Source organism: Notamacropus eugenii, chromosome 6 (genome assembly GCF_028372415.1).
Source record: "Notamacropus eugenii isolate mMacEug1 chromosome 6, mMacEug1.pri_v2, whole genome shotgun sequence".
Lineage (NCBI taxonomy): Eukaryota > Metazoa > Chordata > Mammalia > Diprotodontia > Macropodidae > Notamacropus > Notamacropus eugenii.
In genome coordinates this window covers 337787277-337859365 of record NC_092877.1, presented here as the reverse complement: position 1 = coordinate 337859365, position 72089 = coordinate 337787277, and the positions used below count along the sequence as shown (strand labels likewise).

The 72089-nt window shown below is 39.2% G+C and overlaps 2 protein-coding genes across 8 annotated transcripts in view; one reads left to right on the top strand and one right to left on the bottom strand.

Moving 5' to 3' along the window:
- The window catches only part of HLTF (helicase like transcription factor), a 35089-nt gene extending 14207 nt beyond the window's left edge, over nt 1-20882 (top strand). For 6 of the 7 annotated variants that reach the window (XM_072618254.1, XM_072618253.1, XM_072618251.1 and 3 more), the window contains 13 exons: nt 1063-1149; nt 2614-2711; nt 5050-5193; nt 5743-5881; nt 6444-6579; nt 7915-8094; nt 9562-9686; nt 10406-10584; nt 13251-13376; nt 13827-13939; nt 14202-14382; nt 17649-17729; nt 18553-20882. In XM_072618254.1, coding sequence (XP_072474355.1) covers nt 1063-1149; nt 2614-2711; nt 5050-5193; nt 5743-5881; nt 6444-6579; nt 7915-8094; nt 9562-9686; nt 10406-10584; nt 13251-13376; nt 13827-13939; nt 14202-14382; nt 17649-17729; nt 18553-18705 — 1742 coding nt within the window. In that variant the 3' untranslated portion in view covers nt 18706-20882. The remainder of the gene's footprint in view (nt 1-1062; nt 1150-2613; nt 2712-5049; nt 5194-5742; nt 5882-6443; nt 6580-7914; nt 8095-9561; nt 9687-10405; nt 10585-13250; nt 13377-13826; nt 13940-14201; nt 14383-17648; nt 17730-18552) is intronic. The other variant, XR_011969038.1, reaches the window with a different exon arrangement.
- A 5841-nt stretch (nt 20883-26723) lies between these two features.
- GYG1 (glycogenin 1) lies at nt 26724-69871 on the bottom strand. Its single transcript, XM_072618257.1, has 7 exons — nt 69355-69871; nt 64884-65019; nt 60432-60606; nt 59985-60147; nt 40336-40462; nt 30364-30583; nt 26724-27593 (listed from the first exon to the last, which is right to left on the bottom strand). Exons 1-7 carry the CDS (start codon nt 69359-69361, stop codon nt 27420-27422), a joined length of 1002 nt encoding a protein of 333 aa, XP_072474358.1. The 5' UTR covers nt 69362-69871; the 3' UTR covers nt 26724-27419.
- Nucleotides 69872-72089: the final 2218 nt, after the last annotated feature.

Genomic DNA, 72089 nt, shown 5'->3' with positions numbered 1-72089 from the left:
TCTTAGGCAATTCTCAGATGGGTGCTTAGGATGGAGTCCACAGATCCCAGGGGATCTGTAAATGGGTGGGGGAAATGGCATCTTTTTTTCGATATGATTGATTTCTGTTGCAATCCTATCTATTTTATGCATTTAGAAACATTCTGAGAAAGATTTGTAGGCTTCACAGACTGCCAAAGGAGTTCATGACAAAAAAAAGCCTAAGACAATAACTTTCAGAGTAGTAGCCAATCTGAATTGAGAAAATTTCCTCTTTGGTCATTCCCTGTACTGTACAATGAAGTCACAGGTTCAGTCCTAGGGGAATCTAATCAACTTCCTCATTTTACATAGAAGGAAATTATAGCTGGAAAAAAGTTATATTGTAGCTGGGAAAAGTGACTTGTCCAGAGCCATTCAGTAGACTTAGACTTAGGTTACGCAGTCAACCTGTTAATCTGTTTACCACCCACCCTGTTCAGTCATTTCAGTCATATCCAACTCTTCCTGACCCTTTTTGGGAGTTTTCCTGGCAAAGATAGTGGAGTGGTTTGCCATTTCCTTTTCCAGCTCATTTTACAGAAGAGGAAACAGAGGCAAACAGGGTTAAGTGACTTGCCCAGGGTCACATAGCTGATAAGTGTCTGAGGCCAGATTTGAATTGAGGAATATGTCTTTCTGACTCCAGGTCTGGACCACTTAGCTGCCCCTTTAAAAACTTAGTTAAGTTCTTATTATTGTATCTAAAAGAAATAACTACTTTGAATATCAAAATTTTTGCTTTTCCTTAGTTTAAATATTGCCATCACCATCCCAAGTTAGTGAAGTTTTACTGTGTAAGGAAATGAAATTACCGTTACCAGACTGCTAATGACTGATCCAAAAATTGAGTACGCTTATCTGAAGACATTCTTGGTTCCAAGATGTAGGTGACAACATTGTAGGTTACTTACTGTGGAATAGCAGACCAGCCTCGTAGCGTTAGCAGATTCTAGGAGAGAGTGTAATAATGGCGTCATATTGTGTGTGTTCCCTACTGCAAAAGTTTACTATGACTTAATACCCCCTCCTTTTTTTCTTTAGGATCTTCTAAGGCCAAAGAAGATGCAGACTTTGCATGTGCACTTGAGTCATCTACCCCTCTGGTAAAAAAGAAAGCCATAAAAAAAGGTCAGCAGTGGTCCTGATGTTTCAGTTTCTGTTTTTAGTTCAGCCAAGAAATAATATACCTTGAGGAGTTTTTTTTTATATATTATGAATTATTACAAATTATATATCTATATATATCTTTGGAGCAGAAAATATAGTGTTTTGTGTTGTGTAGTTGAGTTGAGAGAAATGGATTTGCCTTTGTCAGTGTTAAGCCAGATTGGAGGACTATAAATAGCTGTGAGAAACCATGAAGACATTTTAATTGTAATTTTGTTGATTTCAGTGTAAGAATGAATGAAATTTGGAGGTATAATTTTTAGTTTGAAGTCATCCTTTGGTGAAATTACAAAATCATAAGTAAATACAGTCTCAATTTTTAATTGGTTCCCTTGTTTTTACTTAAAGTCTACATATGTTACTTTGGGAAAATAATTTAGAGACTTCTGTTTCCTGATTTATGAAATCAGGAGGTTAGTATAGATGGCCTCTCATGTTACTTCCAACCCTTCAATCTGTCTTCCTCAGTTCCTGTACTTATATTGCTACCTCTTCTGGCATTTGTGTGCTCTTGGCCTGGTTAAGCTAGCAGTGAGTTGTAATAACATTAATTATCAGATGAATTTAAAAAACCCCTAGGTTGAGAATGCATATGAGACAGCATATGAATTTGCTAGTTAAAATAGCCAGATAACTGGGATCAACATCTTTGCTAAGCAAGGGCTTAAATATTTCATTGAACTTTATATACAACTGCATTGTAACAGATTGACTATATAACTTGGTGAAGAGGTCTGGAAAGAATAAAAATGCCCAAAAGCTTTATAGAATTGAGTTCCTTACAAACTTCAAATTGGGTAGATAATTTGAGGCTGCTTTAGTAGATGTTAGAAATTGTAGGAGGGTGTAAAATGAGTCAGTCATTGGTAAGAATTTTAGAGATTCTGGTTTTCCTTGTTAGTATTGTTGTTCTGGGTTATGATAGTATGGCATGAATATTTTGTGTTGATGTTTTGTTATGAAATTATTATTTTAAAAGTCTTTTTTTCCCCAGTAGGTCACCTATTGAATTTTGTAATATATAACATGAAAAATAGAAACTGATTTTTTGGTAAACTTAGCTTGGTTTGACTATCCTGCTAAGCATTGGGTGCAGTAGGATTTCATTTTAGTATTTTATGCTGTCCTCTTCTACCTGGAATGTTAGGTTCCCCTTGTGCCTACCATAGTGATTTGCATGTAGTATTTATAAGTATATTAGATAATTCATGATGTGAATCAGGTTATCACCTGGGACTTAAATCATCTGGTTTGGAATTCTCAATGTATTGGTATTAGTCATAAGGATAAATAGCAAAGGATTAACGGAATATTTTGCATTAAATTATTCAGATTTATAACTGCTTTATAAATTTTGAGTGATTTTAACATAACTAAACTACATGAAGTACTGTGTTTCCTATTGATGATAATTTATTCTTTCAGGAGCTACCATAGTACATTGCTCTAAGACAATTGACACTGAAGAGAAACCAAGAGCAACTTTGATCATTTGTCCTCTTTCTGTTTTAAGCAATTGGATTGTAAGTTTTATTACATATTAAAATTTTGTAACATGAAATTAACTTGTAAGTCATCAAAGTCTTATGGTTGGTAATACACTAATTATGATTTGGAAGGATAGTGCCAGTTTTGTTACATTTTACCTGTAATTAGCAGCTTTACTGAAATCAACACCTTCATACTGAGCCAAAAAGTAAAAAAAGATACCTCGTTGTAAATCATTCACCACAAAGTCTGGGAAAGAAGTATTTCACAGAAGCTAAAGTAAACCAATAAAGGAAGGGTATTGTCAATGGGATGCCATAGACATTTAACAATTCTGTGTCCTGGACAGTCACTTAATTTCTGCCTCAGTTTCCTTATTTGAAAAATGGGGATAATAGCCCCTATCTCCCTGGGTCATTGTGAGGAGCACATAAGATGATAATTTTAAAGCATGCCATAGTGCCTAGCACATATGAAGTGTTATACAAAGCTAACTCTTATTGCCATCATTATAGTGAAACTAAGGAGAGTGAGGATTGAGAAAAGGTCTTTGGATTTTCTGGTCTATGGACAAGAAAACATTGTTAGTAGAGTATAGGACAGAAAGAAGCCAAGTTAGAGGCAATTAAGGATCGGCAGTGATGTTTTTAAACCTTAATAATTTTTTCCCTTTTTTTAATTTTTTGAGAAATGTTCAGTTAAGATTGATACTTTGCATGATGTTCTGAGGTAGAGCTTTTTAAATAACTGAGGCTATCCTGGTATAGGCACTAATTTATTCTTCATTTCCCTTGTGTTTCCTCTGCTTATAGCTTCTTAAACTTTAGTAGTCTGTTAAAATGTTGCTGAATTTTGTCTTTGACTTTTTTAAACATTTACTGTCTTTTGTACTTCAGTGTATTTTTTTTTGTTGCTGGTGAAGCATTTGGTGTTAAGTGACTTGGCTCAGGGTCACACAGCTAGTGTCTGAAACCAGATTTGAACTCAAGTCCTCCAAGCTCCAAGACTGGTGCTCTATCCACTGTGCCACTTAGCTGCCCCTTCAATGTATTCTTTATCCCTCTTATAAGAAATTGTATGAAAATTTTTACTACTGTTACTTTATTTTATTCCTACCTATTATAGTTAGTAATTAGTAGATAAAAGCCAAAATAATTTCTTTTCTGCATCCCCTTTCGCTCCTGACCTTCACCAAACTTAACTCTTCATATATGCTAGAGGGAGAAAGATGTACTAATGGGAACTGTGGAGTGGTGCTTTAGAAAGGGGTGGTGGAGGTTAGGGAGAGGTTAAGAGTTAGTGGTATGCCTGTACTCTTCTTTTTCTGCAAATCTGCATATGTAGCAGTCTGGTGGTATTGCCTTCTATTAAAGCCCAATACAAGAATGAACTTTTTAAAAAGAATACTGTTGAGAAAAGAGCAGGCTATTTTCTCTTTACTTTTGTAGTTAGGTTAATGAGTTGTTTCTAAAAAGTAGGTGGTGATTTTATTTCTGTTTCATTTGCAAAAAATATTTCTCCAGTGAAAGGTCAAAAGACATGGGCAAACAGTTGTAAGGGGAATTGTAACTATAAGTGACCACATGAAAACATGCTTCATGTTACAGTAATGAGAAATGGAAATTTCAAGTACCTATGAAGTTTTAAACCTCACTACATAGATTGACAGAGGTGACAAATATTGGCAACAGTACATGTTAGAGCATGAGCATACTCTGTGTGCAGTTTTGGTGGAACTGTGAAGGAGTTCAGTCAACTTTATAAAATTTCAGTTTTGAATTTTCCAAGAAAACATTTTCTCCCGAATTCCTCCACTGGTTGTATATGCCAGGGAAGTCAAAGATCGAAACAGAATGCCAGCATATACCAAAATAAGCATAGCTCTGTGAAAGTAGAGACCTAGAAGCAAAGTAGGTGCCCATCTATTAAGGAATAGTTGAAAAAAATTGTAGTACACAAATATAATGAAATATTATTATGTATTAAGAAATGAGGAATTCAGAGAAGAAACAGGAAGATTTGTATAAACTGATTTTGGATGAAATAAGTAGAACTAAGTGAACAATATATACATACTGCAAACATGTATCTGGAAAGATCATCTGGGTAATTTAAAGGCCAGTGAAGGTACTAGAGAGCAGATAAACATAATTCCTTCTTCCCCATGAAGAATGACAGGACTTAATTTTTTAACTTTGTCACAAGAGAGGGAGAGATTTGAAATGACTAATGTTAAAAGATGTTTATAAGATTTTTTAAAAAGATGCATCATTTCTTCACTGTTAATTTTTTTCACATATAATGCTCTTGTATAGTATTAAATTAATAAGATTAGTGTTATACTTACTGATTAAAATTATTTTTTTCTTTTAGGACCAGTTTGGGCAGCATATAAAATCAGACGTGCACTTGAATTTGTATGTTTACTATGGTCCTGATCGCAGCAAAGATCCTGCCTTGCTTTCCAAACAGGATATTGTATTGACTACATATAATATTTTAACTTATGATTATGGAGTAAGTATGCTTGAAATTGTTCTATTTAAGATTAGATTTTCAGTAGTCATTTGTTCTGCTTTTTTATCACACAAGGAAATGTTTATAATGGCAATATAATAAAGAGAATTCGTGTTGGAATAATGAGAAATGGAAATTTCCAGTACTTGTGACAAAGGTGACAGATATTGGCAACAGTATATGTTAGAACATATGCATACTCTGTGTACAGTTTTGGTGGAGCTGTGAAGAAGTATAATAAAGAGAATATCTGGCAGTTTTTTTTTAAGTGGACTTAATACCTTGATAATGCAGTTTCCTAATGCTTCTAGAAAATTGACTTGTCTGCTCATCACAAAGACAGATTTAAAATTTTGTATTTTAAAACGTAGTATCAAAAATGAAATTCTGCCAAGGATTATACTGTTTGGCTTAAAATAGAGTGATTTTGCTATGTGTTCATTTGCGTTTTCAGTATCATATCTTACTGTTTTGTTATAGGTTTTTCTTTTCTGCATTTTTAATGAGTTCATATGAGTAGTTGAGATGAACTGTTTTGATTTATTTCAGAGCAGAAGGGACAGTCCATTACACAAAATAAGGTGGCTGAGAGTAATTCTGGATGAAGGTCATACCATACGGAATCCAAATGCTCAGCAAACAAAAGCTGCATTAGATCTGGAGGCTGAAAGACGATGGGTGCTGACAGGTAATCTGCATTTATTAAAGTTCAGTTGAGACTTTTAAAATGTATTGGAAAATAAGTTAGTGGGCAATTGTAGGCAGTTTCAGACATGTGTAGGAAATGTGGCAGTTGTCCTGAAGCTTCGGCATATGTTCCTAGAAGTTTCATGTAGAGTAATGTGTGCATGCACGTCACAATTCAGAATTAGAGAATCAAAAACAGAAGTTCTCTTACAAGTGCAGGGGCTAATACTTGGCCTTCTGTTGTTGATTTTGAGCCGTTTTGCTGCTGATCAAAAGGTTGAAAAGAGAATAGAAGATAATCAAGTTAAAGTGTTCTGTTGGCTGGTCTAATCGCGGTACTTTTGGTGCAGAACTTTGTTGAACTTGTTGACTAAAATAAGGATTTCATTATTAGTGCCTGCTCTGTTCTACAGTGATAATTTAAAAATTGGGAGATGCCCAAAGTGTAGGAATTATAGTGGTTCTCTTTGAGGCTCTATAGATAGATGCCCATGAAGTTACTGCAGTGGCTTTAAAATGTGTTTTAAGTTCCAGTTTACAGAAACAGTTCTAATTTTTTTTAGGTACTCCAATACAGAATTCATTGAAGGACTTGTGGTCCCTGCTTTCCTTTTTGAAACTGAAACCATTTACTGATAGAGAATGGTGGCACCGAACAATTCAGCGTCCTGTCACGATGGGAGACGAGGGGGGACTTCGGTATGCTGTGTCTTTATGATTATTGAACCATTGGCTGACAGTCTTTCTTTGGTGATGTTTGACTATGCCTTCTCTTACCCGCCCCCGGCCTTCCCCCCTCCATCACTAACCATCTGTGTTTTGGGGGCATTTAGTTTGTTGACAGACTTGTATTCCCTGTTTCATTTGCAACCTCTGCATAATGACTTAGTGTGTTAATAGAGCTAAGGGATTTGTGTGATTGTCACACCACCCCAAATGCCATCTGAAGCCATTTGATTGATTGCCTGCTTCCAGGATGGGGTCTTCTGGCACATCGTCCTATGCATTCCTGCACTGAAACATTCACCTTTACATGTGCAGTCATTTGTATGCGTGGAAGAGGAGTTTGGATCCATGGGATCATAGAGAGCTGAAAGGGAGTAGGGGGGCCGGGCTGTCTGTTCAGCTCCTTCGTTTTACAAAGAAGCACACTGGCCTGGACAAGTTAAATGACTTGCCTAAGACTAGTTCTTTGTGGATTCAGAGAGCAGAACTGGGTGGAAGTTGAAGAGGCAGATTTAGGGGTAATTTAAGGAGAGAGTTTGTAGTAATTATAACTACCTTTGACTGGTAGAGAAGTTCCAGTCACTGAAGGGTTTTAAGCAGAGACTAGGTGACTACTTGAAGAGAGGAAAAGAAAGGACACAACAGGAAGAAAGGATAAGGAAAAAGAATATGGTAAACAAAAAAAGAAAACAATACAGATGAAAGAATAGAGCCGATTTATTGTCATTAGACATTTTGTTGACTAGACAGAGTATGTGGATTAGGTATCATCTCTGCTCACAAGAGTTCATGGTGTAGTTTTGGGGATAAAATATACGTATATGTGCACATAGCAATACAAACCGTATGTGTCAAATAAGTGGTATAAATAGTAACTTACATGATTTTAGAGGTGCATATCAAATAGAATACAAGAGGGCATTCTTGTATAAGTAATCAAGTTACTTAACAAAAATAAGAGTTGTACATGTAGCATGGTACACATGTGATAGGTAGGCAATGAGAACAGGAGAGAAAAAAACAATAAAATAGAATTTAAGAAGAAAGAAGTAATAGAAAAATAGGAAAGGAGTTGAGAAAGAAAAACACCTAAATGATCAAGCCTAGAGAATAAGTTATGTAAAAATTCAGCAGATATCTATGTTTGTAAGCGCTTAAGTGATTTTTAAGTTGGTTAAACCTTCAAATAGAAATAAACTAAAAGTGTATAAATTTCCACTAAACTACAGGGTTTATTTTTGTTTGGATTATCAGGTTGTATATCTGAAAGCAGTGAGTTGTACATGCAATTCTTTTTATCTTTCCTAGGCGTTTACAGTCCCTAATTAAAAATGTTACCCTTAGAAGGACAAAAACAAGTAAAATTAAAGGCAAACCTGTTTTGGAGTTACCAGAGCGTAAAGTATTTATTCAGCACGTTACACTTACTGACGAAGAGAGACAGATCTACCAGTCTGTGAAGAATGAAGGCAGGGCAGCAATTGGCAGGTATGGAGAAAGAAAACCATATTTAAAGAGCACTAACTTTTTTTTATTCAAGGTTTCTATAAAATCTGCTATAAAATCCTATTAAAGGACTAAAATGATGACAGTGATTTTCATTTTTATAACTGAAATATACTATGAACCAAAGCATCTAGTAGTTAGGTCATATAGTAGTTAGAATTCTAAATGGAGTCAGGAAGACCCGAGTTCAAATACAGCCTCAGGTATTTACTGTGTAGCACTGTGGGCAAGTCACTTTTAATCTCTGATTATCTCACTTTCCTCACCTGTAAAATGCCGATAATAACCGAACTCCCTGGTTGTGGGGATATAATGAGACAATGGTACAGTGCTCAGCACAGGGCCTGGCACATAGTAGGTACTTATTTTTTTCCTGCCCTGATCTTGTTTGAATATTTCTGTTCAACATTGTGGTTGGGATAATGACCAGACCTGTGATTTCAGGGATGTAGAAAGCTCTTTGGGAGGTACTTTGTACCTTTGCTTCTCTGCACCGAAGGCTCATCCCATGGTCAGTATGTGTCATTAGTGGGACTTGAACTCACGATTTTCCCATTTATAGAGAATATCTTCTATACACTCTATAGTAGAGCAGCTTCTCATCTCACTTAGAGATCATTCTAATCACTAGAAGTCTTTTCTGACCTCAAGCCTAAATTGATTTCCTTGCAGATTCCATCTGACAAAGCATCATGAATTGTAAAGGCTTGAGTCCTGACAGGTCAGAGCTGACCTGGCTGAGGGGCAGGGCAGGTGATCCCTCTCTCCTTGGCAGTGCTTAGCTCATGAGGACAGAAGCACCCCCTGAGAATGGGGAATGCTTTTGGGGCTTGAGAAAGATGGCAAGATCTCCAGGGGGCAAGGAGGAGGGCTGGTAAACTGAGTAACAGGCAAGGATTAGGAGGTGCGTGCCAAGTGAGATGATGAGGCTGGTGCTTCAGAAATCTCTGAGATTGCTCCAAAACGAACTGGGGTATGCTATGACATGGAAAGGTGAATGAATAATACTTAGAGTGATAAAAGGAAGAACGTGGAAGGTAGAAAAGATATCTGAGTGAAATGAGTTCTGAAAGTTCTAGATCTTCTATGAAGTAAGCCTAGTGGAAAGAGTGGGCTGCAGGATCTGGGTGTTGGTTCTAACTCTGCTGCTGATTAACCACAGGGCTTCAGGCATGTCACTACCTCTCGAGGCACATTTTGTTCTCATTTATGAAAGTAAGATTGAGGTCTCTTTGAGTTCTAAATTTGTGTTTATGAGCATAAGTGATAATGAGGCCAAAGTGGCAATAAGTCATTGAGGCATAGTAGAGTGGGAGGATTTTTCATGGTTGAGGAAGTGTGAATGTGTGTGTGTGTGTGCGCGTGTAAAGCACACACACATTTAGGTTCTATATGCAGAGTTTGTATGTGATTTAAACTGTTGTGTTTTGACTTTCTGATAATCTTTAGGTATTTTAATGAAGGCACTGTGCTTGCACACTATGCAGATGTCTTGGGCCTTTTGCTCAGATTGAGACAATTATGTTGTCATCCTCATCTCTTCACAAATACAGCATCTTCCAGTGGTCCCTCAGGTTAGTAAATTTAATTGGGTTTACATTATTTGTAGTTTACCAGAAATACATTGTTCAGAATCAGAATTCTTGAAGTGACCATTTCATTTGCCTTATGAAATACAGGTTTTGATGATCATATTTTGTTTAATTTTTCTTGAATGCACAGTAGACCTGAGGATATAATTTGAATATGGTAACATGTTGGAACTAAGTAATATATTTGAAAATTTTTTGCAGAGCCATATTATAGATCTAGTGTTACTAATGAGTTTTTTCTGTTATTGTTCAAAAGAATCTTCTAACGGTTCAGTATCTGGCAGGGTCATAAGTTTGAAGGAACACTCACTGACTTAGGACTCAGGCCCTGGTTTCAAATATTTATCACCTGCAGCTTGTAGTGACCATGCGAAAGTCATTTGACCTTACTGGGTCTCAATTTCTCCACCTAAAACGAGGGGATTACACTAGATGATTCCTGTGATCCCTTCTTGCTCTAATACATGGGACTTGCCTTATTCTGAATTTTGCTGTGGATTATGCACAGTGAGGTTCTTCTGTGCAGTGTTTTATTTGTGTATTACCTAGTTTTGGGAGTAGTGTTCAGTGTTAGATTTTCTAATTTAAATAGTAGACCCAATCTGTGATGTAGAATAAAGCATGCACTATTCCTGTGAGTTGTTTTTCAGTCATAAGCGTAACTGTGTATTTAATTTGCTTTCTGGACCCAACCGTGATAGGAGATGATACACCTGAAGAGCTACGAAAGAAGTTGATTAGCAAGATGAAGTTAATTCTGAGCTCTGGCTCAGATGAAGAGTGTGCAATTTGCTTGGATTCGCTAAATATTCCTGTGATAACACACTGTGCACATGTATTCTGTAAACCATGCATTTGTCAAGTAATTCAGAATGAGCAGGTTAGTTTTTGCTTCTTTCATACTGAATTAATCAGATGATAACTTGTCAAAATTTTATGTAAATCTTTTTTCCTAGAGAATGAAACTATGTAATTTGATTATGAATCATTCATACTTTACTGTTATAACAAAGTTGTACAGAATATTAGAGTTGGGGCATTAAATGTTTTGATAGTCTCTGTTCTCATGGAGCTTATATTTGGCAGGGAAAAGAAAATAAATGTTTAAAGAGGTGAAAAACGGTGCTACGTGAGGTTCAAGAGAATGGTGGGCTGAAGATGACTAGGGAATCCTTTATGCAGACCTGACACTTGACGTAGGCTTTAAAAGACTGCACAGGAGTTCAGCAGATGAGGGACCTGAAGAAAAGGTGTGGAGATAGGAAAGGGCAGATTTATATTAAGAAATAGAGTGTATTTTTATACCACCCTCCCCCCCCAAGAGCCATCCTATGTAACAAATTGTATTTGTTATGACTGAAACAGGGAAAAAATCAGCGTCTCTAATGAATACATCAAAGTCTGAAATATGCACATTGTTGGATAAACTATTTGTGGTTCACCTCTGCCACTAAAGGGATTCAGAGTGTCTTCTCATATCTCAAGTTTTGTACCAGTGCTTGTTCTTTAGAATTTTACAACATTCACTTTTGTCTTTTTTATTTTGATCGTTGGTGGTTTTGTCTGTTTATGTTGTTTTAGTCATTGTGCATATGTATTCTCTATACCAGGTGATGTACATTTTTTAGTGATTCTCTGTATTCGTCTTTCTAGAACGACTGGACCAATTCACAAAGTACATTAATATGCTTGTTTTCCTACGGCCCCTCCAACATTCTCTGTTTTTTATCATTCTCTATTTTTTTGGTCAACTTTGTTCATCATTTCTTACAACACAGTCATATTGCATTGTATTCAGTTTGCCTAGCCATTTTCCAGTCAATGAGTATCTAATTTGTTTCTAATTGTTTTGCAGCAACCTCTTAGATGGTTTCCTGGCTTCAAGTTCTCTCCTTTTATCTAGTTCAGATACAGATACCTATCATGTTGCCAAAATGATGTTCCTAAGGAGCAGGAATGACCTTCCCTGGAAGGTCCAAAGTGAATCTCTTCACAATCTGGTTTAAGCTGCCTTCCTTTCCAGTTTTATTGTATATTACCAGACCTCATTTCCACCCCCCTTTTCATGATGTAGCCAAACCTGCCTTCTGTAAACTTCTTCTGCAGGCTCAGCCTTTGCATTCATAGCTTGTCCTTCATACCTGCAGTGTGCCCTCCCTTCTCGTTTACCTGTTAGAATCCCTAGTTCCATTCAAAGCTTAGCTTGAGGACCACCTTAGATGTGTTGCTTCCTGACACCCCTTCCCCCATATCCTTTGGTTTTTGTATAGATGTATTATTTGCATGCATGTTGTTTCTTTAAATGGAAACAAGCTCCTTGTGGACAAGGATGAGTTCCTTTGAAGTCCCAGCACCTTGTACTTAGCTGGCATCTAATACAGATTTGTGTAATCCAAGTAGAACTTCGTCACAAGTTCAGGTCTGGTATTCACAATAGTTGACATTTATGTAGAGCTTTTTTTTTGCCAAAGCATTGTTTATAATCATCATTTGATCTTCAAAAACAGTGCTGGGGTAGGCACTATAAATATTACTTGTATTTTAGCTGAAGTAACTTGAGGTTTAGTTTAATGCCTTGCTCATGATCATCTAGTTAGTAATGCAAGAAGTTGGAATTTGAATACTGTTCTCTCGGGACCCCAAAGTCTGCTTTACACAGTTACATGGGAAAGGTGACAGTAGAAGCCAGGGAGGGGTTGGATCATTTTGAAGAGATGAAGCCTGAGAATGTTGCATCTCTGAGGTTAGCAGGAGAAAGGATCCAGAAGGAAGGGTTCGTGTCAAAAACAACAATACGGTCAAGGACTGTTGAGAAGACCAAGCAGAGAACCCTGGACTTGACTCAGTGAGGGGAAGGGAAATCAGATTGCAGAGTAAGAAAGAAGAACAAAAATGCAAACATTTAAAAAAAATTCTGATCTGATCACTTAACCAACGTTTCTACTTTTCTCTATTCAGTATTCTGTTCTAAAAGTAAAAGTGTCTTAGTGGAAAAATGATGGTTAGTAGTATCCATACATCCAGATTATTTTGCTAAAAATGTTCAGTGTAAGATATTTGAAATAAGTTGTTCTTTTATTGGGGTTGTGGATACAAGCATTTGTTCCACCAGCTTTAATCTTGTTTAAAATAAAATTTTGTTAGTTCCTAGGTCGGTCTTAGTAATTAGACAAACAGCACTTTGATTTGAATGAAAACTTTGTAAGATTTAATGGATCTCAACCAATTTTTTCACTTGAAAAGAAAAAATTGTTTTGACTGAGTAGCTATAATAAACATGTACCTTTCAAAACTATAATTATTTTTTCTAAATTGAGTCTTTGAATTCTGGACTTAGCCTGTGAAATCTATCTGCTCCATATTTACTACTTCAAGATCTTATACCCTATGTCTAAACTAATATCATACTTTATCTTCATATTAATGCTGAATGTTCACTTCTCAGAGAAATAGCTTTGAGGGCCTAACCAAAAAGGGGAGAAAGGATGGTATTAAAATACGTTTATCTTTTAGGAATGTTCAGAGTTTTAATGTCTTGTTTTACAGCCAAATGCCAAGTGCCCTTTATGCAGAAATGACTTACGAGCAGAAAACTTGGTAGAATGTCCTCCAGAGGAATTGAATTGTAGTGCTGAGAAAAGGACTGATCTGGAATGGATGTCCAGTTCAAAGGTAATTTTCAGAGACTTTGATACATGTATTATATATACAAAAAAGTTTGTATTTGATTCATTTGCACTTGAACTAGGAGTTTAGTACAGTTTCATCCTGTCATTTGCATGCTTCTAATAGGTAGTAAAGGGTGTGTATGAGTTTTTATTGTTTTTTGGTGGAGAAAGACAGGTTTCAATATTAGTTTCTAAGAAATAAAACAGTGAAAAAAGGACAATTGATATGTAATTCTTTTTTTTATACTTACTCATGCTTTTTTATTTAAAGAGAAAGTATGCTACTAGTGAAATATTAGACATTTGAAGAGTTTTTGAAATTAGAATGAAAACCAAAGATCTTTGCTTCCCATTTGTAACTAAAGCACTTAATTTTCAAGAGTAATTTTAATAGCATAATTTTTACCAGTTCAAAGTGGAATTTGATGGGTTACATACAATTTTGTTTTTTCAGATCAATGCTCTAATGCATGCTTTGATTGACTTAAGAAAGAAGAACCCCCAAATCAAAAGTTTAGTTGTTTCTCAATTCACAACCTTCCTGTCTTTATTAGAAACACCACTTAAGTAAGTTGAACAGTGTTTATCACTTTGAGTAAAAAGATTTTAAGTATTTTGCTGTATGAAATTTGTATCAGAAAGATAGTATTAACTTATGTACCCATTTTACAATTTTTTTTCCATTTAACTTTTATACAAGTTATAATTAGGAACTTTTTGTAACAACATAATATATTTTAAATCCTGAACTTACTAGAAAAGCTATGAGCACAAATAATTATTTGACTGTTGTTAAATCTAGTAAACCTTTTTCCTGTTTTTGTTTAAGAGCATCTGGGTTTGTATTTACTCGTTTGGATGGCTCCATGGCCCAGAAGAAGAGAGTTGAATCAATTCAGTGTTTCCAGAAAACTGAAGCAGGATCTCCTACAATAATGCTTCTTTCTTTAAAAGCTGGGGGAGTTGGTTTGAATCTCTGTGCAGCCTCTCGAGTATTTTTAATGGATCCCGTAAGTAAGCTTAGAGATCTACATGACAGGGACATTTCTTAAACAAAACTAGAGGAAAAACCAACTTTTTTTTTTGAGAAGGTAATAATCCTGCCTTTCATTTGTAGGATGACTCTCTTCACTTACTTTAGTTTGTCTAATTGCAAAATGGGATATTTGAACTCACGACTCCAAAACTAGTGCCCCTTCCACAGCAATAATGAGAGTAGCTGACATTCATGTAACACTCGAACACTTTACACAGTATATTATACAGATTTTCTCAATTGAGTTTTATGATAAACCCATGCAATAAATATTACTTATTGTCCCTCTGGCAAATCAGGAAACTGGCTGAGAATGGTAAGTGACTTGTTCCAAGTTGCACAGGCTGGCAGCCAGTGTCTGAGGCAAGGTTTACATCCAGCATTGTTAGTCCTTAGCATGGAGCATGATCCCCTATACCTGCTGCCTCACTGAGATCCATTCTGTCTTTTGAGAGCTAGAACTCCCTCACCACAGTACCTTCTTCTTCCTCTTAATCTCATTTTCATTCTCACTTCTGGTTTTTCAACCATATTTCATTCTCCTGATCCCTTAGCTTCTCTAGTATTTTAAATGGCAACAGTAGGAAGTCTTGTAGGTTTAGAGGTCATGACAGGGATGTTAAAAATAATAACATGGCCACCTCCTGTTAAAGGCTGCTAAAGTAACCCACCCACCTTGACCATGTATTTGTAGACGCCATTGTAGCTGCTCAACCCTGAGTCAACAATCCTTCACTTTCCCTGGCTCTTGTGTATTAAGCAGTGCCAGAGAAAAACCACAATGACTTTCTGCTCTGGTCTGCTACTATGTATCTATTGTATGTTAATGTAGGTATAAAATAAAATGATGATAGTTTTTTTTAATATGTACACTGAACATATTTTAGTTTTTAATGCAGAAACTTTCAGTACTGTCCATATGACTGTTGGTTATCACTCTTGTTGAGATACAGAAGTTGTAAGAAGTTGGACTTAAATATTTTTTGATCCTATGATATGCTGCTGGAAATGAATATTTTTTTTTAAAAAAACTGGCTCATTTACCTTTATTTTGTTTTTGTGAAAATCATCAGTACATAGTTTATTTTATCTGGTAGAATTTAATTTGGCACATATTTTAGTGGAAAATAGAGCAATGATCAGAATTACAAAATTATGTAAGGAAAACCATGTTTGGCGATTAATTATTTTTTTAAAAAGTCACAAAGGTTTTCATTTATTAATTGTCTAGCCTTCTAAAATACGCTGCTCATCTTTAAAACTCTTTTTGAATTCTCAATAAATGCTGGGTTGAAACAAGTAATCTGATGGTTTGCTGAGAAATATGCAGTAATAGGAAGTTAAATATGTTAGAAACCCGTCAGATAAAAATGAGACATCAGTTTTGTAATATGTCTAGACACAGGTGGCAAGAACTTGACAAGACAACCAGGACCAAAATTAAAATACAATTGGCAAATTTTAACAAAATAAATAAAAATACAGTACAGCATGGATAATGTTAATTTTTGATTTTCTGAGCCAGTATGTAGCATTCAAGGATCCCTTTCTTTTTGAGTTTGACACCACTGAGCTGGAAAACTGGTTCAAAGAGAAACCAGTTTCAGCCTGTCTAGGTTTATCTGACTCAGATATAAAGTAACAAATCTAACATGTAGCCATAGGATTTTTATATTTCTAGACAAAAAAAAAAAAACCAAAATCCAACTTATCTCTATATTGACTTTACAATTCATCCAAAGAGGAATAAGGGAATAGTCATAGAAAAAGCTAAACAATCTTCTCCTTTCAGAAGCCTGCCCAGATAGGCATGTTTTTGAATTCTGTTTCTATTCTAAAGGGAACTCTCCAACTAAATTGTAGCAGTAAAAGCAGAAGTAAACAAGAAAAGAGGTGTCCAGAAACTAAATGTAGACCAGGAAACATTACTGAACCCCTACCTCCAAATATTTGGTACTACTTAATGAGGCATAGCTTTTTAAAAGAATATAATACTGCTTTTCCTGATTACTGCTTATGATCAGCCACAGTTGTAAAATTGCACTGTAACTTGACTCTAACATAGTGATGTCATTTTGGTCCTCTTTGAGAAGGAAGAACAACATTCATACCCTTAGAAATATTATAAATATGTGTTTGTGTAAATACGTGTACATACTTCTCATGCCATATGTAAAAATAGACAAAACCACTTTGCAGATTAATGGATATAAAAGGTCAATTGTAAGAGAATTCCAACAGTGAATAGAACAGTTACACAGACATCAGGTAATAACCTAAGAAATGCCATGTTGGCTCAGCCCTGCTTTCCATCCAGTCCTTTTTCTGGTAAGGGCACCTTGTGATGTTTTGTGAAAGGGTGTGCTCTCAGCTTCGAGGAGTCATCAGGGAGAAGTCCCCAAATGTACCTAGTATCTAGTAATCTTATCTCTAAAGCCCTGAGCATATTGATATTATCAGACGTGATCATATACTCTTTGGAGAGCTGACCTACTGTTAGGGGAAGAGCAGTGGGACCTGGAGTCATTCAGTTGCGTGTTCCACCTATGTCTCTGACATGGATTGTGTGATCCACCACTGGCATGTTCCCTAACCTAAGATAAGCAGTTTCCTAGTCTGTCATCTAGACTAGGGGAATAGAAACAGACCACTAATGTGTACAAGAAGATCCCTACAGACCCCAATATTAACTTTTTGTTTTCAGGGTATCTTTATTTTTAAACTATTTCCCAATTACATTTTTAATTTAGTTTAGCATGCACTTGGGTCTTGCAGACTGTTTGACACCTCTGATCTATATCATGTTTCTTTATTAAACTGTTCCATCTATGAAAACTGGAACTTTAAAATTCCTCTCACCCCATGTCTTTATCTTTAACTTCCCCCATTTCTTTACTCCTATTGACCTTTATATTAATTGTAGTCACTTAATTCATCAGATTGTTGGGGAACAAATTATAATAGGTGTAAAAGTGCTTTGCAGACCTTTAAAATGTCAGTTAACAATTCAGTGCATATAACAGTAGCACATTAATTTTATCTTGATGCACTGGATGAATTTTTGTAGCATATGAGACAACAGTACAAAAGGAGTTGGACACTGCAGGGGTTAATGTGTGCTAGAGGCATGAGGCAGGTTTCACAGAAGGGCTGGAGTTTGAACTTGACCTAGAAAAATGGGTAGGAAAAGAAAAGTAGATTGACAGCAATCAGAACAGATTATTAAAAACATCTTTACAGGCCTGGAATCCTGCTGCCGAAGATCAGTGCTTTGACAGATGTCACAGACTTGGCCAGAAGCAGGAAGTGGTCATCACGAAGGTCTGTTTATCTACCGTTTATTATTTCCTTAGTCTTTAAAAACATCATACATACTGTTTTCAGAAAATCATAATGCCCTTTGTTTAGTGTAGTACCCTGAATTGGGGCTCTTGGAGAATTTGCTCTATTGAATATGAAATTGTTTTTTTATCAGACATATCTTAGTTGCAGTTTGCTTAAGGCCAAGTACTTAATTGATAAGTAAGAGAGTCATATTGAGGAGTAGTATAAAGAGTTAATTTTCAACTTCATAATTATGATGCCATAAATAGAAAAAGAGGGAGGAGTATGCTAATTCCAATTTCTCCAATTGCTGTGAGAGTTCCATATGGTCATAGGATCATAGATCTAAAGCTAGAAGGAAACTTTACAGGCCACCCACTCCCTTCTAGTTCCCTCTTGATTCCCTCTCCCCTGTTTTACACCCAAGGAATGAGATCCATGAGTAGAAATGATTTGCTTAAAGCCATACCAGCTAATGGGTCAGAGATGGGATTTACTCATTTTCTGACTCCAGTTAGAGTTTTCCCTATACCATGCTGCTTTCTTTGCCTTTATGATGTGTAGCTTAAAGCTGTGAAATATTTATGAAAAATCACAATAAATTTTCTACAGTAGAAAACGTTACCCCAGTTTTTGAAAAATGATTTCATTGTTTATCAGATTGACTGTAAGCGCTTCAGATTTGGCATATTTGCCTTAGAATAACCCATTTGATGCAACAGTGGAACATTTGATAGAGAATCTGCAATGTCTTGTTTTCATGTTGGTGCGTGTAATAGGTGTGGTTTTAAAAATCCTTGTTTGTTTTTTTTTTTTTAAGTTCATTGTGAAGGACTCTGTGGAAGAAAATATGCTGAAAATACAAAACAGAAAGAGGGAACTTGCTGCAGGAGCCTTTGGAACCAAAAAGCCTAATACTAGTGAGATGAAGCAAGCCAAAATTAATGAAATCAAAACTTTAATTGATTTGTAATTTGTATGATTTTAGGCCAGGTGAGTTTAACTGGTCAAATACAGATTTACAAAATCTTTGGAAGAGATAATTTGGAGGCTGCGATGTGTCTTTCTTATAAAGGTACAGAACATCTTTATTAGTGACAAGATAATAGACATGTTATCTCTTCTGACTCTGAACTTCTTCTTAATGATAGTTCAAATAGCAATAAATACCACTGTGTACAGTGACCTAAAATAATTTTATGGGAGAGAATTACTCCAGTATTGCTTTCATAATACTAGTCCTGAGTATTCTTAAACTGAATCCCACCAGGTACACAGCCTTTTCACTTTTGACAGAATGTTGGGCCTTTTACACTTCTTGAGCAAATAAGTTCTTTTCTATGTTGACCTCTTATGGTTGTTCACCCCAGTCTCCTCTTTGTGCTTTTTTGATGAAATAGATTCCAACAATCTCCCTAAATTTAATTCTTAAGATGGAAATATACACAGAATGTGTGGTGAATTGATTCATTGGTACTTTATTCTGATATAGTCCTTCCTTCCAGAACCAAATTGTATGAGAGGCCAAAGTGTTGGGTCAACAACTCTATGTAGTTAAAGAAAAAAAATTTAGAAACTGTGTTATAGCAGTACATTCCCCTTTATAGTTAAGTAGCACTATATAAAATGTTTAAAATATATCTTGGTACTTAGGTCATACATACAGGGAAAAAATCATTCCACCTTATTTAATTTGACAATTTAAATTATGGAAATGCTAAAAATAGACATTTCTGTAAGTAGATAGTTTTCACTCATGAAGCTTTTTTGAAAAATAACTTTGTAAACTTTTCTAATTCTGAAGTCTGCTTGATGTAAAATTGCAATATGTTTGGGTGGATGTTTGAACTAGATAGATGACCTGACCTTCTAAGGTCCGTTCACCTCTAAGGTTTTGTGATGCAATTACATCTTGGTCCTGACTCCTAATAAGTCTCTTGTGCATGTTCATAACATCAGAATATTTGGAACTTTTAAAGAATTCATTCTCATATGCCCTTAGAAACCTAGTCATCTTTATTACTTTATGTTAATAAGAAAACCATTAATGGTTGTCACAGAATTCCAGATGGTCCTCTGAGTGCTATTTATATATACACACACACACGTATATATATACATATATGTGTATATATATACATATATGTGTGTGTATATATACATATGTGTGTATATGTACATATATGTATATATGTATACATATATATACGTATATATATATACATATATATAAATTCAGTGATCAGGTTTAGATAGTCAGTGTTACTTCCATATGGAAATAGTTTAGAGAATGTACTTTGTGTTTTTGTGTTTTTTTTTTTTCAATAAGATGCATTAATAACTGTGATGAGAAAAGATTCATTTTTGGTACAGATATAAAAGCACCTTAGATTTTACTTATAGTATTTGGTATCACATGACTGAAAAGCAAGGAAGATTACAGGCAGTTTAAAGATGTGGCATGTATGTTTCAAGGTTAGAAATAAATCTTCCCTAAAGTCTAAATTTAGAATTTACTCATGTTAGCTATGCTGGCAGCTAAGCGTGCATTGTCCTGTGTAGTTTCTTTTACCATTGTTAATAGCAATTGATTTGAATCAGATGAAACTAGGAGCTTTGTGGTGTGTTTCCCTGGGTCAGGGAATGGGAGTTGGGGCTATTTCCATAACCTTAAGGAGCAGACTGGGGAAAAGCACTGCTGATCTTTGGCTGTAGAAGCTTTGGGCAGTTAGAAACATAACTCAAAACCTGAATTTTCCTACAGAACAAAATCAAATACACTTGAACATCTCATTCTCCCTCCAAGTTTCTGTAAAGTTAAGGTCTCCTTTGTCTCCTTTCCCAAACATTTACTGAGTTTCTTTTCCCTCATTTCCAATATTTATTTTGGTGAATTCTTTCAGAAGTACAAATAGTTCCTTAATGTATTGTTAAAGAAAATATGCAAATTACTTTGAAATTTGGGGATGGATACTGGAATTTTAACTTAAGTTAGTGCTATGTTATGAGCCAGTTTGAGTTTCTCTGCTACAGAAGAAGCTCACTGTGAACAGTTTTGTTGTAAAAGGTAGATGCAATGCCCCCTCTGCATTTGTAGTCTGGATTGGATTTCTGTGTTACATTTAAAATCAATAAAAATGTTAGAATTAATTCCATTGGCCTCTTCACTCCTGTAACTTCATGATAATTTTTAAAAATGCCAACAACCTTATTAAATCTCACATTCAAGGAGGTGTAAATCATAAACTTCTTCCATTTCTACCAAGATGGAGTAAAAAATATGGAGCAATGAGCCGAGAGTAAGGTCACCTCGTTGGACTGGGATCCATGGAGCCCCTCGCTGAAAGTGGCTCTTGGCCACCTGGACTGAGGGTTACCCAGGGTCCACAGTTGCATGTCCAAGTCACCCAGTTCACTGCTTCATACTTGAGTTTCTTCTTCGTTAAGATAAGGATGGCCTATGTGCCCGTTGCTTAGAACCATGGGAGGATGAAATGAGATGGAAAGGCACAAAGGTTTACCGGGCCTGCTCCTCCCTGTAGCTGTGGGCCCGGCCACCATGTGTCAAGTAAGCACTATCACCCTTGGTGTAGACAACTAACTGGGTGGTAAACAGGGCCAAGGGGTACTGGTAGAAAATGCCTGAATTCTTGTGTATCTTGACTTTCTCTGATGATGAGGGGGTGTCACTGCACTGATATGGTGGGGTTTGTGAACCATTTCATTTCTCCTGATTGTCCAGAATTTAGTTCATGAGGGATTGGGATCTAATTCAAAGCTAAAGGTGAATCACTTAGTTTATGAATAGAAAGGCCAAAGCAAAAGGTAAAGTAGTTATCTGTTTTTTTCCGAATGTGCTTAGATGAAATACATTATGACCTGGTTCTTCGTTTTATGTAGAGCTGATGGGTGAAACCAAAATGAAGTTTGCACTCAAGTCTTCATACTTTAAAGATAAGTTTGTGAATGAAACTGAACGGAATAATGTGGTATTTATGTGAAAGAAATCTTTTTTACAGAATACAGCTAGTTTACCCCTTTGGAACCTCTAGGTCCTCAACTGCAGCCCTTTGACTGAATCCAAACTTAACAGAAAAAATCTTTGAGGCCGCAGGTCCCCCAACCCTGTTTCAGGCTCTTGAGTAATGGGATGGGGAGGGGGCACTTATTTCATATGTCCATGATTTGTCCTAGTCTAAGATGTGTGTTGAATATGAGTGTGATATTGATCACAAAAATGTTTCCATTAGACTGCAAGTTCCTTACAGGCAGACACTGTCTTTACCTTTCTTTGTATCCCCAGTGTTTAACATGGTGTTTGGCACATAGTAGGTACTTAATAGATACTGACAAACCTACTAATAACCAGCCTTAAATGTCAACATGGACACACAGTTTAGGAAGTGGGTTAATTTCTTTATGTCTTTCATGTTGGGGACTAATAATTTTAGCTTAATCAGCATCTCTGTGTCACAACATGTCTTCAGCCTGGCAGCTGATGTTTTATATTCTCAAAACTAATCCTCAAAGCTAATTTGCTAATTCCTCAATATCAGATTTTTCTCCTTAAAGGAAAAGTAACAATTGGTGCTTGATTGCACTTTGAAAGCAAAGAGGTAAATATTTTTGTATGAAAGCGTTATTTGAGTGATTTTGGACATCTCACAAATAGACCTTCTAATTTAAGAGTACTTTATTGGTGTGTGCAAAAGATGTTCTCTAGATCATAGCTCTTAAGATGTTGTTAGGCCAAATAAGGCTGGAAGAATGTATTCCTCAAGGACATAAATCTGTTCATTTTTTGTCTTTGTGTGACTTGTGTCTAGCACACTGCCTGGCACATAGTAGGTGCTTGATAAATAATGTTGAATAAAAAAAACATTATAACCCTATTCTGAGCCCTATATTTCACAAACATGCTGAGGATAACAAAACTTGTAATTCTTGGGTTTCATAATGTCTTCCATTTAGCACTCTATCCCTTTCCATAACATATATATAAAGACATGTCTTTAAAACATTTAAGACTAAACTACCTTAAGAAAGGGAATCGCTTATTGAAAACATTATCAAGGGAAAGTTGTACTTCATTAAAGCAAAGGTTTTCTCCTTTTCACCCCAAAACAGAACTGTTGTTCAAGGTAACTATCTTTGGCATTTCTGAATCTCTGATCTTTGGCATTTCCGAATCTCTGATCTACATGATTGATGCAGCTCTGGTATTTACCAGTTCAGCCTTGAGCAGGGCTCTCAAGTTTCCTCGTCTGAGGGGATTGACCAAGGAACATCCTTGTTCCATCAGGCTCCTTGTGGCTCTGTAGCCTATCATCACTTTTCCTAGCCCACAGCAAAGTAGAAGCCACAAATCAGAGGAGGGTGGAAACAGCGGAGATCCAAGTTCACTCATTAGTGGCAAATAGCAGCTGAAAGGAAAAGTAAAAACCAGACCAAACTGACAGAATGCTCCGTCATATGCCCTGCGTATCCCCCTTTCGGCCATTTAATTACAGCCTAGTATAACTGTTCAGTGTACTTGTAGGAGTAAAAACTGCAGACAAGTGAACTTCAGGATTCTAAGGAAGCTATTTCTAATAGTCTCTTGACATTATTTGGCTATTCTTATCAAATTACCATTGTAGCTCACAGACCCTACAGTTAGTAGATGATCTAAATCAATTGATTAAAACAAAGCAGAAATATTTGACCAACTTGCTGCTAATGAGCCTGTCCATGCTTAACTAAGCTTGTCTTTGGGCAGAGGGCATACAATCTGTCACTAAGCTAGTATTCAGCCTTCCCAGTTTATTGTATTCTGCCAGCATTGGCATTTTGGGGGCATGGCTTTAGAGAACTCAGAATCACCTCCAACATTACAGAGGAGCATCAGATTAGGTTAGGCTTTTAGTGGAGCGACAATAAAAATGAATTATAATTTAGCTTAGATCCAGCCTAATTCTGAATTCCTCACATATGAAACCTATTTCCTATCTCTGCCTCTGCACTGGCTTTTTCTCATATTTGGAATTTGATCTTTCACTTCCTCTCTTTTAAAATGCAACTTGAGCATCCTTTTTACATATGATCTTTTCTGATTCCCCCAAATGCTAGTGTTCTCTATCTCAACATATCTTGCCAGTGAACTGCTTTACATTTATTACACCTTTTGTGTATATATGTGTATATATATGCGTATATATGCATACAAACGTGTATGTACGTATACACTTGTTTTCTCCATTATATAGACTGCTTGTGAGTAGGGATTGTTCTGTTATCTTTGTATCCCAGCATCTAGCACTGCTTGGCATGTAGTGTAAGCACTTAGTAAAGGCTTATTAATTCAGAGAGAGAAGAGAAATGAATCCTGAAAAATTTAACTTTAGGATCTCTAAAAAGAGATCTTTATTTTACTCTGAAAAATTCAGGAATATTCAAGGATATTTTTGACAAAGCTAGGCAGATCTAGTGGTTTTCATCAGTGCAGAGATGAGTATACTTTCTCCCATCGTTCCAACGCAACTTATGTAATTCTTCCAGAAAGTTGCCTTTAATTAATTAGCAGCATGGTAGTGATTTGCCCTATTTCCCTAGTTACTGCTATCCCTCTGTGCTTATATTTGTTGTCTTAAAAAAAAATAATTGTTTTATAAGCTGGTCCTTACAGTTTCTGTTCACATCAGTATTGTCTGTATTATGTTGCTTGAGGACAAACATGTCTGCATAGTGATTTGCAATGGCATGCATAAATACTGTGCCAGCTCTATTTAAGATCATAATATGGTTAGATTTTATTGACATTTAGGGTTTTCTTGGCAAAGATACTAGAGTGGTTTGCGTTTTCCTTCTCTAGCTCATTTTACAGATGAAGAAACCAAGGCAAACAGGGTTAAATGACTTGCCCAAGGTCACACAGCTAATAATCCTGAGGCCAGATTTGAACTCAGGCAGGTGTCTTCCTGGTTACAGTCCCAGCATTCTGTCTACTGTACCACCTAGCTGCCCACTTTGTTGACATTAGTTATGTATCGGACTTAGATTTATTTTGCTGTTTTAGGTTGGCAGAAATCTATCATCACTGCATTTAAAGATGGGTTACAATGAACTTTAAAGAATCATTTATTGAAACTGAAACCAACTGGTGAGAATCAATTTGCTTTTTAGGGTGGACATATTTGTCCTTAATCTGCTTAAGTAGCAAACAGCTCTTGACTATCTTGTTCTCTAACAGTTACTCTTAATTTTTTTATTGTACAGCTTCTCAGTGGGGAGATTAAGGCTGGCCGCTAATCCTCCCTCCCTACATTATAATGCTACAAATACTTGAAGGTCATGCTATTCTTTTGTTATCTTCTCTAGATTAGATAAGCCTAGTTCATTTAACCTTCAGAAATACTGAATTATAGTCATTTAGTATGTTTAGGATTTTAAGCCTGCATCCTTAGGTTTTCATCTCAAGTTCAAGAAAACCACCTCTTTAGTTCTTCCTTTAGGCTCATTTTATTTCCATGCTTTCAAAAGCATGGAAATTTACTCATTATGGGCACTCTGTCCACTAATACAGACCCCAGTATTGATACCTCAGAAGACAGTTTCCTGAGTTGCTTTGTCACCTCACCCCGCTATCCCTGTCAAATTTCATCAATCTCTGGCCAAGAACCTTTATGAATTTAGCTTAGTCTGACTTTTGGGAGACAGATCCATATCCAGTCATCAGTTCAAGATGGAGCCTTTTCATATTGATTAAGAATTCCCAGATCTTGTGCTTCATTGGCATTATCTTTGGGAACTAAAGGTCATCTTCACCCTGAGGAGACATTGTAGGAGGACGTAAGTAGTTATTTGGGGATCTTAATAGCATGTTTGTTTATTTTTAAACAGATGCAGGCAGTATAATGGGTGGAGCACTGGACTGGTATTAGGAAAACCCCTGTGTATCCCTGGGCCAGTCACTTCTCAACCTCACTTTTCTCCTATAAAGTGAGGATAATATCACATAACTCAGAGATTGTTGTAAGGGTTAAATTAAGTGATCTATGAAGAAAATTCTATAAAAATGCATTGTGTGCTCTTTAATATTCTTATGGGATGCTTAGCTTGTGGATCAAGTGAACCTCTGTATCCTTTAAGGCCATTGTGCTCCTTAAGTGTTCTGTGTGGCTCTTTTTACAGTGGGAAATATGTTCAGTCATGATCCTTTTCTGCCAGGGGCTAGTCATCATTTCCAACTTAAAAATATCTGGCAATTTAATGAGCAAACTTTTGTTGTATCATCTAGGTCGCTAATTCAAAATGTCAGCCTAGGTTTGTTTTTTTGTGGAGTACTGTTGTATTCCATATATTGGTGCTAAATAAGTGATCACAGTTTGAATATTTGAGCTTCCAATTATCAGGATGCCCAGTGGTTGAGCTGGTATCTTGTGAATATTCAGAGTATGTCACACAGAGTATAATCAGAAACTGAGATGATGGGGTGTATTATCACAGTTTATTATCTTGCATTTACTTACCAGGTCTTATCACACTATCGGAGGACATTCTAGTCATCAAAATTGTTTGGTTTTGTTTTTTTTTCCCCAAGGTGTTTGCAAAGGAGTTATCTCTTCTGGAACTTTCCCAAACTTATTTTGCTTTTCAAAATGACTTTCTTTCCATATACATACATATACATGCATACATATGTATTATAGACACATATGTGTATACATATACGTACACACATGTATACATGCACATATACATACAATCACATCACAGTATGCCAAAGAGCTTTGCTGGATTTCAATGATGTGGATACCTCTCCTCACTTTTGATAGACATCGCAATCTCTCAGTACCTTACAGTGGATGGACTTTGGGACTTGTGGCCATAAAAGAACTGATCCCATTTTAAGCTACTCAATATATGAAAAAAAAAATTATGAGAATTCTCAGTACAAGTCAGGCAAATTTTCTTCAAGGAAACTAGTTCTGAACCAAGATAGACAAGCAAAAATTCACTGTTAAGTGTTTATTTTTTGTACATAGTGCCACTGGAGGTAAGCATTCAGAAAACTCAAACTCCCCAAACATAGAATTGCCTTCCAGTATGCTACCTTATTGTACAAAGAAAACTGGTAATAAAAAAAAAAATCAGTTTCTTAAAGAGAGATAAAAAGGGTGTTGCCATTTGTGGTAGCAGTTAATAAATTCGTGACTCAATTTCAGTGTTACATTGCTTCTTCATAAAAGACGAATGGGGACCACAAGGGCAGCCTCTGATCAATCCTGAAATAATCTATCTACTATAGCAAAAACAGCGAGGCAAACAGCATCGTTTCCACCTATCTTCATGAAGATAAAAGGGAGCTGATTGGAGCTCAGGTTTCAGGAGCTGAGGCTGGTAGCTTAATGGTTTCATTCCCTCTCATCAGATTTATTGGTAATTGGCATTAAATAGAAAATTTCTAAAATTTTCTCTGAATGATCAGGCAAGGATGTCACTCAGCAATTAATTGACCAGAAAAATGAGCTTTTTACTTCTTGACTTTTGTCCAGCTTTCACCTTTAGTACTATAAACCTTCAAATGTAGAGCTTTTGTCAAAGCTACTAGCAACTGTAACAATCATACTCAACACTCTTCTAGATGCTAAATTATCTGGAACCAGTCCTGTGTAGCTGATGTTTGCACAGAGAAAATGGAAGTATTTTCTACTGAAGGTAAGTGTCCAATTTCCTCTTGATATTGTCAAAGGAATCTGCTCCCATGTAATCAGCCTGGCCTTGCTCCCACCGCTCCTTGCGTTCATCTGAGGATACAAATGGTTGGGGTGGAGGGCTGAGGTCCCCAACGGACATATGGGAGATTGCATCAGTGACTTCCTCCTAGAAGAAGAAACATAGTCAAGGCCCCCATGAAAGCTGGCAATCACTATTAAAAAAAAAAAAGTCTCTAAACAATGCAGTAAATGGAAGGGGAAAAGAAGCTGGAATGAACTGTCATGCAAAGAAACAAAACAAAACTGAACCAAAAAAAAAAACCCAGAGAGGAAATGTAAAAATAAATCAGGAAACAACATTTAAAAGGTCATATGATTTTCCTAGCAAAATGAACACTGTTCTCGGTGAAAACATCAGAAAGGCACAGGTATTAGGGTTAGGTTTAAGGTCTGCATACCTTTCTACAGAAGCCACAAGAGAAAGCCAGAGTATAGGCCAAACCCGAAAGCTGCAAACAGTTCATCAGAGAGGGTAAGATGGATAAGGGAAAGCATGTCTCATTCTAAGCTCTGTATCCACATGGGCTTGGAAAGATGGGAGAGCTTATAGGACCCCACATTCAGCTTTAATACATGACCGATGACAGAGGTGCCCCAGATGGAGAAGCTCTACAAGTTTGGGAGCCAACATTTACTGAACTCATGGAAGAGTGAGAAGCCCCTCAACTTTTATCAGTTTAGCCTGCATCATCTCTAAGTATCCAAGTTCCCCATCTTTAGCTAGCTTTGGGGTCCAGAGATCCTTTGTGTAAATTATAGAGCAAACCTGTTTATTTTTTATGAAACCCACTCTCTAGCAGGTGTCAGCTAGGCTCTCACTTCTAATTTACAAATATAAAACTAAAGGGCACTTGCCCAAGGTTAGAAGATGGGAGAACTGGGGTTTGGACCCATGTTCCCCAACTCCTAATCCAGGCTCTTTGTTACTATATCATACTTGTTTGGAGATTCTGCATCTCTCTTTTAATTCATTTTAAAATGCTTTCATTGTGAAGTGAGAATGTACTAGATAGAAAAAGGAAAGTTGCCATTCTTTCCTCGAAAAAAACAGGATAGCCTAAGAGAACCATTTCACTGTAGTAATAATCACCAACCCACCCTGCTCCCCACCCCCAATTTCATTTTGGCCTATACAACTCAACTGGCCTTTAATCCTTGGGGATTTGTGTTCTAGAACCCTTTTGTTACAGCTGAAACTAGAAAGGACCTTGACCAGCTGGCACCCCCTGAATTCACTCTCACACATGCTCTCTTATCTCTTACTAATTATTTAACGGCAGATGAGTTAGTGAGGTTCTGGGTCTCTTCTGATCCCTGACTTTTATTTGCCATCAAAGCCCTTCCTGAACACTTTTCCTGGTTGTAGGGATGGCAAGAACTTTGGCCTATAAGACCACACAGTCATCACTGTTTCTTCTTTAAACGCTAACCTTTATTTAAAAAAAAAAAAAGATTGAACCCATGCTGAATTATTTGGCAATAAGTCTGTTTCTAGATGTGCATAATCACTGAACGAATGTCAAGGAAATGTAGAGGTAGTCTAATCTTTCCATTTAACAGACTAAAAAACTGGGGCCTGGAGAGGATAGCTGCAAACTCCTTCATACACTTCTTCAAACATTCATAAAGGCAGCCAAACGTTTTGCTTGTTTCTTACTGTTTCTAACAGTAAGTGGGGAACAGGAAGTGGCCAAAAGAAGAGCAAGCATCAGAAGACAAGGATGATGGATGACCTGATAATCTATTACTAATCAGCTGATCACATTTCCCTCCAATCTCACACTTCACTCCATCTGCATCCTGAATTTCCTAAGGGAGGAATCTTAGAAGTAATTTAACTTTACCTGTGTCAGAGGAGGAGCTAAGTATAGGGTGGTATCTTCTCTCTAAGTAGATTTCCTTTTGATAACTATTGTCTAATGGTTGGGCAACATTGTGGCTACCAAAATACCAAGGGCACATGCCATATTTTCATGCAGCACCTCACTGCAAACATCTTAGCCTCTTATGCAGATGGAAAATTATTAACCAAAGAATGCTTCGATAGTGATTTCTAAAACATGCAAAGGGTTAGGAACACATCATTCGGACATATAGCCCATGTCATTTAAAAAGCAGAACCTCACTTGAGATCTCTTAATAAAGTATTGGTCAGCACAAAGTTATTATTGGTTATTATTACTGTGTATTTTTTCCACCCTGGTTTGTAGCTGTATCTGCTTCCCCAGCCTATTTCTCTTCAAGGCTTCAATGAGCCCTCACCAGGGATGGCCTCAATTTTCCTTCCATCAAAACATGTCCCTCTCCCCTTTCTTTCTGCTAGAGATGCTCCACCTCTTATTAAGGCTTTCCAGGTGAACCCCAGCTGGCCCGAGTTGCTTCATAATCCTCCTTATGGCAATGCCCTTATTCTGTGCCCAGCTGCATTTGATGAAATGTACTCACTTCTCTTGGTTAAAACATTCTATATCTCCTGCCATACAGACAGAGCAAGGTCTATATTAATACGTTTCCCAGGTGTGTCGCTTTTCCTGTCTTTTTGATCTTATATATGCTTTTCCTGTCTTCCTTGTTATACTGGAAGTATAGTGGAATGCATCTTTGGAAGCAGAGACTGGGTGTACTCCCTTAATTTCCTCTGCATTACCCAACAGGTTCTTGAGCTCACATGTAATACTGTAGAGATTCAATAAGTAAATAGGTCAACTATGATGCTCCTTACTGTAAATTTGATTATTCATTTTTGGCTTCAATTCTTAGATATTAAGTTGATGGCTTTAATTAGATTAGCTCCTTTTCTTTGCATATCTCCTCCCACCTTCAAACCAGCTCAGAAGCTGCATTATGCCACTCAAGAAAGAGAAAACAAACCCTACCGCGTTAAAGGCTGTGAAGGTATCTTTAGCAACTCCAAACTGCTGGAGTAAAGGCAGAATGTTCGTGGTGAAGATGTCCCACCACATGGTGAGGAATTGGGGGTCGATCACAGTGGGGTCATAAGTGTCGCTCCTGACGCTTTTTGTTTTGGGGTCGTAGGTATAGTTCCACGGTTTGATTTGTCCCAGGAAATGCACAACTTTTGCATTTGCCCCAAACCTGACAAATGAACAGACACACTGGAAGTCATCATTCCCAGGGCTGACTGTAAAACAATGGTATTTACTATCTTTTCGACTGCAACAGAAGTTCCCGCTGTGATGACCAACAAAGACAGTGGCTTTGGGACAGGATGCAATGAAGATATCTTTTTTCTACCACTGGGAAAATACCAAGTTTGTCATCTGCTGGTCCTATTTTTCAGAAGGTGAGGTCACCATGGGGTTGGGGTAATCAGATCCTAGAGCAAGTGGAATTCTGAAGGTGATTTTTGGAAGAAAAGTGAAGGTGTATAGGTAGTCTTGTACCTGATAGGTGTGAGAAGCAGTGAGTCTCAACTGTCTGACTATTCAGTTGTCTATCCTCTCCCCCTGCCTCTGCTGTCATCAACTCCTACCACTGCCTACGGAGGGCTGCTTCTTCCTGACAGGGAAAACCTGCCTGAGACAAAGGAACATAAAACCAGGGAAAGAAAGAAATGGCTTCTGGTCTAGAAATGGTGGCCAAAGCTCATCATACTACTCATTTGAAATAGGTTCTAAGCACTGGGCCTGAAGTCAGGCACACCTGACTTCACATCCAGCCTCATACACTTCCTTACCTATGTGACTCAGGGCAAGTTAATTTGCCTTCATCTGCCTTACTTTCCTCAACTGTAAAATGGGGATAATAATAGCACTACCTCCTGGGTTTGTTACAAGGATTAAAAAATGAGATAACATTTGTAAAGTGGTTTGGAAACTATATAAATGCTTGCTAGCTAGCTAGTAAGTAATGGTGCTGCTGCTGCTACTGCTGCTGGGGTAGTAGCAGCAGTAGTAGCAGTAGTGGTGGTGGTAGTGCTAGTACTGGTAGTAGCAATAATAGTGGTGGTGGCGGTAGTAGTAGTAGGAATGGTAGTAGTAGCAGCAGTAACTCAAACTCAACAGATATGTTCCAAAGGGAATGGATAGAAAATGTTACATCAGCTTGCTCTATGAGATATTTCTGCTGAAAATCAGTATTTCTGTAATCCACATTTGAAATTATCTTGCATTTCTTAACCCTGAGACCCATTTGACTTATTTTAAAGCATTTTACATCTTGCTTATCGGGATCTTCCTGGCTGTCATATGAGGATTCTTGGAAGGGTCACTGATGAACTTCTATTTCTTCAGAGAGGAAAATGAATCCTACTTGGCTCAATGAACGTATTAGCACCTACTGTCCCACCATGAGTGCCCATGTGGGTCTTAGTCATTGCAATTTGAGTGTGTGTGTGTGTGTGTGTGTGTGTGTGTGTGTGTGTGTGTAAAACCCCCAAGGAAGAACAATTTGGTTTGTTATTTTAAAGGCCTGTTTATTTTCTCATACTTTACTAATCACCTCAAAGGAAACTGATCAGGGCAAGAAAAAATCAAAACCCTGACTCTCTTCTTGGCAGGAATGCCCCTTAAGAGGAGGTAAGTGCCCACAGGAAAAGGGGAGGGTGTCTGATAATTATGACTTAATAATAAACCTTCCTGAGGAGCGCTCTAAGGCATATAAAGTCCCTTCCTCGCAACAACTTTGTTGTTTCTAACCAACTTCAAGAAAGCCTGGATGCTCCCCCTTTCCTCTCAGTCTCTTAAAATCCCTAGCTTTCTTCAAAGGTCAGTTCACGTGCCTCTCCCTATAAGAAACCTATCTAGATCCCATGAAGTTTCTAGTATCCTTTGGGTTCCTCCACCCTTAAAATATATACCCCCTTTGCATATATTTTGTATTTATTTACCTATGCTTATATTGTTTGACCCCAACAGACTGGAGACTCCTGGAAGACAGGGACTACTTAGTTTTTGTCTTTCTATACCTAGTGTCTACCACAAGGAGGGTGATTACTAAATGCTTGCTGAAAGTTTATAAATCCCTGCTTTACAAATGAGAAAACAGAGGCTCATGTCATGAAGTCATTATCCCTAAGAGGGATGATGAGGCAAGTCCTGGTATTTGTAGGAAAAAGAAAAGTGTATGCATGGTGATGGTGATAGTAGTGGTGGTGGTGGTGGTGGTGATAGTAGTGGTGGTGGTGGTGGTAGTGATAGTGGGGTGGAGATGCAGGGCATATAGTGGGCCTAGCCAAGGCTACAGTTCACATCATATTGATGCCCCCATTCATCTGCCATATTCTTAAGATGATCAGGGAATAAGACACATAAGAGCTAAAATTACAATAAAATGTATTCCTTGCTTAAAAACCAGAGGCTATAAATCTAATAAGTAAAGTCAACAAGGTGTTAGCTTTTTTTTTTTTTTTTAGTTTACAATAGACTCACTAACCTACAAAACATTCCAATGTATCACTTATGAGTACACACTGTGTGCATGGAAGGAAGCATTTGTTAAGCACTATGTGTCACAGAATGTACTTTACTAAATATTATCTCACTTGATTGCTGGGATGACCCTGGGAAGTAGATGCTAGTATTAGCCTCATTTTATAGTTGAGGAAACAGCAGAAGAGGTTAAATGACTTGCCCAGGGTCACGAAGCTAGTAAGTGTCTGAAGCCAAATTTGAGTTCTTCCTGACCCCAGGACCAGAGCGCTATCCACTGAGCCACCCAGCTGCCTGTGAAACAGAGGCGGAGTGATATCTTTGCCCTCGAGAAACTTATATTCTAACTCCACAATCAGACACTGGAAGAATTTGCATTGCTCAGGTTAAAGCAAAGCCCTTCATTTCACTGTCAGCTAAGGCAATAGGAAGAGGAGAAATGTTGATGTCAAGAGGTAAGAAAATTCAAGTGACCTCAGTTTAGAAACAAGGTTAGTAAGGAAGGTGACTGACTCATCAAAGGATTTGTGAGACTCAAAATCTGGGGGGCAAAGGAGGAGGGGGTGGGGAGAAGTTGGGCAGACATCACAATAGCGTTCCCTTCTGACTCAGTGTTAAGCATTTGTCTCAGCTTGCATGTATTTCTTAAAATAAATGTTCTAATTTTAAACCAAATGGAATCTCCAAAGAGACGTCCAGATCACAAGACAGAGCTTGAGTGAGAGCCAGTTACAATCCTGCTTAGCTTAGCTGTCCCAAGTAATCCTTGAGCAACCTGGAGTCACTCAAAGATCAGATAGAATTTAATGGATGACCCTCATAGTTAACAAATTGAGAAGATCAGAGCTTGTTTTTAAACCCAGAACTGGTTAGAACTAGAAATGAATAAGGTAAACTGGAGGCAAGAGAGAGGATTTTCATGGGAATTCAGCCAATGATGGTCCTAGGGACACCTCATTTCCACTGAGTTTTGCCTTCTTTGTCCACCAGTATACATGAGTAGAGTGAACGTGCTTGCACCTGGGGTCAGGCTGACTTAGCTATATAGTCCCTGATAGCCAAAGTTCAGGAGAAGATATCAGGACTCCAGACATCCTGGATGTCAGAAGAGCTACCTAAGTGACAGAAATTCAATCATTACTTCCTCAATCTTCCTCAAACACCCAGTCCTTGAAGGATGGTTACATGGTCCTACAAAGGAAACCCTACTAGGTTTGTTAGGTTCTCTGTGGCCTCAGAGCTATAGGAACATGAGTTCCACAGGGAGATAACAACGGGAAAGCCAGTGACTTGAATTGCAAAGATACAGATGCTTTTCCTACATCCCAAATTATTTGGTCTTTATTCTATATATCTTGTATCTACTTATCTGTGGGCATGTACTTTTCCCCCAGGACAACGTGAGTTCTTTGAGGCATCCCCAACTTTTAGCATGGTATCTGGTCCATCACAGGTGCTCCATAAATGTGTGTTGAGTTGAATGACAATGTTCCAGGGGAAAAATAAAGAGCAAGGGTTAACCAGGAAGCAAGTATTTATTAAGTACTTACTATGTGCCAGGCACCATGCTTTATAAATATTATATCATTTGATCATTACAATAAGCCTGGGAGGTGGATGCTATTATTATCCTCATTTTCCAGTTAAGGAAACTGAGGCAGACAGGTGTTAAATGACTTGCCCAGGGTCACACAACTAGCAAAGTGTATAAGGCCAGATACAACCTCAGGTCTTCTGACTGCAGCCCAACACTAGCCATTCTGCTACTCACCTGTCAAGAAACAAAGCTGAGTGGCAAGAAGAATGATATGATAGAATTTAAGGACACTCTGGGCATGATACATGGACATGGGTTGAAGTCACACTTCTGACACTTATTAGCTAAATGACCATGGATAAGTCATTTAATCATGTTTGGTCTCATCTGTAAAATAAGGGGATTTAGGTTTAGTAGCATAGGATCCATAATCCTTTAATCCTATTATACTACCACTAGAATGCAATATATATTTTTTAAACAGGTCATATAAGCATTTTAACATATGTGCCAAATTCTATACAAGAGGGGATAACGGATGTGAAAAAACTCTGCAAAGTTAGAAGCACTAGCAACATAAACGCATGGCTGGATTATTATCATTGGACCAAGGCTCAGATGAGCCAACATGGTGAAAAGCAAACAATGACTTGGAATTTTCAGAATATAAACTTTTGGAGAATGGGGCTCATACCTTTTTCATCAGCACTGTCTTGGAGATGCCACATAAATTACAGTGCATTTGGAAGAATTAAAATTAACCTAAAAGGTAAGAGAAAGATGCCTGGTGTGTCTAAGTAGGCTATGGCAGACTGCCAGCCATGACTGCATTAAAGAAATAGTGTAGAGGTCACCACTGGGGATCTGTGTGACCAGACAAAGGTAGACTGGATGCAGAATGAGGATGGAAGGAACACGATGGATAGGTTGATGGATTGGTTGGCCAATTTGTGGCCCACAAAAGATCTAAAGAAAACAACAAAGGCATTGGACAGATCTTCTCCAAAGAAGATTTATAGAAGAAATGCAAGATGAAAATATAACAGGATAAAAAGACACAGAGAGACAGTGATCTGTACACATGGAAGGAATGCTTTGAGTAATGCCTATCTCGATCCCATGCAGGAAATCAGGATTTCAGATCTGCATGGGTAAAGTGTGTTCCTTCACTGGTAGCTCACTGTTTGGAAAACCAAATTTAAGAGATTGTACTAAATTGTGTTAAGTCTTGTGCCTGTCAGATTTTAGCAGAATTAGCTAAGAATCTCTACAGGTGATTTGGAACCAGAGAAGCAGACACCCCACCCCACCCCCCCTTCATAGCTGTCCTGAAAATGAATCCTATTCCAGAAAGTCCAAGAGAAGAAATCCAGGGACTAGCCAACTACGGAGGACATTTGGGACTCGATGAAATGATTAAATGGATATTGGGAGTGGCTTATGAGGATACAAGGAGACTAGATGTTATTTATTAGTGATGTTCATCACTGTATTGCTTTGGCCTTTTGTTTCATGGTACATATGTTTATGTTGAGTTTTCTTGGTTACCTTGGTGATATATAAACCTCCTTTTCCAAATTTAGTCCATTGTGAGCACTCTACATAGTCTGTTATGTAGCCTGATTTAGGTAATTCTGATTATGAATATATGAAAAACCTTACAGATTTGTTTTATAGATAAGTGATCCATAATTACAGAGTGAGCTACCCTTCTCCCATGAATCAAAAGGGAAAACAGAGGGCATTAGAACAGTAAGTGGTAGTGGGGAGCGAGTCAACTACGTTAACTCCATCTTGTGACTCAATTCTGGAGCTAGGTTATTTTCCTTTCTATTCAGTTATGGGTCTAGTTCAATTTTTGTCTTGTGATAAAACTTTATTAAATTGTGAGAACTGAGAGAAAAACCTTATTGCATTATTTGAACCTAGCCCTGAGTGGCTGGGAAGCTGGCCCACCTCTACCTGCTGCTTAGAAACCTTTACTAAGGACCTAGGTTATGCTTATCAGAAACCCAGTCAGATCCAAAGACTGATGCAGGTTTACTCACAATTATACATCTCAAGCAACCCATTTATCTTATCTGAAAACTGGCTCTATAGTGGTCACTAATGGGACACATCCCTTTCTAATTTCAGTTTACTCCCCACCTCCCAACTTAGAAAGTCTCTAATCTTTCCTCCAGTTAGAAATCAGATTACTTAATTTTGTATCCTGGTTAATTGTTTTGTTTTAACTAATTAGTCTTATTTAACTAACTGTTTTTGATGCATAAAAATCTGTCTCCCCCTGTTTTTGGGGTTCAGTGCCAAGTCTAATAGGGGGTGAGCCCAATTTTTTAGGCAGCTGGCCTGCACTGCTTTATAAACTGATATGCTCGGAAGCTCGAACCTTTGTTTTCTCAGTCATTTCATCTTTCATCTACCATACCTGTACTCATGAAATCACAGGTCACTACCACATTTATTAAGCACTTATGTGCCAGGCACTATATGAGGCACTGGGAGAAAAAAGATAAAAATGAAACAATCCCAGACATCAAGGAAAAGTCAATAACTTTTGTTGCTCAGGTGAACTCTCCTCAGGCTGTTTTAAATCATGAACATTCATTACTTGTTTACTGAATTTGATTTTTTTAAAAAATCCTAGTTTTATTTTAATGCTAAGACATATAGTAATATATAATCATTTTAATTGTTAACAGTGATTTTATGTTATGGCAAACCAGTGATAATTTGATTTTTTTAATGACTAGTAGAATTAGGTGTAGTGTTTTAATTTCAAATAAAATGATGTTTTAATTGCTGGAGTGAGTTTGGGTGAGTCACTTGCAAATGTGAACTTAAAGTTCTTTTTTGTAGTGTGCCTGAGGTCTGTATGGATGAGGAAACTGCATTATTTTAATATAGGTTGTTTTGAGCAGAGACAGCCAGAATGTTCCAAAATATCAAGTGACATTAAATTTAATATAACAGTAGATTAGGAGTTTTTAACCTTATTTTTTTGTTTTAGACCCTAATGACAGCCTGGTGAAGTCTAATACTAACTGTGGTTTGTGCCAACATTCATTGAAGGAAATGCTATATTTCAGTTAGAAGTTAGTCAAAATAAAAATGTCATTTTTTTTCCTCATCCAAATTCACTGACTCTTTGAAATCTATTCAAGTACAGTTTGGTGGAGTTTGTGGACCCCTGAGTTAAGAACTTCAGATCTAGAGAAATGGCTGTGCAATCTGAATTCTGTCTTAAACTCAGAAGGGAGAGAAGGCACTCTCAGCCTACAGCGCAGTGAGAGCTGGGATATTAGCATTTATGCACCTGAGTCAAGGTTTGAAAATCAGGACTCCCTCATTCCCCCTTGTGTTACTAGCCAGTAGAAACTTTGAGCCTTTCCTCAAATATATGCACCCTAAATGATCAAAAAATATCTAGGAGCTATGAAGAATGTAATTTCCTGGTGATAAAAGAATATGTAAGGGGACTTGCAGTGTGACCCCATGCATATTTGCATCTTACGCTGCTGTCTAGCTTGTCTATGTCTGATTCTGGCTGTGTGTACAACAAACTTCAGGTTGTACTTATAAAGCCATTTTCTAAGGTGCCCTGGCACTGAGGGGAGGACATGAAGGGAAGGGGATTCTCCAGGTTACAAAGAAATGATATTTTGAAGAAAATAACTCAGCAGACTATGATTTTTTTTCTCCCCTGAAAAAACCTGTTACAAGAGTCAAAACGCCCTGGGGATTTTTACAATGTATCTTGTAGCATCTTCCTTGTTTTCATAGATGTCAGAGAAAGTCTACTGATATATACCTATCCATGAAAAGAAAATTTCTTGCTATTCTATTACCCAGAGGTGATGCGGCACAGTGGAATGAATGGAGGCTGAGAAACCCCCAAAATCCTTCAAATCCTAGCTTCCCCACTTATTATTTGTGTGACATTAGGCAAATCACTTCATAGATCTGAAGTGGAAGGGGACCTCAGGAGTCATCCACTCCAACCCCCTTATCTTCTAGTTAATGAAACTGATCTGCCCAAAATATCTCACAGGTAGTAAGCATCCAAGATGGGATCTGAATACAGAGTGTGGGCTCTTTTGAGCTAAGTCTGGGTGGTCTCTGAGAATCATCCTGGCTCGAAATGTATGATCCTCTGCTATGTATAAGATCAAGTGACTGGCTATATATCAATATGAAAGGACTTCAGAGATAAACATAGATAAAAAGGATAGGGTACCAGGTTGCCTGGACTCATGGGGATATTATAAGGATAGGACAATGTAGAAATAAAGTCGGTCCAGGATTGAAAAGACTAAATCCAAGCAAAGATGGTCTATACTTTAAAAGCCAGCTGTGCTGGAGGGATTTGGGACACAAGTTTCTGCTAGCATACATGACCCTTACACTGGCTGCTCCTGTTTAGCGGACCAAAATAAGTCATTGTTTATGTGCAGAAAGGACAAGTTAAATACAATCATGATTTCTGAGCTAGAAAGAACCACACAAGTCATTTAGTCCAGTGTCTCATTTTCTGGGTGAGGAAAATGAGCCCCAGAGAAGTTGCTTGTATGGGGTTAAACTGCTGATGAAAAGTGGAGCAAAGGCATCTTTGAAGCCTAGATACCTTTTGACACATAAGACCACAGGGAAAGAGAGATCAGAAGTCCATCATCTTTATCTGGGGCACACTGACAGAGACTTCAGGATGAAACCTTCTAACTAGAGATGTAAGGATGTGTTTAAGCTCAGGCAGAGGGACAAAAGCCATAATGAGAAGGGTGAGGGATGAAATATTTCACACATTCTGTACCCTGAAAAAGTCAGTGTGCTAACCATTGTGATGTAACACTTAGATCTATAGCCTCGGAGAAGGTATGCAAGAGAAACTCATTCCTTTGCTCAATGGAAGCCTATGTGCTGCTGCCAAAGCAAGCCCTTCTTAGTGAAAGCATCAACCTGAGATACTGGATTCAATTAAAAACAAAAAAGAGAGAAGTTACTATATGCCATTGCCTGCTGTATTTAAGGGGTAATTCTACTAGAAGGACATATATCTTGGGGTGTTATATAAGCATGGACAAGGATTATGGGGGGCTTACATTCCAGACAGAAATATCAGAGTTTACCCCATTGGTTCAACAAGTACAGCAAAGTCTGAGGTACCAGTGATGGGGTTTATATTCCTAGAGATTAATGATAATAAAAATTGCCATCATTTAGAATTTATATAGTCCTTTAAGGTTTACAGAGTGCTTTACAGATGTTATCTCTTGATCTTCACAATAACTCTGTGAGGGCGGTGCTATACTATTCCCATTTTACAAATGTGGAAACTAAAGCTAGGTGAGGAATCAACTTATGGAACCAAAGCTAGGACTGCTGAAGATTCAGTCACCTCTTCATCTGTAGGGACCCTCCTTTGACATATGGCAGAAGGTGCCTTCTAGTTTTCCTGGAATTTCTTGTAGGAAAGTGAGTCCTTCCCTCATTAGTTTGTGTTTTAGGTCTTAGAGATCAATGGACTATTATATTTGCTTATTTAACTATTCTGTTCCATTAATTTACTTTTCTATTTTTTTAAACTAGTTATAAGTAGTTGAGGATCACTACTATCTGACATTGCTTAAGATCTGGTAATACTAAGCACCACTTCATTCTTGCTTTTTCTTCACTTTTTTCAGGGAAGAATCTCTTTGTGAGAAAGCTCACCTAGGATATTCCCGAAGTAAGGGACCAAATACTGGCACCAAGGGTGCAGCTTAACATGGGACCAGATATACTCTGGTCTCTGAAACCTTTCTGAAAAGATCCACCCTCACCCCCTTACATTCACTAAGCTTGCATAAACCTCATCCTAACCCTCCCCTGAAGGCCCCACCATCCCTAAGTTGAACAAAAGTTGGAATTTAGTTTCTACTTACGCTTTAAATGCTGGGAGGTAGGAGTATATAGAAATGCTGCTTAGGTTATAAATAAATGGCAGGTGCTTTCTGATATCTGTGGTTGCCCAACTGCTAAAGAAGGTGTTCAGCAAACCCTGGTCCCCACCTGAAAGGGAAAGTAGGAAAGAGTGGATATTAATAGATTGAACTATTATGCTAAGAAAAGTTCTGATCACTCATAAATGGTGTCTAATTTCATTGGGAATTAATCAATTCAGAGGCAGACTTATTCAAGGCATTTTAGGAAATGTCTTCTTTGAATCAGGTCAGGGAGGAAAATAGAGAGAAACTGAGAAAGAAAGGTATCAGGATGGCTTTTTTCCTCTTTGGGGTGCTGTCTACTGTGGATTTATTGGCTCACCAAGAAACACCAAGCCCGCTAGAATTCCAAATGCTGTAGGCAATCCATTCCTCCCACCTCACTCAGTTTACTGATATTTCTAGCCCAGCCAGAAAGAGTTAGAACAAAATCATAAAACAAATATAAATGAGTTAAGGCTGATCACCAGATACATGGTGTGGGCACATAAATCAACTGTGTTTTTTGGCTCTTTCCTCAAGGCAAGTCTAGTTCTTAATCTCTCGCTTAGAAAGAGCAAGGAATGTGAACTCTATCCCTGGTGCTTTTCTTGTTTTATTGAATTATATGGTAGACGGAGAGGACCTCAGAGGTCACCCATTTAATGCCTCCATTTTACAGATGAGGAGACTGAAGTCCTGAGAAGAAAAGCAGGACTTACTCAAGGTTATACTGGTAGTAAGTGGAAGAAGGGAGGGAATTTGGAACTCAGTTTTCTAAATCTCCTGAAGTTTGTAAATCAAAACTATAAAAGTACAACCGGAAAAACAACTCTCACATTCTCATCTAGACAGACGTTTTCCTGATTGGAAATATGACAGATTTTAAAGGAAAGTATATTGTGCTATAGTACATTGCTCCCCCTTGTACCAACCAGGCAGCAAGTTTGGCCATGGGGACAAGAAGGCAACAGTTGGAGCAAGCAGGTTGTATGTGGGCAGTTCTTTCCCTGAAACTTTCCTTCCTAAATACACAGCAGACTCAATCTGCTCCATCATCACCACATGGTTCTCCCCATGCTTGAAAGGATTCTGTTAGATATTTGATTGGGGATCTGGTTTTCAATTTGGAATAAAGATCTGGAGATGAGGATTTGGAGTCTACTGTCTTGGGATAAGTGTCCCCATCTCCATAAAGACCTTCAGTATTTATGGATCAAGAAATACTCTGAAAATACCAGAGACATCCAGACAATGTGTTTTTGGATCTAGTGCATACAGAAAACAGAACATATTATCCCTGTTAAAACAGCTAAATCCATCTACTGACTGAGGGCAGAAACAGATTCTAACAATTTAGACCAATGGATGGGAATTAGTAAATTGGAGTATTCAAACCAAAAAGCAAAGTAAACCCTTGAAGGAAGCAAAGACACATGTCCAAGGTAAGTAAGAGAGGCTGGCAGTAGTGAAAAAGACAGCTAATCTAGTTGGCTAGGTGGATCAATGGATACAATGCCCAGTCGGGAGTTAGGAAGACTCATCTTCTCGAGTTCAAATATGGTCTTAGACACTTACTAACTGTGTAACTGGGCAAGTCACTTCACCCTATTTGTCTCAGTTTCTTCATCTGTAATATGAGCTGGAGAGGGAAATGGCAAACCCACTCCAGTATCTTTGGCAAGCAAGTCCCAAATGAGGTCATCAAGAGTTAGACATTATTGAAATGACTGAACAACAACAAATCTAATGGACTGAAGTGTTGCACTTAGGACATCTGAGGCAAAATATTAAAAAATCAGTTACTATACTTTTTTTTAAGTGGCATACAACTGGAAACAAAGTAGATGACCATCAATTTTGGAATGTAATGTACAAATGTAAAGGAATATTACAATGACAAAAGAAATGATAAACACAGAAGCTTAGAAAGATACATGGACTGGTGGAGGATGAAATGAATAGAATCACGCAAACAATATACATAATGACTACCATAAACATGGAAAGAACTAAAAAAAGAGAAAAAAGCAGATGCTGAACACTGTAATTATAATGCCCAAGCCTGGCCCTCAAGAAGAGATGAGGGAATGCACCTCCTCCCTCTCTTCCTTTGAAGAGATAGGAGATTACAGGTACAGGACTTTGAACTTCCTGCCCGCTTCCTCCACCTTTTATTCTTTCTTACACAAGATAATTTGCTGGGCAGGGTAAGGTAGTAGAGGGAGAAAAGGACATGGGATATGATTTGAAATGAAAGTGATAAAAAAACAGAAAATATCAATAAATTAAAAAAATAATTTGTGTTAAAATGTAAAATACAGTATAGAACAAGGACTCCAAAGACCCTCCTAATGTGGTGGGTGAAAGATGAAATGATTAAGGAAAAAAACATTTGAGCTTCTGAACATATTGATTTATTAAGCAATGCCTACCAATGGAATAACAAATTGGGACCAAGCCCCTTCCTCAACTTAGGGTTGCATCCTGAATAGAGGCAGACAGATTTTTATACATTAAGCACAACTAATCAAATACAGTCAATTAATTAAAAAGAAACAATACATTGGGTCATCAGGTTTTTAACTGAATGAAAGATTAAATTAGGAAAGGGAGAGTGAGCAGGTGCAATTCCCCTAAATTCCGAAAAAGAGGTATCCCCTTCCCCTGAACTCTCTCTGAACCATGGAAAGAACAAGGGAACAACTAATTAACGAGTAAGGGGTCAGTCTTGAGATAAGACCTATGGGTTGCTTGAGATGTACAGCTCTGAGAAAATATCTTGCATTAGTCTTCAGATCTGACTGGGTTTCTGGTCAACATAACCTTGGTCTTTGGTTAAGGGTATCTAAGCAGCAGGTTGAGGTGGTCCAGCTTTCCAGCCACCCAGAGCTAGGTTCAAACAATGCAGTAAAGTTTTCTCACAATTCCCATGATTGACTTAAGTTTTTTCAAAGACAGAAATTGAACTAGATCCATAATTGAATAGAACTGAGCTAGATCCAGAACTGAATCAGTCACAAGACAGAATCAGTGTGGTTCACTCAATTCCCACAACCAGTGATCTTAATCCCCTCAGTTTACTCACTAAGGTTCTTTCTTAATTGTATCAAAGAATCATAGAATCTTAGTGTTGAAAGTGACTTCAAAGGTCATTTAGTCCAACCCATACCTACACAAAAATCTCCTTGACAACAAAGCTGACAGGTGATCACTCTGCCTTTGATAGACTTTCAGTGATGGGGAGTTTACTACCTCCCAAGGCACCTCTTTCCACTTTGGGAAGCTTTTTTTCTTGACCAAACTTGCCTTTCACAATTGGTTGTTTCCTCTGGGACCAAAGTCAAATAAACTTGACAGCCTTTCCTTCAATTATACTCCTCCTAAGTTTTCTTCTCTTGAAGCTAAACATCCCCAGTTCCTTCAACTGATCTTTGAAGGCCAGAATCTTGAGCTCCTTGGCCATTGGGCTTACCCTTCCTCCTTTCACCAAGATTCTCCCCTCAGTAGAATGTGAACAGAGATTGTCTTCCTTTTCTATATGTATGCTCAGTTTTTTCATGTAATAAGCAGTTAGTAGATGCTTTATTCATTAATTCAGTATGATAAAGGAATTCTGGTATGCACACAGGGAATAAAGAAGCAGCTGATCTGAGAACCAATTCCCTAGCAGTAAATTTAAAGAGAGACAGCAGCCAGGTGCACACAGGGACAGGAAAGAACAGAAGCCAAGAGGTACTGGTTCTACTTCCTTCCTCCCCACCAGGTGATGAAAGGTCTAAGAAATTGGAAACCTTTTGACACCCTTAGCATCTCCAGCCCCATGGTCCATTCTTTGCTTCCCACTGACACACTACGCAGAAGCCTCTGACTTTGTAAAATTATGAGTGATTATAGACATGTCAATAAGTGTTTTGAATTGACACAATTTTCATTATTACACATTAGTCTTGCAGTCAGGTGAATTTTCATCTTTCATCAGTTTTCATTAAAGGGTAGCGGCTGCCTTTTCTCTAGCTGGCCTTGAATTAGAGCATGATTCAAAATAATATTAAAGAAGGAGTGGGAAAAAGAGGGGAAAAGAATGAGGGGGAGAGAGAAGGAAAGGGAGGGGAAGTAGGAAAGAGGGGATAAGAAGGGAAAGGGAGAGGGAGAGAGAAAAGGAGGCATAGGGAAAGGGAGAGAAGAGAGACAGAAAGAGAGGAAGAGAAAGGGAGAGGAAGAACATGAAATAGTGGAGCCAGGAAGTGCTGGGTTCAAGTCCTCCCTTGAAACATACACCCTCTAACACACACAACTTAATGCCCCAGGTCCTAATCATAAACATGATTTTGATTTCATGAGTGAAACCTCAGGAATTACACACCAGTGATGACCTATCTTTCAGTCTGGCAGCTTTATTTAATCTGACAAACTAAGGCTCTTTTAATTCCAATCATCTTAATGTATACAATTCTAGAGAGCATAATTGCCCAGATCCTGCCAGGTCTGAGGGTGTGTCTGACGCAGATGAAAGAACTGCAGAAAGGGCCAGAGAGTACCCATTTTGAAAAAAATAGAGGCAGCTCTAAGAGTTTCTCATCCTTCCACTTGGCTTGCTCAAATGCAGTTACTAACCACACAACAGCATGGCAGCCTCAAGGCGGCTGAGTGGGACTGGGAAACCAGCAACTCTGGAGATACTACGGTATGGTTATCAGCAATGATGCCCACTTCACAAAGCAGAAATGGAGCTGTTTGGGTGATTATCCATTTTTAATTTATGTACTTTTCCGATGACTATGCACTATTCTGATGATTTTCTAGCTGGCTGGCAGTGATGTCATAAACTGAAACCTCCTGCAGGACTTGCCTCATATACCATCTGTTTAAAAGTACAGAGCCCTGTTTTGTGCCCATATGGGCCTCAGGATCCTTTCTGAGGAGGGCACAATGATGGCATTCCTAAAAGAGGATGCCCTGGGGGGAGAGGAAGTAGGAGGAGAAAAGGGAGTATTTCTGAAAGCGACTGTGAGGTAAAAAACTATATCAATAAAACTTAATCTAGGGAAAAAAACAGAGGACACACTTTATGTTACCATATCATGGGACATGCTACCAGATATGACAAACCAGATGCTGAACTCTGGTTTAACACTGAGGATGAATATGAAATTGGAAAGCTTTCCATAATTTGTTCTACTTCCTTAAAAATCTCTAGAAACTAACCTTATAATACCAAGTTAATATCTAAGATCCAACTTCAAATTCCAACCTCTCAGAGTCTCAGCTTCCTTACCTGTTAAATAGGGATAATAATTACTTGCCCTGACTTCCTCACAGGGTTGTTACAGGGATATTGTTTTGCAAACCTGCAAGTGTTTTATAAATGTAAGTTACCCTTGTTATTTCCTTATTGTTTGGAGCTTCAAGAATTTGTCTGGGAAGCAGTAAGATCTGACCTGAAGTCAGAAGACCTGGTTCAAATCCTACCTTCATCTCCCTGGGTCTCAAGCTTCCTTGTGTGTAAAAAGAGGAGAGTGGATTAGCTGAATCCTGAAGCTCCTTCTAGATCTATGATTTGTGACTATCTCAGTGATTAAGCAGAAGTATGAATTCTTGACATTTCTCCCCCAAAAGTGTCACTGAACCAGTCTGACTGGGGCTTATCCACAAAGCAGTAGGTGGTTTATATGTAAATGGAAATTGGGGAAGTCACAGTTTCTGACTTTTGCCATCTTACAGCCTAGGTCCAAAGTGATCAAACTACAGCTACCGAAAGGCATGTTGAGGGACTGTTGTACATTTCATTAAAGACCAGCAGATGAGCTGGAACAAGTTCATGGAGGTTCACATACTTGAAGGGTTAAGAGATCTGGTCACTCATGTCACCTAACATTATTCCTCCTGTCCAAAACTGTCACTTTCCTCTGCTTTGTATCAGTCGGGTGTTTTCTCTTCTTAAGGACCAGTTACCAGGTCTCTGGTTCCCGTTTCCACCCCTAGAGTTTATAGTATTAAGTTCATCAGTATGTCACTCACTGGTCACTCTCCTCCTATGGAACAAAGATCATCATGAGATGGGGAGGAGGGGTAGTCTCAGGGTTTGGAGGGCATTCTCAGTGTGGAAATTCCCTTCAGTGATGCACCGGCAACTCACCTGTAATTAATAGCCTCAGAATAGGTGTTTTTTGCCTTTGGCAGTCTGGTGAAGCCTATGGGCCTCACTTCAAAATAAGTTTTTTTAAATGCATAAAATATAATGCAAAGGATTACAAAGGAATTGAAACACTGAAACTATTTAAGAAAAAAACACCAACTTGGCAGAATTTTTGTTTTAGAGAGGTCCTTGTTGCAGTAGGTTCTTATAATCACACAGCTAAAATGTATCAGTTAGGACTTGAACTCTGGTCTTGTGGTATCTGAGGTTCGACTATCCAGTATACCACATTGCCTCTAATTACAGTAACAGTATTTTGTATTTCATATTATACATATATGCATTTCATATCTCTATCTATCTATCTATCTATCTATCTATCTATCTATCTATCTATCTATCTATATGTGTATATGTGTGTGTGTATATACACCAAGTCCCTTTTAGAGTGATCTTAGAACACTGTCAACGATCAGAAAATCTTTTTTAAAGTTTTTTTCCTAATTAAACTCAATAGTGATTTTGCCTAACGCTAGAGGGAAGGATTTGGGCAAATATGAGTGTGTGCCAAGCCCTTCCAGTCCTGTGAGCTGCTCTGAAGAGCATTTGTCCGTAACCATTCAGAAGAATGTGGGGCTTTGTCCCAACTCTTTCTCCTCTCTACTAAAGAATGTGTTTTGGTCTCCAGGCACTAATTGGACCTGACATATGGCTGTAAGGTGAGATAGCTGCTTTGTTCAAGAAAAAAAATCACGAATTTTGTTTCACCTATTTGGGTAAAATTATCAAAAAGGTTTCTTTCCCTTTTCTAGGCAAGGATAAACTGAGAATGGAGGGTGGACAGACCACCACAAATGCCAGAAAAGAGCAACTGAGAGAAATGCTGAACCGGGAGTCAGAAAGACCTGAGTGTAAATCTCATCTCTGACACCATTTCCCAGTTGTGTGACCATAGTCAAGTCACTACATGTTCCTGAGTCCTTTTTTCCTCAAGTATGAAGGGATGGTAAAAGGTGTTGTACTGACTCCACAGGGCTGTTTGTGAGGCTGGCCTGAGATTCATAAAACACTTTGGAAACCTCAGATCACTAGTGGGTGTCCCAAAACTCTCAGTGCATTTGCATTATATTAATGCACTAAAACTTTTGGGAGACCCTTTATAAATTCCAGTGATGGTAGCTGTTACTATTGCTATAGGAAAGATGACAGTGGAAACAAATTGACATTGTCTTTCCTAGGAGTCTTCATTTCTTGGGCAAATTGGTTATAATTTATTTACCCAAAAGAAAAACAGGATTGAAAAAGTTGTTAGATCTCTTTTAGACTTCAAAAGAAGTGAGGCTGAATCCCTGTCGTGGACACGTACTCAAATCCAATCACTAAGATGGACAATGTCATTTTCTTTAAATACTCATTATTTCTCCTCTGCCCCAAACACTCCTCTCTTCCTCAGCTCCCTGTTACTGTTAAGGGCACCATCATCTTCCCAAGCTCACAGGCCCAAAACCTCAGTGTCATCCTCAATTCCTCACTCTCTTAAACTCCACAAATCCAACATGTTGCCAAGTCCCATCCATGTATCCCTCCTAACATCTCTACAGCTTGTGCCCTTCTCTCCTCTGACACATGCTATACTGTTGGAAGGCTTGCTGATGGGCCTGCCTGCCACCAGTCACTCCCCACTCCAATCTAGCTTCGAACTATCATGGGATGCACAGAGCTGTCAAAGTGATCTTCCAAAAGCGTAGGCCTGACCATGCCCTCCTGCTCAATAAGGTCTATTACCTTCAGGATCAAATAGAAAATCCTGTTTAGCATTCAAAGTCTTCACTTACAACTCCCACATACTTTGTGATCCAGTGATACTGGATCCTTGTACTTCTTGGAATAAAATATTTCCTTTCCTGACTCCAGGGATTTCCTCTGGCTCTCCCGTATGCCTTGAATTCTCTCTCTCCTCATCTCTGCCTCTTGGCTTCTCTGATTTTTTTGAAGTCCCAGCTAAAATCTCACTTTCTATAGGAAGCCTTTCTATTTAATCTATCTTAATTCAAGTGGCTTCATTCTATTAATCATTTCCAATTTACCTTTCCTATCGCTTGTTTGTACGTAGTAGTTTGTATGTTGTCTCCTCCTTCAGATGGTGAGCTCCCTGAGGGCAGGGAGTGTCTTCTGTATCCTTACTGCTTAACACAACTCCAGGTACATTGCTGTTTTCCAGACATTCAGTCATGTCTGACTCTGGGATGCCATGGACTTGCTCATGGGGTTTTCCTGGCAAAGATAGAGGCAACATTTCCCATTTCCTTTTCCAGTGTGTCCCCATTTTACAGATGAGGAACTGAGGCAAAGAGGGGTTAACTTGCTGAGAGTCATATAACTAGTAGGTGTCTGAGACTGGATTTGAACTTAGATTTTCCTGACTCCAGGCCCAATGCTCTGTCCACTGCACCACCTAGTAGGTGCTTAATAAATATTTTATTACTGACTAACATACATTTTGGTCTACACATTGCTAAAGAAATGTCTGATTAAAATAAATCAACAGCCTACATTTCTTAGAAAGAATGCCTGCTGGTTTGTTTTACAAGGTACCTGGGCATGCAGGGTGGAGCCGGCAGGCACACTCCTCACCCTTGTTCTGCTAACAGGGCATCTATGGAAGAGAAAAATGTGTCACAAGGTCTAGGCCTGTTTTATGAGGTTCAGACATGCAGGACTTTAGGCTAGTTAATGAACTTTTCCTTATCTCTAAAATATGTGGGGCTCCTGACTGAGAGACAATGGATTCAAGATAGAGAGTGTGATACATATTTTTAGACATGGGCAATGTGAGAATTTGGCTTGTTTTAGTATACATTTTGCTTTTTTTTTTTTTAAACTGGGGTGGAGGGGCAAAGAATATAAATGCTTGCTAATTGAAAAATAAAATGAAGTGAAAAAAGGGGGTGGGTGGTTGGATTACGTGGCAAGAGACAGAAAACCATACTTAAAAAGGTGATACAATGAGAAGTAAAGGCAAAAAGTAGCCAGAGGATTCTCTCTTGGGGAGGAATATCTGATAAATACTTTGTGTGCTCTATTTTCATAGCCAGGAACTATTGGAGCATTTTTTTTTTGGTGGGGATGGGAAGGAGGGAAAAGGGCCTTCATGGCCAAGTGAGCCATGAAGTAACCACTTGGGAATGCTGGCATGTGCCACTTCATTGACATGAGGATGTCTATAGAGCATCCTAACACAACAACAGAAGTGCTGGACTTCCAACATCAGAGAAGGAGAGAACCATCCTGACACAATCGAAATTATTATGGGAGACAATAAAACCACCTTTCTGATGGTTGCAAGTGCCTTCCTTTTCCCAGGGAGGAATCTAGTCCACCTCAGTCTCTTCTGAGGAGAAATCCGCTACCATTTCAGTTAAATAAAACACAGAGTGAGAATGTTGGAGGCGGAGAGGTTAAACTTTCTGGTTAATTGAGGTTAAGGCTACAATCCTTTTTGGTTTGTTTGTTTAAAACCTTCCTAGGAAAGCTTAGTCCATTTTCTTGCCTTACTTAGTAACAAGAGGCCTCCAATGATAAGCCTCTGAAGGCCTTGCAGTGTTTAAATATGATCATCATGATGTGACCAGTTAACAGCAAAAAATGCTGCAAATGCACAAAGGAAACTGACTCAGGATCACTTTGAAAACAAATTAAAACAATTCCCTGCTTTTAGCTCACTTTCTTACATTTTCACTCTATCAACTGAAGGTAAAAAGTCCAGTTTGTTGAGGGCTTGGTGGTTGGAAGATACAGTTAATATAAAGAAACCTTGATTTTTTTTTTTTAAATGAAGTCACTTCAAATTAGAAGGCTCAAATGACATTGTTTCACTTTCATGTCACCTCTTACTGATGGCATACCACAATAAAAACATATCCTACATCATTAAACATCATTTAAAGGAGAATGCTCAGAGAAACAGAGAATTCCAGAATTGGAAGACGCAATGGCAGTCACTGAGTACAATCCGTATCTGAAAGAAAATAGTCCAGAAGTGGTTAATTCAGCCTCTGATCAAAGACCTTGAACAACTCAATGGGAGAGAACCCACCCACTTCTGGGGTCAAGTCATTCCGCTTTGGAATAGCCCTAATCGTGAGCGAGTTTTCCCTGACATCTTGTCTCCTTTTAACTTCTACCCTTGCTTTTGGCTGCGCCCTCTGGGACCAAAAAGAACACATCTAATCCTTTTTTCCACATGACAGCCATTCAAATACTTGGAGATAGATATCATGTCCCCAGTTCGTCTTTTCTTTTCCAGGCTGTACATCCCGTAGTTCCTTCATCTAATCCTCATCTGTGAATGTGAAGTCTTTTCCTATCCCATCATCTCTTCTCAGAAAACTCTGCTTCTTATCAGAGATCTTCCTGAACTGTGCTAGATCTGATTTGATCCAATGAGATAACAGAAGCAAATCAAAAAGCCTCCTATAAATGTAATTATTGTCATCCCCTCCATATGAGCAGGACACATGGGCACATCACCTCTTTATTCCTAGAAGATACGCTTCTCTTATAATACAGCTCCAAATCACATTAGTCGTGTTGGCTGCCATGTCTCCCTGTTGACATATTTAAGTCCACTAAAACCCCAGACCTTTCTGAAAGGCAAACTGCTATCTAACCATGATGCCCCACTTGGTGCTAGTGAAAGCCATTTTCTGAAGCCAAGTGTAAATCTGTACATTTATCCTTATTAAATTTAATCTTATTGGATTCAGCCCAATGATCTAGCCTGTCAAGACCTTTTTAGAGCCTGACCCTGTCAGCTAATGTGTTAGCTCTCCCTCCCAGCTTTGTACCATTCAATGAGCATGTCAGCTATGTCTTATCTGTGCCATTGATTAAAAAATAGTAATAATTAAACCACACAGAGCCAAGCACCTATCACTGAGGCCACTTCTCTGGAGACCTCCTGCCAACTGGATATGGAATCATTATATCATCAGACTTTTGAGTTCTAACATTAAATCAATTACGAATCCATTTAACTGTACTTTCCCCCCACCCAATCTTTTCATTTTTTACATAAAAATAGCATATAAATACTTTCAGAACAGCATTGCTCAAGCTAGGCAAATTGGATCTCCCTTACCATAAATGGAAACAAGGTCAGTCAGCCTAGAGTAGCCTGCCCTAGAAGCCAGGCTGGCTCGCTGTGATCACCGCTGCCTTTCCTACGTGTTCACCAACTATTTTTTTTAATAAGCTACTTTAGCATTTTGCCAAGTATCAGAGTCAAGTTCACTGGCCTCTAGCCTGTAGGCTCTATTCTCTTTCCACTTCTGAAAACTTGGAAAATAATTTGCCTTCTCTAACTCTTCAGTATCTCTCTAGTTGTTCATCTTCTGAATATTACTGCTGGTGGTTTAGTGATCATGTGGGTGGGATTTTTTGGTTATTGCTGTTGGTTGATACCAGTAGGTGGTCCAACTAGACCCGATGACTTAAATTCACCAAGGGCAACGAGGTGTTTTTCTTACTGTTTTCTCCAAGCCAAGAGGGATTATTTTGTGAAAGACAAGACCAGTGTGGAAAAAATACACTCTCAGCTTTTGTTCAGACCAGCTGGCTAGACTGTGCCCCAAGTCAGCGGGCAACCTCACAAGCTTAGGATTTAGAGGTAAAAGCACCTAACCCAATGCATTCAATCCATATAGAGGAGAAATGGAGCCAGAGAGAGGATAAATGAGGCACCCAGTGTCACACAGGAAGTAAATAACAGAGACAGGATCTGAATCCAGATCTAATTTTTTCCCCCAGTACACCACAGCTTCCTGTTTTACTATAACTGTGTAGAATGATTTTAGAACTTTTGACATCTGTACCTTACCAACCTTTAAAAAAATTTTATGGTGTTTTAAATAAAAAATTATTCATTTCTTAATATACACACCATCCCCCACTGAACACTCTCTTGTAACAAGGAAAAGCCATTGAGTAGAATAGATTTCCATTAAGCACCTACTATGTGTCAGGCTTTTTTGAGGGGGGCAGAGGAGAGCTAGGTGGCACATTGGATAGAGTGCCAGGCCTAGAGTCAGAAAGACTCTTCTTCCTGAGTTCAAATCTGGTCTCAGACACTTAACTAGCTATGTGACCCTAGGCAAACCACTTAATCCTGTTTGCCTCAGTTTCCTTATTTGTAAAATGAGCTGAAGAAGGAAATGGCAAATGACTACAGTATCCTTGCCAAGAAAATCCCCAGTGGGGCCATTAAGAGTCAGACACAACGGAAAAATGACTAAACAACAATAATGACAGCAATATGCCAGGCTTTGAGGATACAAAGAAAAGCCAGTAGGTCTGAGAATGCACACAACATTCTGCGACTGTGTACCCTAACCCGCTACCCTTTCCCCAGAAGAGGGAAGTATTAGCCAGTCATATTTCCTGCTACTTTCACACCAGGCTTCCTATGAAAGTAAGGTGAGTATCCTCACTGTTCCCAAGACATGTCACACTCAGTATGTTAGGGTGAGAAGAGTGCATGCTTTGGAGTGAGAAGACCTGAGTTCAAATGCTCTTTCTATTTATTACCTGTATGACCTTGGGTAAGTTGCTTGAGATCTCTGGGCCTCATTTTCCTCAGCTGTAAAATGAGGGATTTGTCCTTGATAGCCTCCAAGCTTTCTTTCCAGTTCTAGGTGTCTGGAGTCTTCATACTCACTATTGTTGTTTCAGACTTCTCTTCATTTCCCAATTCAACCAATCTTTCAAGGCCAGCTGCTCCATGAAATTCATTTCAACCATTCTGGTCTACATGGCTATCTTTTCTCTCTAGTCCTCTTATTTCAAAAGCCCATCCCACACAACAGAAGGGCTAGTGTTATCTCCCCATATACAATTAGCTCCTCTTGTACTATGTCTTCGAAGGCTTCTTTAATTGATTCACACAGCACCTACCACAAAACCTGACCCCCCGGAGCCAATCAAATAACTTCTGACTATTATCCAAGGTGCTAAGTGGTTCAGTGGATGGCACTGGAGTTAGAAGTCTGTTCCACATGAAAGTGAAGCCTACCTCAGCACTTACTAGTTGTGTGACTCTGGACAAGTCACTTAACCACTGTCTGCTTCAATTTTCTCATTTGCAAATGGGAATAATAATAGCATTTCTCAGGGTTTTTGTTTTTGTTTTTTTTTTTTGTGATGATCAAATGAGATTTTGTAAAGCACTTAGCACAGTGCCTGGGACAAAGAAGGAAATGACCAGCTGCTCCAGTATCTTTGCCAGGGAGACCCCCAAATGGGGTCAGGAAGAGTCAGAAGAAAATGTGCCCAAGACTAGGCTAAGGCTGGAGAAATGCAGCAAATGGTCCTTCCTGTCAAGGAGCTCACTATCTTATAGGAGAAACAATGTGCAAACAACCGTGTACAAAGAAGATGTATACAGAATAAATAGGAAGGAGTCTCAGACGGAAGGCACCATGATAATGGATTGGAGACATGCCGCTAGCGTGATATGATAGGTGTAAGACAACCTGTGAGCACAGATAGAACAGCTTTACAAAGTCAGTCACTTTATGTGCCATGTATTGTGCTAAATGCTGGGGATACAAAGAAAGGCAAACAATGGTTCCTGCTCTTGAGGGACTTCCAATCTAAACAACATGAAAACAACTATGTGTAAACAAGCACGTACGAATAACAGGATAACTTGGAGCGAATCGATGGAGGGAAGGTATTAGCATGAAGGGAAACCAGAAAAAGTGTTCAAGTATTTACTACTTTCAATTTTACCTAATTAGATTTTTGTTGGAAAGAAAAAATCCTACCATCAAACAAATCAGCTACTTAACTTCTTTTACTATATCCAGATTACTAGTCTGTTGAAACATCACGGCAGTCAAGTGGAGGCTGTAATAGGGCTGACTACATTCCTTTGCTTTAGAGAGGTTACAAATAAGTTAGTTGCAAATGCTTAGCTGTCACCAACCTCTGAGGAGTGTCAATGGACACCAAGTTGAAACTTCATTTGTTCAATGAATTCAAGAGGCTGACCAAAGCTGACAAGCTATTTGTGTCATGACATACATACTCATTTACAAATCAGTCTCCTCTTTGAATTCCAGTCCAAATAAAAAAATGTTTGGAGATAAGCCCACTGCTTGCAGGTTTACTGTGGGGGAACAGCAATACTGTACAATGAAGAACTGAATGACTTAGCTCTTCTCAGCAATACAAAGATCCAAGACAAACTCAAAGCATTCGTGATGAAACACACCACTCACCTCCTGAGAAAGTACAAACTGAAAAATGATTGCTTACTTCCTTCCTTCCTTTCTTTTCTTCCTTCCTTTCTTTCTTTCTTTCCAAGTCTTCTCATACAAAATGACTGCTATGGAAATGTTTTACATGATTGCACATGTTTAAACTATATCAGATTGTTTACTGTCTCAGGTAGGGAAGATTGTGTAGGGAAAGAGGGATAGAATTTGGAATTCAAAAGTTAAAAATGTTAAAAAATTGTTTTTAACATGTACTTAGGAGAAAATAATAAAAAAAAAAAACAGCTCAAATTTACTGTGGGGTTGTAACAGGAACCAACATCCCAGACTAGCAATAGATAAATACTGATATAATTCTTTACTTGAGCTCCATAAAAAGACTAATATAGCTATTGGGAAGTGGCTTATAAAATCTTGGTTTACAGGTAAGAGAAATGCTTACAAACAATGGATCAAATGTTGTCTCAGAACAGAGAAAGTTCACATCACAGAAGGGGTAAGGACCCACAAATAACTGACAGTTTTTTTTTGTTTTTGTTTTTTTTTTACTTCTAATAAGAATGATTTAAGAAAATAACTCTGAGAATTCCTGGTTTCACTACTACCTGTATTCCTCCCACTGATAAAGAGGCAACACCACTGGGGGCTCAGTAGGTCACAAAATTTCCAAGTTGGAAGGGACTGCACAGTCGATTAGTTTAATATGTAACAGAAAAAGAACTCCCTTTTCTACATACTCAACAATTCAGGAGGTTTTCTTTCCCCTTGACATCAACCCAAAACTTGTATCTTTAAGCAGTTATTCTTTGTTCCCAGTTCTTCCCTCTGGAACCAAACATAGCAAGCCTACTCTGACCTCCATGTGTCGCTCTTTCTTGAATACTTGAAGGCAGCTCTCATGTCCCCCTTGAATCTTCTCTTTGCTTTGCCAACCATGCCCAGTTCCATCAAGTGATCCCCACAGAACATGAGCTCAAGGCCATGTACCACCTTGGGTGAGCCCCTTTTGAAGGTCATGAAGATGATCCAAGTCAAGAGTTAACCAAAACTCCCACAAACATTTCAGGCGGCCAAGTTTGTACTCACTTAACTAGGCTGATCCATAGATAATGGACACCAAAGTCCTTCACTGGGCCCATACTTCCAGCCTGACAGATCCTGCCAGACATCAGGCTCCACAGACCAAACTTTAAACTACCTCAGGACTACCTCAATCCCTCCCAGACTCAAGGATCGGAGCTTTGGTAGAGGAATTTAATAATAATGTAGCACAAAACAAAACAAAACAAGAAAACCAACTATAGAAAATATAAGCCAGAACTCTTTATGAAACAGAAACAGCATACTACAACAGGACTTCCAAAATCTTCTGCCTCATTGCCTGAGGCACTACAACTGAAGGGTAAGGGCTTTATGCCAATTTAAAAATTCTAGGCAGAACAGTGCTATTACATATTCAGGAAATGACTTGACTTAATAACCCAGAAGCTTATTTTCCTCAAACATAAAGCCCACACTTTCCTGCAGTAATAACAGCAAGTCACTTGTGTAGAAAAAACACATTATTGGGTTACAAAGTGCTTAGAAAGATCTGGAACTTTGCTCTATATAAAAAATCATCAGTTAATATTATACACATTATTGATTCAAGATAACCTTTAAAAACTTTAAAACTTGTGTGATACTGGTTAACCGTTGTCTAATGTGGAGTTTAGAACAGGCATTCCCAATCTGGGGCACAAGAATCTTGTCATGGAGGCCTGGGGATAAATAATTCTATCATATAACTGAAATTTTCTAAAAGTCATGATGCTCACGTAAAAAATGTATGCACTGGAGAGCTACCAATTTTATGATACTAAAACATGTTGTTATATACCAAATTATAGTTTTGTTTATGAAAAATTTATAAATATCTATTTTATTTTTTTATGTACAGATACATGGTAAACACTAGAATTTATTTCCTTTCATATTGAATAAAGGATACGGAAAGGTTTACTGAAAACCAAAGGGCTTGGAGAATGGAAAGATTTGGGAGCCCCTGGTTTAATACATACAGTTCCTAGATCTAAGAACTATATTGGTTGTCAAATATTAAGCCTATAGATTAAGATAAGGAAATGTTTCTAGAGGGACTGTTACAATATTCTTCTTTTAAGCAGCTAAAGCAGGCTATCTTGAATCAATTCAGTTTGTAATATTCACTGATGATTTGGAGTCTGGGAAAATCTCTGGTTTTTCTGGTCCAGTCTTTCCCTTCCATCTATTCCCTAGTCATGCCCCTGACTCTTGCCTGCTGACCCTGCCTCTGGAACCTCACATATCAAGAAACTTCTATATTTGGAGTCTTTTAACCTAAGAATTTCTGGTCTCAGCCAATTGGCATCTCTCCAACTACTATCATTAGGAAGAAAACCAATTGGATTTCCGAGTCGGGCTCCTTCCATACTTATATGAGATCTACAGATCCCAGATCTGCTGTGATCCCAGAGTTTTTCTCAGATATCCCAAGATGAGTGAACAGCCTTGCTCCTAGAATTTTCTGAGTTGCCCTGAATCATGTATCCAGGAGTCCTCATGAGAGTCATCTTTTGCTAACTACCTGTTGAGGACTCTCCCTTTCTTGCTACTGCCTGAAGACTCTGACATCTCTGGTCGTGTCCTTGATGTCAGTGCTAGGCCAGTTGTGGAGGTTTCGGTCCCAGCCATTACAGGGTTGATGAGATGCCCTAGTTTAGAGATAACAATCCAGAATGGGGAGTCAAGGGGCTTCTCCAGCACCTTCCCAATTTTCCCTGCCTCTGGCTTCCTTGAGTATATCCAGTTAAATCCTCAAGTCTTTCTCTTTTGGACCCTCTTTTCAGGCTGTATAGCTTTCAGCCCTACCTGGTTCATATTAATGATAACTAATGCGAAGCATTTACCATGTTATCTTAATTCCTCATCTGATTCTTTTGTAAAGCCATTTGGTTTCCAGCAACCCACTCTGACTACTTTCCAATGACCTCCAACTTCAAGCCCACAGAAGATCTTGACTCCTTTTGCAGAATTCTACCTAAATGGTCAAACTGTTGATTAAGATTGGAATGATTCAGAAGAGGACATGCAGTCACCCCTGTAAAAATGTTATACCTCCTTAGTAGCATTTCCTTAGTTCCGGCTGTTACAGTTCCATTGATTGATCTATACATCTAGCTCCCTCAAGGTAAAGGCAAAACACAACTAACTCCTTGTCAGGAAGAGGAAAAACAATCAGCCTCTAGTACATTGTTGGTAACAGCAGTAATCCAGGCAGAAACCAATTAAAGACTAGGCCAGAGTGGTGGGGGCAAGCACTAGGATGAGTCGTTCCTTGGCACAAGGCTTGATAAATACATTTTTCAAATGTAAGAGATAGTTCAAAGAGAAGACTAGATGCATTTGGGGGATAGGTGGGTGGTTGTGGAAGAGGCAAAACTAAGAGCATTGTGGAAGTTATAAAGAGGCAAATTTCCCAACAATTAGGGTTGTCCCAAAGAGGAATGGGGTGCCATGGAAGGTGGTAGGTTTCCCTTGACTGGAAGTATTCAAGTAAAGGTTGGTTAGATTTTTCCTTGTTGGAGATATTACAGACAGGAATGGAGTTGTCCAACTGGTCAGTGAGGTCTCCCTCAGGTCTGACATTCTGTGCTTCTGATTATAGCAGGTCTTAAATATAAGGTCTTCAAAACAGAGAAAGGTGGTATGGGAGAAGAGGGCAGGGGGAAGAGAAGGGACCCAAGTATAACACTAATTGTTTGATGCTGTTAAATCAGCCTTTCTGACATCTCACCACAGCTTGCTTGTATTTCAACTGTCATTTTAAGATAAACCTTTGATACTGAATCACTGTCTGAAAGGCTTTTTATGGAGAGGGAAAAAATGTTAGTATCATCTTTGGTGATTATTAATGGGTTATCCATATGCTGTGGTTGGGTAACTCTAGTAAGAAAGCCTACCCTTTGGTTCCACTATCCTTCTCCAATAAAAGGATAGGAGATCCTACCCAGGTACAATGCCTTTGGATATACAGCTGCTAAGGATATTGGATGGTGTCATAATCATTTTCCTATTAGATATCAGAGAATGATCTACAGGCACTATACGCAAATCACAGGTTTACTGAAAATAGGAAAGTTATGGGCAGAAAAATATTCATGCAGAATTTTAATTTTCTTCCCAATCCCACCTTTAAATGTTGGAAACCAATTTACCAAACTTGCTTTCTTTGAGTTTTCATGAGAGGCAGTGTGGTAGAGTAGAGAGAGAGCCAACCCTGAGACCAAGAAGAGGCTTGGGCTCAAGGCAGATGTCTGATCCACACTAGTTCTCCAGTCCTGGGTAAGACATAACCTCTCAAGGCTCTAGGGAGGTTTCTAAGAATTCAATTTGCAGAGAAAGTGCTGAAAGTGATAGAGAGTGGACATTTCCTCCCCTGGAAGTTTCTTTATACTACTGAAATCCCAGCTTCTGTCCCTATATTTTTTTTTCATGGCAAACATACAGTCTCTATTAAATTTAAGGTATTGTGCCTGTGGGGCGGTAAAGTCATGTCATTAGGGCAGAAGATGAAGGAATAATTGTCCAGGATGGCTTCAGATAGTTAGTTGTTGGACCAATTGATCTCAAGGTCCCTTCCAACTCTAGGAGTGTCTGTCTGTCTCTCTCATACACATTCACACACACACACACACACACACACACACACACACACACACACACACACACACACACACACACACACACACACACCCTTTAATGTAATCATCATCCTTCCTAAGGAGGGGAGAATTAGATCTCTAAAACTCCTACAAACCTCTGCAGAAATTCAAGTTCATTCTGTACTGGAAAAGACAAGCCTTCATCAATACTGTCTGCCTCTGTTTAAATTGTGGAATAGGGTATCCAAGCCCTTAAGAATCAAAACGCATTTGGATTGAATTTAGATACGATGCAAGCCATCACCAAGCTTATGCTCTCTTGACTCTAATTAAACAAGCAAACTGAAACCAAGATGTTTTATAGTAAATAGGTGGGTAGACAACATAATCTGCACAATAAGAGGATTTAAACTGGATTTGAGTAGCGATTGCTCTTCTCATCACATCATGAAGTCATCCCCTAGAATATTATACAGCTATCTTATCAGATGCCCAACCAAACAGGATACATACCATCAAAGCTGCCTTGTTCAGAAGCCATATGCAACAGCTGATTGTATGTTTCAATGGAAGGCCGATAAACAAAAACTCCAGAATTGAAACAGTCAGGCCACCCTGGATCTGGTGCTGCCGAGAGCTCCTCTCTCTCAAAAAGCTCATCAATGTTTGTTAGTACCTAATTCAAAAGGAAAATGGGGAATTTATCAAAAGTCTCCCTGTTCCATCTATCACCTGCCATTCTCCCACATTAAGTTTCCACAACATCAAGGTAGCACTTGTCAGAAGTCCCAGGGACAGATTTAAGATGGCCTGGTTATGCTCTTCTGTCCTTTGTCTATTTTGACATTCGATGTTTTAATCATCCTTTCCTGTCAAGTCTTAGCTGCATTTCTCTGAACACTTACCAGGTCTAAGTTACTATATATAGTCTTTTTAGTCACCATGGGCACCTAGACTCACCAGAGTATCTGCATCCATGAACACACATTTTGAAAACTGAATTAGTGACCAGCAGTGGAGTTTGGTTAATGTGACCCCCAGTTCAGGTCTCTTCATTAAGGTTAGATGAGCTGAATCCCTGCTGTCCAAGATGTCGACCAAGATGACTTCATCGAAAATCTTCTCTAAAACTTTCCTGGTAAAACAAAGTCCAGTTGGGTGGGTTAATTTTGCTAAACTGCTTTCCCCCCTCTTTTTCTTCCTATTCTTATAGGGAATGGCTTGTTGGGAAGGAGAGAGGAAAGGTACATGGTCAAAATGAAATTAATATAAAAACAAAAGATTAAAATTTTAAAATAATTTTGAAATTAAAAATACAATATAAATTTCAGCAGAGAGAAATAAAATTCAGTTTACGAGCTCAACACTTTTTAAAAAGCAGAAAATCAGCACTAGTAACCCCCCTCTAACACAAGACTGCTACTTCCCTTACTTATCTTTTATGCTTTTTCTATCAATTGCTTATTGTGATAAACTTTCTATACTTTTTCTGTTAATTTGTTACTCTGATCAATTTGCCCCCATTATGTCACTTATTCCATCATTCTGTAGGACAAACTGTACCTCTCAACCACATTGTAACTGTTGCTTCTTTCCAATTACTATTTCATGAAAATTTATAATGGAAGTGTAGCCAGTGTTTCTCTCTTCTCTTACCTCTCCAACATTCGGCTTTATGATGGTGACAATACAACAAGGGATTACTCGTTCTTATTTCTAGTACATTAGTTACCATGCTGATTTACAAACTAAAGAAATCACCTACAAGAATGATTACTAACTATTTGCAAATATGCATTCCCCTGCAATGAAATGATCTTGGGGGAGGGATTTCATTCTCATACAGAGTATGAATGAGTATTTAGTTTTCTTTCTTCTAAAGAACATTACACTACCTTAGAAGATAATGCTTGCTAATTTGCTTATCAGAGATGAGGATATAAAATATATTCCATTTCTAGGAAGCCTTAGCTCTTCTAAGCTCAGCTTATCACCTCCTCCCTGAGGATTCTTCTCACACTCCACCTCCCAATTGTTCATGTTCTTCCCAAGATTACTCATGTGTGTGTAGGATAGCCAGCATTCCTCTGACACATAATGGCTGTGCGACTCTGGACAAGTCCTATGACTTCTCAAAGAGTATGTTGCCAAGAAGTTGCTAGCCTGCTTTCTTAAAGGGAGCTCCCTATACTCAGGAAATCATGTCTAGTCCTTATCCCTACGTTTTATATATATTTACTTTGCCCATGTTCTGTTTTCCCAGTAGAATGGGAGGCTCTTTGAGCGCAGAGATTGCTCCAACATTGTCTCTGAATCTATCCCCAGAACTGAATGCATAGTACACACTTAGTAAATAAATTCTTGACCAGCCTACTAAATCACAGACCAGGACTTTCCCACTGTTGAAATCAGAGATCCTTCTACCATTCACTTACTCTCTAGGAGATGAGTTATATAGAATTACATTTCCCGCCTAAAATAGTTAGAAGTCATGAACATTAGACACATGAAACAGTGTGCCACAAAAACTCTCAGAGGTCAGCAAAGCCAAGCTATTGGTCTAATTTTCTGATGCTATCGGTTTCAGAATTATACAGTTTAGTTAACAAGCATTTGCTATATTTCAGCTAAGCACTGTAGGGATTACTCTTTTTGATCAATGGATAGCAAGTCTAGCATATGGTCATGTTTTACGATGACAGAAATTTAACTAATGAAAGTTTAACAAAGTTCTTGAGAGGGACAAGTGATCACAAGTCCCACTAACAGAAAACCAGTAACAATTCCAAGGATAGGCCCTGGGCTCCTGCCCCACCTCTCGCACTTACTAACTGTGTGACCTTGGGCAAGTCTTTTGACTTCTCAGTACCCCAGTCAGCTAGTTGCCTAAGTTACAGATGAATTGCCGATCTGTAGAGGTAGGAGTTCCCATGCCAGACATTCCTCACAACTATAAAAAAAGGAGTCACAAGTCAGGACCAAGCACAAAAATCAAACAAACAAAAATCCCAATATTTAGAATATTCAAAGAATTAAGTCCATAGAACTGAACTAGGAGAGAATCCTCAGAGGAGATATGACATCTATTTTCAAATACCCAAAGCCTCACCACAGCAGGGATTAAACCTGTTCTGGCTGGCCCCAGAGGGCAGAACCGGCATCGAGTGAGAGAAGTAAAGAGACAAATTGAGGCTTGTTTTTCTTTTTCTCTTTGGTAATTAAATAAGTAAAATAACTTCTAAAATTTAGGTTTCAGGTCTGTATAACTCTAAGAACTAGAGTTCCAATGGGCTGCCTCAGGATATCCTCATATCACAGACTTAGAGCTGGCATTGAGTTGAACCTTCTCATTTGACACATGAGGAAACTGAGGCTCAGACTGGTTAGGTGACTTGTCCAAGGTCAGAAGGGGACTAAGTGACAGAGAGGTAGGATCTGAACCTAGATCCTCTCTGAAGCCCTTTGCAGGAATGTTAGGGTTCTTTCCACTAGACCTCACTACTACCACGTAGTAGGGATTTCCTCCCTTCAAGCAGAGGCTGAATGACTATTTGTCTGGTATTTTGTGTAACAGACCACTGAAGTTCCTTTCAGTTTTGAAATTCTGGGGGGTCTTTGCTAGAAAGGATTTTAGAAATCAACTGGGAGAGGTTGACCACTGGGTCACTTCAGAAAGGAGGAAAGAGAGACTCAGAGGGCACATGACTTGGTCAGGATGATATAGCTGATTAGTTCTGATTAAGTTGGCACTGGAACTGATGCTTCTGAGCTGCTGCTCCAAGGCTCTTTCCAGTCCATCCCACTATCTGCATTGCAGTAAACATCAAAATGATGCCCAAAGTTGGGAGAAAAAAAGCATTTTCCAGTTCACCTGATAATTAGCAAAAACAAGTCAACAAACAAGCACTTTCTGCCCCAACCTTTGTCAACCCTAGCTCCTTGTATACCTTTTCTTTAATAGATTGTACAGTGGGAAACTGCCTCTCTGGTAGCTTACTAACTTTCCTAATCCCAGGAACAGAGGTGCCAGGATGTTATAAATGCCCTTTTCTGGTCCTCTTGGTATGGGGTTTGACTTCTGAAATTTCACAGCAGGACTCATTCAATTTGAAAAAGAGGGTCCAAGTGCAAGAAAACACAAAACAGAACTCCTAGGATGAACCTCATTATATTTTTAAACTTATATTAAGCCCTAAGGGACCAATTCAGATATTTCCATTTTAATGACAAGGCGACTAGCCAGGTCTACAAGCAGGAGGCCTCTGGGTAGCTGGGGTTGGGGATAATCCAGCTACAGGCAAAACTGTAGCCCAGGTGCAAACAAATAAAGGGTATTGTTGAGTTGTGTCCGACTCTTTATGAGGACACTTGGGGTTTTGTTGGCAAAGATACTGGAGTGGTTTGCCATTTCCTTCTCCAGTTCATTTTACAGGTGAGGAAACTGAGGCAGACAAGGTTAAGTGACTTGCCCAGTGTCACACAGATAGTAAGTGTCTGAGGCCATATTTAAATTCAGGTCTTCCTGATTCCAGGTCCAGTGCTTTATTGAACACTGAGTCATCTATCTCCTCGCATTTAAGATTATGATTGCGATTGGAATGAAAGGTCTTCATAATCTTTCCAATGATTCAAGGTGTCATTTCTACTGCCTAGGAGTAATGCCCCTAGTTTTGTGTTACAGTCCCCAGAAGGATTTCCCTGATAAAATCGCTGTGTGTGTGTGTGCGTGTGCGTATGGGGGGGTAGTAGTAACTTATCTCAGTGAAGATGGCATTCCACTTTAGGATGGCAAAGGAAGTGTCTCTGTAAATCTGTAGGTACGGTTTTAAAGCATTTAAAGCAATGGACAGAAAACCCAGTTACTCAGGGGCCAACTGGCTTTATATATAAATAGATGAAGAAACAGGGACTGATTTCTTTGGAATGATTCTCTCTCACTCTTCTCCTAAAATGGTTTATTTAGAGATGTTGCTCATAAGTTTTTCTTTTCACTTCTTATAACCAGAAAGGATAAACACTGTGGGACAAAGGGCTGGGGATGAGGAGGAAGACTTGTAGTCTGCTCTTCCAAAAGCAATCCAGCAAAAATAGTTTCCATGACAAAATTCTTTCTAATACCACTAAATCAATAGATGTGTGGTCCCAACAACCTTGTGAGCGAGGTACTGAGGTGTTATTATCCTCATGTTACAGATATGACAGTGAAATTCTGAAAGGTGAGGTGACCCGGGATGGGTCAGAGGTAAGATCTGAACCCAGATCTTTCTGACTCCCCATCCACCAGGCTGCCTCATGTAGGAGCCATTTTCCTTGCACTGATAAGTGAGTTCCTGAAAAGCAGCTGGTCTGCATGCCAAAGAGGCCAGAAAGTTAACCAGTGAGAACAAGTCACAAATAGAAGGAATGTCTTACCTCATAGACTCGGAGACCTGCGGGGTTATCAGTACGGTTAACCTTTTTGTCGTTCTGTATTGTTTCAATGAGGAGCCAAGCACCAAGGCTCCTCTGGCGTAGGAGTCATTTGTTGACAAAGTCACAAAAGACTGATCTTAATAGAAAAAGAGAGATGGCACTGATTACAGTATCCCAGAATGGAGGAGAAAAGCAAGACAGAACAGTCCGTTCTCTTTGGGGGTGGGGTGGTTAGTGCTTGTCTCTTCTCTTGGCCTTTGGGGTAAGATCAAGCACACTTTCTGGGAGGGAGAAGATGCAGGGAAGTCCCCTTGTTATGGACATCAAGTGCTTTTTTTCCTTTTAAAGTCATTTAGCAAAAGCAGTAAATCTGAGATCACATTTGCTTCTGGACAAAGGGGCCATAAGCAGTTAGTTTAGTATGGCAATTAAACAAGGATAACATAAATATTAAACTTAAGGTTTAACTCCTAGTCTTGTCATTTTATCATATCATATCCTATACTTATCATATCCTTCTTATCACCAGACCCATTCTTATAATTAGTATAACTCTCCCATTTTATTGATGAGGAAACTCAAGCCCAGGGAGGTTTAATGCCTTGCTCAAAGTCATATAGAGGGAAAATGGCAGATTTAGAACTTGAACCCAGGTCTTCTAATGACCAATTTGTATCACACAAGAAAGCCTCAGGAAGCAGTGTTTAACACCCAGGGGAATGCCAACATCTGCAAATTAATTAAAAGTAATGAGGTGATCATATAGCAAGTGCGTTCAGTTTCCCTAACAAGGTGACTTCAAATAGATGAAAAGCCAAGTCCAAATACAGCTGCCAACAGGAATCTGGATGATCTGAGAACAGTACTTGAGCCTTTAATCTGATTTGTAGCTTTTAGTTTAAATGCACGGGCATGAAGCCAACTATATGCTAAAAATCAGAGTTTGTGGAGACTGAAAGAAGCAGAATGAACTGTGTACAGGGGAAATGCTCTGCAGTGGCAGTCAGAAGACCTAGGCTGCTACTCTGCAAGATACTAGAGCAAGTCACTTAACCTCTCTGAGCCTGTTACCTCATCTGTGAAATGCCCACAGATTTAGCTCTGAAGGGATCTAAGAGGTCATCTCATCCACACCTTTCATTTTTCAGAAGAGAAAACTGAGGCTCAGAGAAATTAAAATTCTTGTCTAGGTCAAAGAGCTCTCGTCAATGTCTGAGGCCGATTTTGAGCTCCAGTTTTCTTGGTTGATAACAGTACGTTGCTCTTTACTAGGCTGCTAAGGACCCGCTTCCAAGTCTAAATCTAGGCTCTTACAACACACCTGAACTGATTTTGTCTGACCAATTCTCAAAGTACTTGAACTATTCTCCCTGAAAAAATGACCCTAAAGGGCAAATCGCACGCCTTGATTTTTCTTTATAGAAACATGTAGCCTCACACACAATTTCTAATGAGTTTGGAAAGATTGTAGGAAACTGCTATCTATTTAGCTGCTAAAATGGGAGCCAGAACATCCAAAGCATGTTTTCCCCACTCCATAGGTGTAGCAGTGAAAGCCCGGAGACCATCAGGGTTTCCACGGGTGACTGAGTTCAACTAGGCTGCTAACTACACCTGATATCCCTGGGCCTTTTGGGAGTATATCACCTTTCAGATGTTAAACTGGCTAGTCCCTTTCAGAAAACTGCAGAAAACCAGTTAATAAATACCCTAAGGTATTTAAACAAAATACAGAGGATACTTAAGTGACTGGCACTAGACACTCTCTCCCCAGGTCTTTGTTGAGTCGGGAAGTCCTGGGTTTCCTCACATCCCTTTAACCAGTTTTCAACCAGGGGTTGATAACTGAAATTGTGGAAAGGAGGGGAAGGAAGGTGGTTAAGCCAAGAGATTGCTGAACCAAAGAGAGAGCTGGGAGGAAGAATGTCGAGTGACCAAGCATATTATCAAGGAAGGGGAAGGGGTCTGATGGAAAGGCTGCTGAATTAGAAGTCAGGAGGTAGGTTCAGATACTAGCTTCAATGCTTGCTACAGATGTAGCCTTGGCCAAATCACCTCTGTGGGCTTCAGTTTCCTTGTCCATAAAATGAAAGTCTGGAATTAGATGGTCTCTCTAACCATTATTCAACTATCTTTATCTCTCTTAAAGTCAGAAAATGCTAAGTGCCAGGTGCTTTGTCACTGTTCTGCCTCATCTTCCTTCCTCTGATCCATGGGAGATGAGTGAAGTGGTGGTTAGACAGCTGACCTCAAAGTCAAACCGAATTCATCTGCCTCAGATACACCAGGCTGTATGGCTCTGGGTCAGTCACTCTGCCAGTATGTCCAGGCAACTCTCAAAGATTGTACATCTGAGGGGCATTAAGTATCTATATTGGTAGAGGGTTCTTCTGCCGGTGAAATTACAGTTCTAGTTTTAAAAATTCATGAGTTATGCATGGTTCTCTCCACCTCACTCCCCAGTCCTACCGGAATTGCTAATCCTTATTCTCAAAGAACATTGAAGTATCCCAGTGGACAAAACCAGAAATGTCTTCACCCTGACTGGTGGTCCCACAAGGACATCTGTTTGAGTGGAGATAAGGGAGGTTTGAGTGGGAGCTCCTGGTCTCATTCAGTTGCGAGATTTGTAAAAAGAATATATCAGACTACAGGGCCTTTTCAGGTCCCTTTTCAGCTGCAAATCTTACAGTCTATTGGTGGTCCCAGGGTTCATAGTGAGCCCCAGAATTTAGGGGACTGGCTGGCTTCTTAACAGGAGCCCCAAACAATCTCTATTGTTAAACGACCCTTCAAAATATCCAACAGTTAAACGCTGTGTAATTGCTAGGAGAGGTGTAACACTATAGGATGCAAGACTTGTTCCATCTGTTATGTCCAGCTATTCAAAAGAATGATACAGAAAAGTCACCAAGATAAATGTGATTCAAAGATCAGAGGAAGGGCAACCAGGAAGAGTGAGGACAAAGGACCTAAAGCTTAGAGAGATTTCTGGCCCAAAGTGTGATAGGAAAGATAGGAGGTGATTGATCATAGGATTTAGAGCTCCAAGAGTCCAATGCCTCTATTTGGCCTAGGCCTAGGCAAATCAAGGGACTTTGCTGTATGGTTACACAAACGAAGAGCAGAGCCAGGATTTCTAGTGAAAACTCTAGACTCTAATTTTGTGCAGGGTAGGTTCTGGAGAGGAAATATAATTGTTGTGGGACAGACCCGAGTTCTTGACCTTTCTGAGAATCTTGGACCTGTAGGTCATCCGGTGAAGTTTATGGATCCCTTCTCAGAGTAATGTTTTTAAATGGATAAAATGCACAAGATTACAACTATGACATTATAGCTAGGAAACCAACGATATGAAACACTGTTATGAAAATACATTTTTTAAAACCAGTTAAAGGACCACGAATGAAGAACCCTTGCGGTGTGGGTTGGAGGTCTCTGTCTTCCTGTACAATTACATTTATTACAGCTCCTGATCAGGGGGAGAACTGGATTGTAGGCCATATCTGCTGCCTTCCCCCATTCACCCAGCCTGTCCTTGAACCCCCACCTCAGAGCAGACGCAGCATCTTGCCCGGTCCTATTTGCAACAAGTGGGCTTCCAAAAAGCAAGAGCATCTGGAGTCGAGTCAGGTCAGCGGGAGCCCCGGGGCCCTGGGACCTGCTCCCGGTGGGCAGACTGGCTGCCAGGCACCTCGTGCCCGCGCGGGCTGCCCCGGCTCCCCGCAGCCCAGCAGGGCCGGCCTAAAAATAGGCGCGGGCCAAGGGCGGCGCAATCAATGCCTAACTGGGTGGGCAGAACCGCGCCCGGGGCCTCCTCCCAGCCGAGAACTAGTTTCGTTCCTTCCCGCGGGCCCTGGAGGGGACAGGGAAGAGGCTTCGGGGGATTCCGCAGTGTCGGGGGCGCCGGCAGTTGGAGGGGATGTTGGGGGTGGAGGGCGAGGTTCCTCTCCACCCCCACGCCACCCCAGCAGCAGCTGCTGCAGCTGTCAGTCCTTTAAAGGGGGGGGAGGGCGGGGCGCACAGGAGAAAGCTACCGGCGAAGGGGTGATCCCGCGGAGGAGCCAGGGAGGCCAACCTCCGGCTGAGGGTGGGGAACAGGATCTCCAAGGTGCGCTGACACCTGGCTAGGAGCATGGCAAAGCCAGCCTAGGGAGCCTCCGCCTCCTCGGGCCGTCCCGAGGAGGGAGGGTGACACCCGGCAGGGCAGAACAGCCCGGGCTGGGGGGCTCACAGACCCCAAGTTTCTCCACCACCACCCTCTCCAAAGCAACGTACCCCTTAGGGGGTATCGCGCTCCCTGCAAGGCCACCAAGACAGTGAAATAGAAAACGAAAGGCCGGGAAGGAGAGCAGAGGGAGAAGGAAGGAGGAAGGAAGGAAGGAAGGACAGTTCTAAGAGCTGGAGGAGACGAAGCAGCTCCAGTGCACGGCCAAGCGCCCCTGGCGCACGGAGGGCCCCAGACACCTACCTGTCATGGTGCCGACGGAGGCGAGGTGGCAGGGGAAGCACTGACTCGGTGGCTCTCGAGCGCCGGGGCGAGGGGGCACCCGAGAGAGGCAGCTGCGAGGGAGCCGAGCCGGCAGCTAGGTCTTATACGACACGGTCACGTGGAGCACGTACGCTGGCTCTCAGCTCTGCATCCTTCCTGCCCCTGGGTCGCCCGTTGGGCTGCTCCAGCTGACCGCAGAGGCCAGCTCTGCTGGGGCTTGGCCAAAATGTCTCCCTGAGTCTCCTCTGTGCGGTGCGGGTCAAATGACTGGTGCGTGTAGTCCCCCGGGCTAGGTGAGAACTGCTCCTTGCCTGCTGTCAACTAGCGTCCCGTCAATCATCCACCCCCTCCCCCAGTTTCCAGGTGGGGAAACCGAGCGTCTCGAACTTGTGCAAGTCGGCCTTTGGGTCAGGAAGGGGGAGGGAGGGCAGAGCACTGGCTCGTTACTTCCTTTCAGCTCAACAGCAGCTGCTTCCCTTTCACTGCTAGGATTATGGAGTACTTCTTGGGCCAGGGCGTCAGGATATACCAGCTGAATTTTGCAACGTAATCCAGAGGATTCCCATTTTCCAGGGAATCCCTCCTTCCCATCACCTCCACATTCCTATAGTCTTCAGAGTCTTCCATACAGGATCATACATTTGGAGCTGAAAAGGATTGTAGAGGCCATTTAGTCCAACGCTTTCATGGGGGGGGGGGGGGCCTGGAAAGAAAAAAAAGCGTTGTTGTTGCCTATATGATACTAATACTATGTGCTCCAATCGTCTTTTGTAACAAAGAAAAACATTTAAATTAAACCCAACTGATAGAGTAACCACTGCAAACAGTGTCTGAAGAAGTCTGGTTTCAGTGTCAGTCCTCCAAGACTGAGATAGTTCGTTACAATTCTTTAGAGATCAATTGCCATGTAGTCCAGTCTCCTCATTTTACAGATAAAGAACCATGTTCACAAAAAGAGTGAGGCGAATTTGAACTGTTATCCTCTTACCACAAATCGAATGTCTCCCCCACTATACCACAATGATTTTCTTGGTTAGAGAGAATTTTGTTTCATTTTGTTTTAGCCTAAACATTGAACAAATGTTAACAAAAAGGAATTTTTGTTTGATCTGGGGGTTTTAAACCTGAAGTCTACCAGTTTGCTTTTTTAAGTTTGATAATCTATGTTTCAGTATAATTTATTTTCTGGTATTTAATTTTATGCATTTAAATACATTGTTCTGAAAAGAAGGCCATTGGCTTCACCAGATTGCCAAAATAAGGAAGACCTGGGGTTAAAAAGATAAGCCTAGATGAATAGGAAGACAATGAAACAATGAGCATGAAAGTGACAGGTCAGACCTGTGTTTTAGGAATATCACTTTGACAACTGAATGTGAGATCTGTAGCACTGCCCAAGATTAGAATGAAGTGCTTCAGGAGGGTTCTGTTTTCCTTCATTGGATGTTTTCTAGCAGAGACTGAATGGCTACTTGAAAGATGTTAAAATTGGGTTTTAAGTTTGTGTGATAGGTGGACAGAGGTCCCTCCAGTTCTAAAATTCTCTGATTCTGTAATAAGTCTGGCTTTTGACAAAACTAATGTAATTTTAAAAAAATAAATTTTATTGATGGTTGTTTTTTATTCACTTTTCTTTTCCATTGTATATAGTCACTCTTTATAACGGAATAAAAAAGAGGGGAAAAGGTTCAGCAAAACTAACATATATATGTATATAATACACACACATATGCTGAAATTACACACTCACTTTCTGCAGGCTAATGCAATCACATTATGGAAGCAGGGTAATATAGTATCCAGGTCAAGGAAGATGATACTTCTCATTATAGTTTGTAACATATGGAAAATTGTATTTGGCTCTCAGTCCCATATCTTAAGACGGACATTGACAAATTGGAAAATGTGTTCAAGAAGGATGATGATGGGTCTGAAAATCTCATCCCATAATGAACATTTGGATGGAGTGAAGACTGAGTGGGAAGATCCGATAGCTATAGTCAAATATCTGAAGGACTGGCTTGTGAGACAGGAAGAAAGCTTATTCTTGCATAACTTCTGAGGACAGAACTGCCAGTGGGGAGTAGACATTATGGAGAGGCAGATTTTGGCTTGATATGAAAGAAGAATGTTTCCACAATTACAGCAACATGGTCCAAAACTATAATGAGCTGTTTTGAATGAAGCCAGAAGTAAAATTGTTCAAGCCAGGGATCTATGACCATTCCTCAGGGTGTTCTGGAAGGGATGGTTGGGAGTTTGGATTGGGTGATCATTAGTAATTCTTCCTCTCCCTTAAGACTTAGCTTAAACCACTTCTACATGATGCCTTTCCTGATTTGCCAGCTGCCCCATCACTCTGAACCTGTCCTATCACTTAGTTTCTATTTTGTATTTATTTCATATGTGTTTATTTCATATTTTTCTATATGTGTGTGTTGTTCCCCATAGACTGCAAGCTGCTGAAAAAGGAGGAGTGATATCACAGTTGCACTTAGTAGATACTTAATAATTGTTGACTACCTGGTGATAGGGTCATAGATTTAGAAATAAAAGAGTCTTCCAGTTCATGTAATTCAATCCCATCATTTTGCAGATGAAAAAATTACTTCTCTGAAAGAGTTCTAACTCTGGAGTCAAAGTGCTAGGGTTCCAATCCCAGTTATGCTGACTACTGGTGTGACCTTGGACAAGTCACTCTTTGGGCCTCAGTT

Bases quoted from the DNA above. Each gene is read 5' to 3' on its own strand.
- GYG1 (XM_072618257.1), bottom strand. The intron at 60,148-60,431 runs GTGAGTCTAGGT...CTTTTGAATTAG, and splicing joins TCATGGATGCAGATACTCTG to GTACTAACAAACATTGATGA. The intron at 30,584-40,335 runs GTAAGTAGAAAC...TTCATTTGTCAG, and splicing joins TACCTCCCAGCATTTAAAGC to GTTTGGGGCAAATGCAAAAG.